Below are 71698 nucleotides of genomic sequence, written 5' to 3'. Positions count from 1 at the left end.
TACAGGGATAGAGGGAACATTCCTCAACTTCATAAAATCTGTCTATGAAAAACCCACAGCAAATATCATCCTCAATGGGGAAAAGCTGACAGCCTTCCCTTTGAGATCAGGAACATGACAAGGATGCCGACTCTCACCACTCTTGTTCAACAAAGATGATTATTTAAATCCACATAAAGAAAACAAAGGTAATTACATACCAATAAAGATAATTATGTAATTATTTTTAAAGTATAAATGCATATTTCTCTCCTTCCTTCTTATAACTAATTAAAAAGCAATTGTATAAATAATATGTATATAATGTAATGTTGGACCTATAACATAGAAAAATGTAGTATTTGTCAAAATAACACAAAGGAGGTGGGTGGGAGCAAAGCTATACTGGGCTAAGGATATGTCTGCAGTTAGTAGACTAACATAATGCATTGTTGGGTTTGTAACATAATAGATGTGATGTGTATAACAATAATATGCAGAAGTGGGGAAAATGAACTAGAGCTATATAGAAATAATGTTTTTAAACATCACTGGAAATAAGCTAGTATAAATCTAAAGCTGATTCTGGTAAGCTAAAATGTATATGGTAAACTCTAGAGCAACCACTTTTTAAAAAATGATGAAAAAACATTAAAGAATCTAAAATGCTACATTAGAAAAATATCCACTGGATGCAAAAGAAAGCAGTAAAGGAGGACTAGATAAACAAAACAAAAATACATAAGCCATATAGAAAATAGAAAATAAAATGGCAGATATAAATATAACCACATCAATAACAGCAATAAATATAAATGGATTAAATAATCAAATAAAAAGGCAGAAACTGTCAGACTGGGTTAAAAAAACAACATCATTCAACTATATGCTGTCTGCAGGAGCTACAATTTGGATTCAAAAAAACAAGTAGTTGAATACAAAAGGACAAAAGTAGACACACCACGCAAATAGCAACTAAAAGAAAGGTGGAGTAGTTTCACTTATATCAGATAAAATAGACTTTTTAAAAATGTTACTAGAAGGGCACCTGGGTGGCTCAGTCACTTAAGTGTCCAACTCTTGATTTGGGCTCAGGTCATGATTTCAGGGTTGGGAGATAGAGCCATGCATCAGGGTCACACTGAGTTTGGACCCTGCTTAAGTTTCTCTTTCTCTCTCTCTCTCTCCCTCCTCCCCCTTTCCTTTCTTAAAAAGAAAAATGTTACTAGAGATAAGGAAGGACATTTCTTAATGGTAAAAGGGTCAATCCATCAGGGAGGTATAATAATTATAACAGAGCACAAAGATATATAAAGTAAAAACTGTCAAAAATGAGGAGACAGACAACTCAACAATAGTTGAAAATGTCTTACTTCCAAGATTGGATAGAACAATTAAACAAAAGATTAACAAGGAAACAGAGGACTTTAACAACACCAGAAATCAACTCAACCTAAAAGACGTCTCTAATCAACAACAATAAAATATATGTTCTTCTCAAGTGCACATCAAACATTTCCCAGGATAGACCATATATGCTATGCATAAAACAAACTTCAATGAATTTAAAAGGATAGAAATAACACAAAGTATTTTCTCTGACCACAGTGGAAGGAAATTAGAAAGCAACAGCAGGAAAAAATTTAAGCAGTTCACAAATATGTGAGAATTAAACAACAAGCTCTTAAATATGACCTATAACAAATGAGTCAAATAAGAAATCAAAAGAGAAATCAGAAAATGGTTTCAGATGCATGAAAATAAAGACAACATACCAAAATTTATGGGGTGCAGCTGAGTCAGTGATTACAGGGAATTCTGTAGTTGTAAATGCATACTTTAAGAAAGAAGAAAGATCTCAATAGCTTAACCTTTCACTTTAAGACACTGGAAAAATGGACAAACCAAACCTACAGAAAAAAGAAAGAAGGAGATTAATGAAATAGAAAACAGAAAAACAGTAAAGATTATAAAGGAAACCAGAAGTTGGTTTTCTGAAAAGTTTAACAAAACTGACAAACCTTTAGCTGGATTAACCAAGAAACAAAAAGAGAGAAAACTCAAATTACTAAAATCAGAAATGAACAAAGGGATAGAAATACTGACCTTACAGAAATAAAAAGGATTATAAAGGAGTCCTATGAACAACTGTACACCAACAAATCAGATAATGTAGATGAAATGGACAAATTCTCAAAGATGAAAACTTCTAAAACCAGTTCAAAGAAAAATAGACTATCCAAGTAGACATAACCAGTAAAGAGATTAAATCAGTAATCAAAAACCTACCCACAAAGGAAAGCCCAAGTCCAAATATCTTCACTACTGAGTTAAAACCAGTTCTTCACCAACTCTTCCAAAAAACAAAAAAGGAGGGAATACTCCCAACTCATTTTTTAAGACCTGTATTACCTTAATGCCAAAACAAGACAAAGATATCATAAGAAAATCACAGACAAATATTTCTTATGAACTTGGACACAAAAATCCTCAACAAAAGACTAATAAATTGGATCCAGCAACATATAGAAAGGATTATACACCATATCCACATGAGATTTATCCCAGAAATGCAAAATTGGTTCAACATGTGAAAATCAATTAATATATCATATCAATAGAACTTTTAAAATTACATGATTATACAATAGATGCAGAAAAAGTATTTGAAAAATCCAACACCCTTTCATGATAAAAGCACTCAACAAACTACAAATAGAAGGGAACTTCCTCAACTTGATAAAAAGCCTTTATAAGAAACCCACAGCAAGTTTCCAGGACCCCAGATCAATATATAGAACTCTGTTGTGTTTTTGCAACAAACAATCCAAAAATGAAATTACAAAATAGCCATTCACAATAGAATCAAAAAGAATAACACACTTAGGGATAAACTTAATAAAAGTAGTGTAAAATTTATACTCTGAATTTCACAAACCATTATTGAAAAAAATAAAGAAGATCAAAATAGATGGGGAAACATCTCATGTTCTAGGAACAGAAGACTTAATTAACATTGTTAAGACGACAATATTTCCCAAACTGATCTGTAGATTCAACACAACCCTATCACAATTCCAGATGACCTCTTTGTAGAAACTGACAAGTGGATTTTAATATTCACACAGGATTGCAAGGGACCCAGAACAGCTAAAATGGTCCTGAAAAAGAAGAAAAAAAAACAGCCTCCATACTTCCCAATTTCAAAACTTATACAAAGCAATGGTGATCAAGACTGTGATCTTACACAAGGATAAACATATAGATCAATGGAATATAACTAAGGATCCAGAAATAAATCCATGCAACTATAATCAACTGATTTTTTGCAGCAAGGCCAAGACCATTTAATGGGAAAAGAACCATCTTTTCAACAAATTGTGCTGGGACAACTGGATAGCCATATGCAAAAGAATGTGGTTGGACCCTTACCTCATACCATATATAAAAATTAACTCAAAATGGGTCAAAGACCTAACTGTAAGAGCAAAAACTATAAAACTTTTTGAACAAATTGAAGGGGTAAATATGACCCTGGATTTGGTTAAAGATTCTTAGATAAGACACCCAAAGCATGAACAAAAAAAGAAAAAAACTGGACTTCACCAAAATGTAAAATTTGGGGCTTCAAATGACATCATTGATAAACAGAGTCCCCGCAGAATGGGAGAAATTATTTACAAATCACCTATCTTTTAAGGGACTTATATCCAAAATAAAGAACTCTTACAGCTCAAATTCAAAAAGACAAACCAATTTTAAAATGAACAAACAATCTGAATAAGTATTTCTACAATAAAGATATATGCATGGCCAGAAAGAACATGAAAAGATGCTTTTGACATCATTAGTCATTAGGGAAATACAAATCAAAACCACAGTGAGATACCACTTCCCATCCACTAGGAGAGCCAGACTAAGATAATTGTTGGGTATCGGTTGAATATGTGGAGAAATTCAAAATCTCATACAATGCTGGTGGGAATAAAATGGTGCTGCCACTTTGGAAGATAATCTGTCAGTTCCTCAGAGTAACTGACCCAGCAATTCCAAGCTCCTGAGTATGCAGCCAAAAGAAATGAAAACATGCCCACAGAAAAACATGTATGTGAATGTTTACAGCAGCATTGTTTGTAATAGCTGAAAGACAGAAACAAATCAAATGTCCATCAACAAACAAATGGATAAGCAAAAGGTGGTATATATCCATATGGCGGAACATTATTTGGCCACAGAAAGAAATGAAGTTCTGATACATGCTATGACTTAGACAAACCTTGAAAACGCTATGCTAAGTGAAAGAAGTCATTCACAAAAATCTGCATATTATATGATTCCATTCACACACAAGTCTTGAATAGGGAAATCTACAGAGCTAGAAAGCAGTTATAGGTTGCTTAGGGGTAGGAGGTGGGAGGGTTGGGAAGGTAAGGGGGGTTATAGATAAAGGGCATGGGATTAGGTGGGAACTTTTTTGAGGTGGTAAGTATGTTCTAAAATTGTGATGATGGTTGCAGATATGTGTGAATACACTAAAAATCACTGAATTAGATACTTCAAATGGGTGAATTATGTATTATGTGAATTACACCTAAATAAAGCTGTTTTTTAACAAAATGACAGCCTATTTTTATCTCTAATTATCCCCACTTGCAGCTGGAAAGAAGAGATCCCTAAATCCTTAAAGTCAAAGAAATGCACTGAAATGTATTTTCTATGATCCAAGTATTGTGCAGATACAATGCTTAAAATCCACGCAAAAAGCTGAGGTACCAAAATCCTTACAGTTAGGGTCCCATCTGTTCACATTCCAGAAAAGAAGTCTTAGTCACTGGCCAGTCTGCCAGGTTTGGGAAAACTCAGGTATTACCCTTCATGCAACACAATGTTTCCTAAACTATGTGGATGAGCTGACCTAAAACCAGGAAAGTTTCCAAAGGGTCAGCCCGCCCACTTATACCATGACCTCCCTCTAGATGCCCCTCCAACTCCCATTTACCAGTTTATTTTGACGAAAACAAAATAAAAAACCAGTTTGAGGAGAAGTGGGTTGGGGAAATCAGAAGGGGAGACCAAGCATGAGAGACTGTGGACTCTGAGAAACAAACTGAGGGTTTTGGAAGGGAGGGAGATGGGGGATTGGGTAAGCCTGGTGGTGGGTATTAAGGAGGGCATGTATTGCATGGAGCACTGGGTATGGTGTATAAACAATGAATTTTGGAACACTGAAAAATTAAATAAAATAAAATTTAAAAAACAAAACAAAACCCAAAAAAGCAGTTGGACTCTCCTCACTTAGAGGGAACCTCTAACAAGTGGTTGGATCTCTCTAACTTTTAGCTCCATACTGCCAGGGGGCTTAAAAACAAACAGTAAAATTAGCAAATACATCAAAAAAATCAGAGGAAACTGTTAAAATTCAAAATTTCAGTATAATCAACCTCAGTGGGAAGTGGCAGGTTTAAGTATTAGGATTAATACTGGTGAAGGCAGACATGGAGACAATAGGCCCCGAGGTCCAGCTGTGACAATAGAAAACCAGATATTTTGACCTCCTCGAACTTCTGGTAAATCTGGTTCCCTTTGCTCCCCAATCCATCAAGTTTTATGGAGTTTAGTTTCTCCGCAGTTGGAACCCAGAGTCCCTTTTATTGTTCATTTCATCAAACAATGCAATAAAATGATGCAAAGTTCAGTTCTTTTTTTCTCAAACTGTTTAAACTCATTCTGAATTGTGAGCCCTAAAATTTACACTTGACCTATGAACAAACACGGGTTTTGACTCCCCAGAAACTTAATAGCCTGTTTAACGGAAGCCTTGCTTGTAACATAAACAGTCGATGTACACATACCTTGTATGTTCTATCTATTCTGTACTGTATTCTGACAATAAAGTCAGCTAGGGAATAGAACAGGCTATTAAGGAAACCAAAGAAAGAGAAAATACAATTGCAGTACTGCGCTCCAAAAAATCCCCAAACAGACAGTGCATCCTGTGATCCCTCAAGTTTCTCTCTTGCTGCAAGTGTTTGGTCGGAACAGACCCAGGGAGCCCCTTCTTCCATCCTCCAACCATCCTTCAAGCTCCTCTGTAGCAGCAAACTTCGGAGCCATCTTCACAACCACCCCCTTGCCTCTGGGACCAGCCAACACCAGCTTTTGAGCTTAGCCCCGACTGCCCACCAGCTAGGAGCTCCCAGATTTGCCAGAATTATTCCACCAACGTGGAGGCCATAGCCAGTCGCCTGGTCAGCCTGCACCTGCAGGCCTCCAACCCTCCCTGTCCTAGGCTTCTATTTCCACCGCAACGCTGTGGCTCTGGACCTCGAGGGCACTTCTTCCTCGAGTGGGCCGGGAACCAGCACCAAGGCACTGGGAGTCCTTGGGTGCAAAACCAAGACTGCAGCCGTGCCCTCCTCCAGAACAAGCAGAAGACTCCCAGGACAGACAGCCAAAAACTGAACTTTGTGGAAGCCGCCCGCCCCAGGAAAAAACCTGAAGCCGGCCCTTCTGGATCTGCCAGCCCCAGGCACTCTGGGACCCGCTGGAGAACTGCATCCTAGAGCAGCAGGTGAAGCTCATCAGGAAGATGGGGAGCACCTGCCTGAGCTCGGCGGGCTGGGCTGCTCAGCCTCGCTTTAAGGGGCTCACCCTCCTGCGGACAGGCAGCCCCCGAGGCTTTGAGGGGTCCCTCTGCACCCTCTCCTGTTGGGGCTTCTGCCTGAGCCTCTCCCTGCAGGCCCTCGGCAGTTTTTTAAACCTCATCCAAGCCAGAAAGCAAGTGGAAACAGTACAGCTCTTTTCAGGGGGAAAAAAAAAATCTGAGTATAAGTGGACCCAGACAATTCAAACCTGTGTTATTCAAGGGTCAACTGTACTTTTTTTTACTTCAATTAACTCAGTTATATGCCAAATTAAAATATAGTCATTCCATTTTTAAAAGATCAATCCAAATTGCAAACAAGATGCCATACACACACACACACACACACACACACACACACACACACACACACACACACGAGAGCCCACACACATACAGAAAGGACACTGTAATTGTGTGGGAAGGGGGTAGGAGTAAAGAAAGAATTTCTAATTTTGCCTTTGCATTAATTGAACCCTGTAACATTGCCATTTTTGTAAGTCAAAACAGGTATCAGCAATTTCATACCATTTTAATTTTTTGCAATAGGAATGTTTGTGTAAAATAAACTATGGACTTTGTGTGATAATGACATGTCACTCAGCTTCATCCGTTATTAACGAATGTAGAATTCTGGTGGGGGTACTGATGGGGGAGAAAATGCATGGCGGGGGCAGGGGTTTACGAGCAATCTCTGTATCTCCCTCTCAATTTTGCTGTGTACCTAAAACTGTACTTAAAAATTAATTTTTTAGGAGCACCTGGGTGGCTCAGTTGTTAAGTGTCTGCCTTTGGCTCAGGTCATGGTCCCGGGGTCCTGGGATGGAGCCCTGCATCTGGCTCCCTGCTCAGTGGGGAGTCTGCTCCTCCCTCTCCCACTCCTCCTGCTTGTGTTCCCTCTCTCACTGTCTCTGTCAAATAAATAAATAAAACCTTAAAAATAATTTTTTAAAGAACTAGACACATTGATTTGCTCACTGCCTCTCAAATTTGAAACTTTATCCCATTCTTTCAATCCAGTGTCACGAATGAGTGGACAGCAGATGTCCCACCCATCTTTGTAAGTCTTGGCTACCAGAGTACTTGCTTTAGTGGTAGGACATCATGGAATGAGAGTTAGAGGCAGGCCATCTGCAGGCTGAAATATTGTTACTTTGAACAAGATCAAGTTTCAATCCTTGCCTATATCAAAGTGGAGATAAAAACAGGAATTTCACATGGTTATGGTGGTGACTGAGAGGTCTGTGCAAAAAGGAAGGTAGTATGATACATACCACTTACTGAAACATAGCAGATATTCAATAAGTAACTTTCCTTCACCGAAGGTGAAATCTTCTAGAATAGCATTAGAGTGCTGGCAGTTTTGTACTGATCCATCAGCAGCCTTTGACCCCCCCACCAGGGCAGAAATCTTTGACGCACCAAGCCACGTGAGCCCACACAGTGATCGCCATCTGCCCACACTGTTCACGAGTCTGCCTCTGATCCCAGTGTAAGAATAACGGTAGGCAGCAATGGTCTCCACATAGATCGTGATCGCACATGACATAAAACAAGGCTGATTGTTGGGCCCCTTGCTCTTTAAGTGATGCCACATGATCTGATGTCACTTCTAGATTAGATGGAGACAGCCCCTTTACACAGGAAGATAAGCATCACCCCTGATGCTCAGTGTAGGGTTTATGGAGTAGGAGACCTCAAGAACCTCTTGGTCCTGACAACCAACAGAAATGCAATCTTGACATCCGCTGGTTGCCTGCCTACTCAGCCCGGTGCCTCAGCACACCCCTGTGTACCCCAGGCCCCAGCTGGAGTCAAGTTTTCCCTGCAATCTGGGCAAGTTGAAACAGTTATAGACCAGGTAGTCCCAAATACTCCAGAGTCCCCTAAGGATCTTTCCAAGAAGGGAGCTACCTGGAACCCATTCCAGATCGGTCTCCCCCAACTCTGCAGAGTGGGAGCCCAGGAATCTGTAATTTTCACTAAGTCACCAAGGGGACTCTCTTACAGACCAGACTGCCCCCATTCGGGTCTGCAGGACAGGGCGATGGGTCCACCAAAGTCTATTCTAGGAGAGTCAGTATAGGGAGTTTCCCAAAGAAATAGTTCCGGTTATCTACACTAAAGAGGAAGAAGGTAAGAGTCATAGTGAACATACTTAAGGTTAGACACAAAGATGTTTAGGTTTGGAAATGTATTCTTTTGAGTAAGACTTGAAAATAAATAAATATTTTAGATTTCTTGGTAGATTCCAGTCCCAAGAACACTTCGTTTTAATACTCCTCTGAACCACATAAGGTCAATGAGAAAATCAGAAGCCTCGTTTCTAATAAGCCTCAGGAGTGAGGCTCAGGAGTAAATTGATTGCCGAGTGTTAGCCACTTGCTGTGGTGATCTTGAGGGAAGTGATACAATCATTGGGTGTCTGACGACAGAGACAGAGAAAACCTACAACGACGAAGCCCTGGCCCTGAGTCGGGGTGCTGAGGCTAGCATTCTAGAGCCTTCCTGATAATACCCGGAAGCTCTAGTTCCCTGAACAGAGTCTTGGTGGTGTCCCAGTAGAGCCATGATCCAGGGGGAGGCATATATAGTACATCTCGTAGCCAGTCCCAGTCATCTCAGAGAATCCCCACCTGAGACTGTCCTGCTCAGACACCAAGGGCTGGAGAGACCGGGAAGATCCTGCCTCTGCCTGCAGGGCCCGGCCCCCATGAACAGGGGAAGCAAAGAAAAACACTCCAGCTGCCACCAGATTGGAGTGTAAGCTGTGGTCACTTACCACGGGGGGAGTCAAGCCACGTTTCCTTTACATTAGCTTAAGCAAATGGCTGCTGTGAGCTGGGGATCACTGTAACCCGCCGCCCCCACCCCAGGGCACCAGTTTGAGTGCCTAAGGTTTGCTGGACAGGGTCTGTGTCTTGGGAGGTGTGGAATGGAGAAAGCATCCCTGAGTGTTTCAAGTCTCGTCAATGGTCTTTTAGGAGGTAGCCCTCGGGCTCAGATGGACCCTGGCCAAGGACTCTCCCTCCAGCCTTCCACATCAGTGTTCCCCAGAGCACGGGTGCACCTGCTGGTGATAGGGAGGTGATTACAGTGGGGAGCTGTGTTTCTGTTCAATAGTCATGCATTTATTTTAACGTGTTTAAGAAGAGCAATTAGCACATCATAGCTGGATTTTGCGGACTTCATTGCTTAGGACAAGTTTAAAGAAACAAGAGATTTAATATTAAGAAGTGACTCAGGTTTAAGAAAAGTATTAAATAATAGTACACTCGGTTTGGGGGTGAGAGGTCATAAAGGGGTTGGCAAAACACAGGTCTGGATTAAGGGTGTGAGTAACAGCTGAACCCCAGGCCATCCCAGAAGAGACGGAGATGCCTTCTGGAAAGGAGAATGTCCTAAAGGAACAAAATGCCGGGGGCCCTGAGCCCATGGGGGGGGGGGCAGGGGAAACCACTCCTCATATTTCCTTCCGCCCACAACCTCATGCCTAACACCACACTGAAGAGCTGCAAAAAAAGAACAAGTAAAAACCACAACAGCTTTGTCAATAATCCTAACGTGCTACTTTTGTGACAAATATACTTTAGCTTAAAAAAAAAAAAAAAAGTGCTATTTCAGAAAACTTTCCATGGGACATGGCAAGCATGAGCTGTCATAGCAACCAGAGACAGCAGCCCCTTGACACGGACATGAGAGGTTTGTAGGCAGAGGGCCCTCCACCCAAGGGCAGCCCTGTGGCCACCGCTCTGGCATTAGCAGCAAGGGGGGACAAAGCCACGGTGATCCACAGAAAGGGGACAGCTCTGCCAAGGGGTGGCCAAGAAGGCTGGTCCAGAGAGAGAAGCTAAGATGCCATCTGCAAGTGTTTCAAAAGCAGCGGTGTTCCTGTATTCTTGAGTCTGTTCTTTCTCTTAAACTGATGTGTGTTTTATCAATGGTTATATATACTAGAGCACAATTACAAATATAACCTATAAAGATCAGAGTGTACACTCAGAATTACTTATGGATGGCAGGCAGGATTGAGAAAGTTGGACAACTACAGGTCTATGTTAGTTACGAACAACACCGCCCGGACAGCTGCCCGCCCTGTGTAAACTGGTACCACCCCCACTGGACACAGAGGGAGGAGGGTTCGAGGCTGGAGGCACCTGAGCCACTGAGTTCATCCCAACTCCTGCTGCATCAGGGTTTCTAGGGGCTGCAGGAGCCAGGCTTCTCGGGAGGAGAGGGTCCAGGGAGGCTTTGCAAAGTCTATTTAGAGTCCCGGAAGGAGCACAGGGCTTGCCTTCAGAGGGATGCACAATGGAGCCCCAGCCCGAGCACACACCAGCTGTGCAATCTTGGGTGAGCCATTCTGAACTTCAAGCTCATCTTCTGGCAAATGAAGAGCTAACAAATGATGCATACCTTTTGGCACCGTTGAGAGACTCATATGAGGTAGAGACAAAAGGGCTTTGGGGAATCACAGAGCATCCTTCTTCTCCAAGGTAGTGTCCCAGGCATGGTGGCCCCAGAGGCTCCAATGCTCCAAAGCCTGCAAGGACCAGGGGCCCCAGGGCCAGCCAGAGGTACCCATGCTGAGGCCCCTGCCCAGACGAAGCCAGGTCTCTGCGCAAGGGGACCAGAAGTCATGCATGGCCCAGGCGAGCCAGAGCACTGGCTCCCAGCCATCCCCACCAGCCATCAGCCACCTGACTGTCTCCAGGCTCCTACAGCTGGTCGGACGTGCAGGGGCAAGGAGGCTTTCATTGTTTGACCCTTCTCGTTGATGTCTGTCAGACCCTTGGGGGGAAGGGGAGGAGGGGAGACAGACACACAAACCCAGTGGCAGGTACTTGTTCTGAACACCCTGGATCCTCGTGCCTCAGAGCACCCTTTGTGCCCAAACCTCTGCTTCCTGGGCAGAGCACAGGCTGATTCATGCATGTTGTTGAGAACACGATAAACCAGGGCTGTTTATATGGTTGCAGGTTCAGAGGCTTTGGGGTTTTCTGGATCTGGCCTTGATGCATCTAGAAACACCTGAATCCTCGGGTGATTTCCCCCCTTTTCTCTCCCTTGTTGCCCTAGTCACCCTGATGTATACTGAACCCCAAACCAGAGGCTCCCAAAACTTTGTGTACCCTTTGGAGGAAATGCCTCCACTGACCTCCCTGATCCATTTCCAACCCATGTGCTTTCTCCAAATCCCTGCAAAAGAACCTCTCCAGGAGCAGAAATATGCTTTGACTCAGTGTTCTCTCCCATGTCTGGTTCTTGCCACAGGGGAAGCAGGAGAGAGAGAGAGAAAAAAAAAGAGAGAGAAGGTTTTCCTGTACACTTTTGTGAGGATCTTTGCCTGTGTCTGGGACCAAGAAAGAATCAAGGAAGGTCAAAGCCATTGCTCTTCACTAGTTGGTGGCATGAGAAGCAGAGAAATTGTCCTTCCCAATTTTGTACAGTCTACGTTATGCCTTTTCCTGTCCTCTGCTGACATCCTGAAAGAGACTCTGAGATTCTCATGCACAGCCACACGGATGCTCATCCCTCTCCACACCTCCCCACCCAGCTCCATGCCCAGCACAGGCAGATGCTGAAGCCACAAGGACAAGGGCATGGCTGATTCAGCTCTACCCTTACAGGTTGAGCACAGTGTCTAACACAGCAGATGCTCAGTATTGCTTATTTGATTAAATCTGCTGGAATTAGCACCCCCCCCCACTTCTCCCTGCCCTGGCTGAGACATCCAAATTAAACACAGGCTTTAGACAGCCTAGAAGATCTTGCAAATCAGTGCTGGGTCTCAGAGATCCCTTGCATAGGTGACAGACTGGGATGGTGATTTTACCCAGGTGTGAGCTCTCCCATCAGCCCAGGAAGGGGGTAAAGGTGAGAAACTCTCACCACAGTGCAGACACAGACAGGGTCAAAAAGGCCATCAGCACCACCCTACCTGTGTGTGCCTTTACCATCAGAGCACACGGCAGGACGGGAAGGTATCAAAGCCAGCCACATCATATGTGGTTTCACTTCTATGGTGAATCACGGCCCTATGCAGGTGCCCGAGGAAGGCCTGACCGCAAACAAGAGGCAGGAGGGTGAACCAGGGAGAGCACGAAGTGTGCAGTCCACCTGCCATGGTCCGGCGTGCCAGGTACCCAGGGGCCAATCACAAGCCTTTTGTGGAAAGGGAACAGTTTACCTGCCTCACTGGGATGTGGTGAAGTGTGAAAAGTGCTTGACAAACAGAAAATCCTCCGCACCTGTGAATTATTTCAGGCGTTCACAGCAGTTGCTAGACAGATTCACAGGTGCCCCATGGAAAAATGGCAGGCCGCTATTTGCACAGACTTGGTGTGAAAAGTCATCCCTGCCCACCTCCCAGCCCCCAACACAAGCCGAGCAGCGCTGCCTCCCTGCCTCCAGAAGAGACCCAGACCCTGGTTCCCTGAACCCAGCCTTGAACCACTGCTTGAGGCCCAGGGTACCCATGAAGGGAGGCAGCAAGCAGAAGCTCTCTGCTGCCCATGGGGAGCTAGCTGCAGAAGCACTGGCAGGAAATCTAAAAGGAAGGAGAGAAGATGTGAAAGATAGGTCTCCCACTCACGGGGTTTTCCGGGCAGTAAGCTGAAGCTTCAGGCCTCCCACTTACATGGACCCTTCCAAGCCCCTCTACCTAGTATTGTACTCTTGTTCTAAAAAGCCTCCAAAACCTTAGAAGCTTCTGATCTCATAATACCCGGATCTGCCTGGACTCCTCTCTCCCCATCTCTCCCTGCAGTCCAATAGCCAATACCCTCTGCCAGCCACCCTTCTCCCACCAGACATTTACCTGTCTAGCCAGCTTGGACAGGCCAATAAGTTCCTGCCTCCAGGCCTGGGCTCAGGACCTTCCCCTGCTGGAACTGCCTCGTCTCTAACTTTTTGGCCTATTGAACTCCTACTCACTCTGCAAAACCCATAGCAAACAGTCCCAACAGTAGGAGAACTTTTCCCAAGGCCCAAGCAGAATCAACACTCACTCACGGGTGCCCCCTCACAGCACAGATTATGTCACCTGGAAACTTCAGTTTGGAGGGGAGGGTCAGCCTCCCTGCCAGGCTGTGTGCTCTCCCAATATCCCAGCGGGCTTATCCGATTCTGTATCCCCAGAACCCGCCAGCTCAGAGCTGGCCCCTCCCAGGTGCTGGGCAAATGTTTCTTAAATAAATGCATTGATGAGGGGCGCCTGGGTGGCTCAGTCAGTTAAGTGTCCAACTCTTGACCTCAGGGTTGTGAGTTCGTGCCCTGCATGGGGCTCCACTCAGGGCACGGAGCCTATGTAAAAATAAATAAATAAATAAATAAATAAATAAATAAATGAATCAGTGAATGGCCCTCATGCTGGGGACAATGACAGAGTGATTCTGAGAGGTCAGAGTGCGGTCCTGGTGTCCCATCAGCAGCCGTTACTCTTACACTCTGGCTACCCTTCCTGGATACATCACTCAGCCCCTGCCTGGAAGCCCAGCCCTGAGAAACCATTCCTGGAGCCTGTGCGCCCTCGTGTGGCTGAAGCAGCCACCAGCCCCTTGCCCCAGAACCAAAGGAACCGGTCTCTGGACATCTTACAAAGATGTTTGATGCCCACCCAGAGCAACATGTTTAACCAGGGTCTTACTCATGCGGAGGCTCAAGTCAATAATTCCCTGGCCTGGAAGAGACTAGGAGGACTCATCTCACCTGTGGTTTCAAATACCCCACTGTGGAGCAGGTTTCCCCGACGGGGATAGTTGGTAGAGTATTTGCATAGACTATCTGTTAGGTATTTGCATAGACTATCTTGTTAGATACTGACAGAGTATTTGCATAGACTATCTCCACATCTGTTCAGCAGATCTCAGAGAAAAGGGAATGCCGTTCCTGCTTCCTGTGTCTCTGGCCCAACATCCTCACCTGTGGCCTGCCAACCTGGAAGCCTGTGAGTGAGCACCTCAAATCCTAGGGCCTTCTGAGACACCTGGGATTGGTGCCGGGGCTAGGAAGAGCCATGGGAACCATGAGCATAGCACAGTCACACCCTACTGCTGGGTCTCTAAAGGAGCACACCTGTTACTCTCCTCCAACTGCCTTCCTCACTCCGTAGCACACAGAGCCCCCCGCCCTGCCACCTGGAATCCAGGAGAGTAAACCATTGTACTTTCAGCGAGGCAACTTTCTCGGCTGTCCCCTGTCCCTTACTTAATATGGTCATGTCCCTGTCCCCCCTACTCCTGAAGAAATCAGAGTCAAAGACCACCCCTACCCCGATTCTACCCATTGATTCATATCCTCCCTTTCCACACCATTTCATAGCTGCCTACAAAATGCCTCTGAATTGCCTCTCCTAGGAAGCCCACCTTGATGATTTATTCAATAATCACGAAGCACTGTTTTGATGAACAGACCACAACCCCAGGCCTCTGGTCGGGGAGACAGAGGAGCTGAGATATTACTACAGTGGTTATTATAGGGCAATAGGTGCTTTAAGAGGTGAGTGTAGGGGCTCTGAGAGCACGGGGGGCTGCACAGACCCCAGATTTGAGGGTGGTGTCACAGAAGTGTTCCTGGATGAGGGGACATGTGTACTGAGTTGCAAAGGATGCCTGGGTAGTCAGGTGCTGTGGACAGGAGGTGCTCAAGGAAGAAGGGTCTCTGGGCTAAAGGCAAAGAGAGGCAGGAGAGGCGGCACTAAAGGTTCTGTGTGGTCAGAGGCTGAGTGTCAAGTGGTGGCCAAAGGCAGGTCACCGGGGGCCTTGCTGTTTATCAAGGAGACTGTGATCACACAGGCTGCTCAGGAGGGTCACTGCAGCCACAGCGTGGGGACACTCTGGTAAGGAGCAAGGCTGGCTAAGGAGACCCTCAGGAGCCAGAGGGGTCATCCTGAAGACAGATGTGGGGAGCCCGATGATCGGGTAGGGGTGCTGGGGAGGCAGCACAGTCCAGAGATCAGCTCCATGCGTTTAGTTAGTTAGGGGGGACCCTGCTGACTCCTAGAATGCTGACATGGGTAACAGGGTGGATGGCTGTGCCACTGAGCTAAAGGAGGTCACAGGAGAAGGCAACTTCATTTTGCCCTTTTGGATTCCAGGTACCTTAGGACCCTCAAGAGGAGATGTCTCCCAGGCAACGGAAATATGGATTTATCACTTGGAGATTTCTCTGGACTAGATAACTTCATGTGGGAGACTGCAGCCCCCAGGTGACAGGTGCAACCTTGGAAGTGGATGAAGTCCCCAGGGAGAGAATATAAGCAAGAGAAATAGAGGCCACAGTGGGAGCCCCAAGGACCACGAGATGGAGGGGGCAGAGAAATGCAACCAGGAGGCTGTGGCAATCGCAGTGGCAGGGAGCCTTTCACTCCACTCTGTGGAGAAGTCCCGTGAGGCCACCGCACACGTGGCAGTGGGTCACTACACCAAGGACACCGGGCCTCGGTGGGAGCAGTCCCCAAGGAAGGAAGGGAGCAGCGAAGGACCACGTGGGTGGCAGGGAACGCAGGGAGAGCACTGACCACGGATCAGGAAGCAGGGCGGGGGGAGATGAAAGGTCAGGCGGGGGTCGGAGACAACGCCGCTGCTGGGGTCACAACCATGAGGCTGAAGGAGTTTTCCAGCATCCCAGGTGCAGGCGTGGGTAGCTGGAGGGATGGTGTTTGGCTGGCCAGGTGTGGCAAAAGAGCAATGACGAGGGTGTTGGCAAAAGGGAGGTGTGCTGAGGGCACTGGCCCTGGGGACTGGGTGGGCGAGGATGGAGGGCAAAGCCAAAAAGGGGCTGCTGGATGGAGAGAAACTGGCTGGTCTGGGAGCTGGATCTTTAGGACGCTGAGCAGCAGGCATGACGAAGGGCAGGCAGCAGGAAGGGGGGAGGACAGGAGAGCACGGGTGGAGGAGGAAGAGCTGGAGCTTGAGTTCTGTAAGGCCGAGAGGACACCAAGCCATGGGCAACATGGTGGGCAGCTGGGCTGGGGCCTGGGAGAAGGGTGGTCAAGAAACAGAAAGTTAAGATGTTGGTCAAGGAAGCATCTGTTCCTGTCATCCAGGCAAGGGGGCTGGACTTAGAGGACATGCCAGACTCTTCCTTGGAAGAGTGACAGGGTCAGCACAACAGGAGGGCTCACAGACGGTACTGCCCGAAGGCTTGAGTCCCAGAGGTGAGAGGGTTTTCTTTCACATGAACTTGGAGGTGGAGCGTTTAGGCAGGGACAATAGTGAGCTGGAAGAACACTGCCCGTTCCTCTTCCCGCCTACCTCCTCGCACACAGGCGTTAGACTAACCAGCTTCTGCCGCGGGTGGAAAGAAAACAAGGGTCCTCAGGTTTGGGTTTTGGAAAGGAAGGGGATCTTTTGGACTCATGTTGAGAACCTAGAGGAGATCTTTCTCCCAAAATGGGAGCCCTGGAGAGGAGAAGAAGGGAATGAGAAGCTCAGAGCAGAATGGAGAGGAGAGAGCAGGAGTCGGCCTGCATCTAGCATGTCAACCCAGATGACTAGGACCGGAGGCCGGGGTTGAACTACCCAGCACTCTCCCTTCAGAACACACTGAGGCCCCTGGAGACAGAGGCCTGGGAGTGCCAGCCAGACAGCACACCCTTCCCGTGGGTTTCCAAACCGGATGTGGGTAAGCTATTACAGCACCCACCTCCCTAAGAAATCCCAGGCCCGGGGCACGGGACCAGCCAGCTTGCAGGGCCTCCGTGCCTAGAGCCACAAAAGAGCAGCAGATAAAGCATCTGGGGCCACCCAGACCCTCCAGGAAGAGCAGCAGCTGCGCAGCTGGCTTGCCCATTCAAGGGAGCTGACTCCCAACCACTCCCCAACAATCTCCAAGGTGCATAGAATCTTGACTCTCTCCACCCTATTCCTCCCCACCCAGCCTCACGCACGCACACACATGCACATACACATATGCCCATATATGCACATACACACATACACTCTACGATCTGCTTGGCACCAACCTCTTCCCTACCTCCTTCCCTCCCAGCAGTCTGAGGGGACGCTATCACTAGAATGATGAATGATAACAAGAGGAAAGCACGCTGAGCACTCGCCACAGCCATGCACAGGGCTGAGGCCTCCCGCCTGACTTACAGGGGCTCCCAGCATGGACACCCGAAGCCCCTCTGTCTGAAAGGCAAGGCCTACACAAGCAGGAACCTGCTCCTGTGGAAGCCACATGCACTGACACCAACAGTCCACTGGAAGGGGCCAACCTGCTAGACAGGAGTCAATGAGAATCAGGCCTGAAGTCACTCCAGTTTCCCTTTGTCCAGTCATCTCTTGTAAGGTCTGCTTCATGGTGCAATTTTTGTGAATTAAACATGAACGCTTTAAAAATAAATAACTGCGATTCCATCTTCAGTTGATCCAAGCCTATGATCTGACAGCTGGCACAAGAGTAATGTCATCACAGGCGGGGGATTCAACACCAGAGACCCTAGGACCTAGCTGGGAGCTGGTTCTCCCTAATTAGAACTTTTGTAATTATTTTTAAAAAATACGTAAGGCACCAATGCCCTGGCGCCAGGCACCCTATTTCAGGGGCCGTGCCGCTGGAGGCCAGGAAAGCGGGGCCCCAGAAGCAGAGGGGCCACCGTCCCGGGCTCACTTCGGCTGCTGGGTCCCTTTCAGGGCTTCCTGCAGCCCCCGGGGTGGTCCGCTGTCCCCCTTTCCTCGGTCTGTCCTCCTTTCCACTCAGCTCTCTCTCCTCCTAACCCAATCTCGGGTTCGGTGTTCACCCCAGGCCCAGACCTGCCAGGAAGGGGCTGGGCAGGAAAGGGACCCAGGGAGGGGATGACACAGACCTGGGCAGCTGTGGGGGTCTGGCCCATGGAGAAATGATGGACCTTGGGATGGGGCGCCCAACAGGTAGGTGAGAAGCACGTGTCAGGGATCAGGGTGGCCTTAGAAGCAGGGTCCTAGAAGCAGGGCTTAGAATAGGGACCAAACCAGAGATCCACTTGCAAGAATGTGAGAAAACTCAGACCTTGAGAAACTGAGGTGCAGGTGCATCTACTAAAGTGAGCTGGGGAGCTGAGAGCGGGCGGGGCTGGGTCTGCTGCAGAGTCAAGGGCAAGAGCTCCGAGTATGTCCCCCCTCCAGGCGAGATGGCTCTGAGGTCTGACCAGAGCCCAGCCTTGGGAACTTGGGACAGAAATGGGGTGGGAGGCAGCCTTCTGCAGAGGGGCCAGGCAGTGGTTTCAGAGTATCTCCCTCACTTCCCTGCCCGTCGAGCATAGTACTAGGCTTCTGAGCGTTTGCCGGTGACTCTAGGGAAGCAGGAGAGGCCAAAATAGGGCAAGTTACAAATTGAACAGACATGTCACCAGAGCCCCTGGCCTAGCTGGGGTGAGGCTGCTCTCAGGCTGGGGGTGGAGGCGCCACCAGCTCCTCCCACCAGGCTCCACCCTTATCTGCAGAAGCTGGGTCCTCCCAGCATGGGGCCCTCAGGACTGTTTGGGTCTTGGCTCGGGAACTTACCAGGTGGTCACCTCCCTCCTCTGGGGCAATGACCAGCCTTATTTGACCTACCTCATGGACTGCTTTAAGGATTCAAGCAGAAAACCTGTGGAAGAATTTTGCCCACTGCAAAACACTGCACAAATGTTTGCCGCCATTGACAAAAATACAAAAAAATAGGTCCTGGGAGCTCCACTGCCAAGACAGGCAACATGACAGGCCTCTGGATGCACTGGGGCCCATGAGGATCCCCCAGTCTCAGCAGGCCTTCTAGATGTAGCTCTGTATCTCCATTCCTTCGCTGCTTTGCCTAGAAGAGCAGTCTGGGTTGCCCCACTTGCTCTGGGCCCAGATGAAACCTTGGAGTGCCGTGGGGAGCCCCCAGGTTGGGTGAGGTGCTCAACCACTGCTAGATAAGAGGATCAGTGCCCCGCCCCCCACTCCCTATAGGGCAGGGAGCCTGGAAGGAGAATCCTTGCTGTGTGCAGCAGGCTAAGAACCTGCAGGCCCAGAAGGAGAATGTGATTAGCATATTATCTCTGCACCTCGAGCCTGGGAGCCTGGGAAGCGGTGGAGGCTCCCCCACCCCTGCAGACGCACGAGCACACCCACCTGTGTGGGACGAGGAGGAGGGGTGATGATAGCCCTCACAGGCCGCCAAGGCCACCCCCCAACTCGGGTGCCTCTACCCAGGGGGAGTCTGCCTGGAGTCTCCACCCAGAGCCCAGACAACTCATCCCATGACCACCCTCATGAGCAGGAGTGCAGGGGAGGCTGAGGCATTCCTCCAGCAACAGGAGTCCCAGGCCCTTTCTGTGCTCTGAGTATGAACGCCCTCTCCCACCTCCCCCACAGCCCTCTTGCAATGAATCCTGGGTGCCAATGACGGCCCTGGGAAATACGAAAATAAGATCTGTTGGCTCTAGAAGGCATGAGTCAGAGTTCGGCTGCAGCCAATGCCATCACCAGCTTCCCTCCCCTGGCCACCGATGGAGGCTAGACAGGGAGCAGGTGGGCTGGGAAGGATTCGTGGTAGAAACCCAGAGCCGGCTCTTTCACTCCACTTCCCAGCTTAGGATCCTGTGTGCTCCTGCCTCCCAGGTGGGACAAAAGCAGCCACCACCGGCTGGCTAGAGCCTCTGTCTGCACAGCCAGAGTCTACAGGGACCCCTCTTTTCTTTTTTTAAAGATTTTATTTATTTGAGAGAGAGAGAGAGACAGCGAGAGAGAGAATACAAACAGGGGGAGTAGGAGAGGGAAAAGCAGGCTTCCTGCCGAGCAGGGAGCCCGATGCAGACTCGATCCCAGGACCCTGGTATCATGACCCGAGCCGAAGGCAGACACTTAATGATTGAGCCACCCAGGCACCCCTCTTTTCTTTACCCTCTAGCAATCCCCCTCTTCCCTCTCTTCCTCTGGTTCCCTGCCAGCCCCAGGCCCCCCTGGAATGCTGGTCCAATCTGTCTTCCAAACCTCTTTTCAGCCAGCCTTAAGGACAGACACTGGCCCTTCCATCACCACCCCTTCTGCTTATCTGCCTTTGTTCTTTGCAGTCCTAGGCAGACACTCATGCTGGCCCTTAATTTTCCCTTACTGATCCAAGATTAAGGGACAGAGTAAGCACCTCATGCTGCAAAACCAGCCCTGAGTCCTGCCGTCACAAGGATCCTGGCTGCAGGTTTGGGCAACTCCCATGGGGAGGACCCCAGGCCAGCAGAGCCTCCCAGAGAGGCCAGTCTGGCTGAGTCACTGGTTCTAGCATCTTGCCCTAGCCGTACGTGTCCAGAGATGGGACTCCCTGCACCAGCTTCTTGGTCACAGACACACACTGCCCACGTTTGGTGGGGATGACTCAGGCTGCACTGGGTCTGGGCTTGGAGCCCAGCAGCACCCCGCCCCCAGCTCCCTCAAGAAGAGAAGGGTGGGGGCGCCTGGGTGGCTCAGTGGGTTAAGGCCTCTGCCTTCGGCTCGGGTCGTGATCTCAGGGTCCTGGGATCGAGCCCCACATGGGGCTCTCTGCTCAGCAGGGAGCCTGCTTCCCTTCCTCTCTCTCTGCCTGCCTCTCTCCTTACTTGTGATCTCTGTCAAATAAATAAATTAAAAAAAAAAGAGAGAGAGAAGGGTAACAAGTCCAGGCTTCTGGCCTCTGACAGCTTGCTGCAAACCCCAGATCTGGGACTGTCTTCTCATCTATGAAGCGGAGGAAAGAATGCCCACCTCCCAAGACTGATGGCAGCATCAGATGACACATTCACATAAAGCATTTAGCAGAGTCTGGTAAGTGCTCACTCTGTAAGTGGCATTTCTTGCTACTATTATGCCAACATATTGATTTTTTTTAATAGTAAATTATCCCAGGGATCAGTGTGGCAAGGGCCCACCCCAGGTTGTCTTCTATCTGGCATCAGTATCCCATGAAAGCCAAATCAGTGACTAGGTACCAAATGAACACAGTCCGATCAAGGGAAGTGGAAGGGGGGGAGGGACAATGCCTCCTACGCTCCAAAAAGGCCCCACGAACAGCATGAGGCCTCCACTAGGATACCTCTCCACAAGACACCTGCTGGCACCCTGCCCCCTCCGCCTCAGGCCCTGGCCTCTGACCTGGGCTTATCTGGATCTAGGCAGCTTGCCTCCTCCCCTCCACATCCGGAATCCCCCTTTTGAGGAAGCTTTCCCTGCCCAGACGCATGAGTGTCACTGACTAAGCCAGAGTCAGGCCCCTATTCTCTGGGCCTCTGGAATGCTATTTCTCTCCCTATTATGAGTTAACCTCAGAAAACCAACCCTAACTACACAGAGGTTTCCCAAGCCTGCAGCCCACGGCCTGGCTGCTGGCGTGCAAGCGTGCTGCTCACCACGCACAGAGTCTGACAGTGATAAAGCACTTCCACCCCACGCACCGCCTCGGTCTTGGTTTAGGAAGGCCCAGTCCTCCCCCCTGAATTGTAAGGTCCTGTGTGACCACCCATCCCGTGGGCTTTCAATTCTGTTCCATCACAACAAAAAAGCAAATCAAGAGAAGCAGCCAGAGCTACAACATCAAGGCAGACAAACCCTCAGTTCAGAGGGGCCTGGACCACTGGTCAGCCTGGCTCCTCTCCAAACCCTGCTTGAGGGCCCCCTGCCCCCAGCAGCAGCAAAGCTGACTCTGCCTCTGACCTATTTCTGCAGCCCAGCTGGGTGTTAGGAATAGAGGCAGGAAGTTTGCTGGGGCTCTGGTGCAGCCCAGCTCCAGCCCCTTCGACTGCAATCAGGAAATGGGGCAGATGGGTGGGGAAGAAGGAAGGTGAGGGAATGCTTCCTCCAAGCAGGTCTCATGCCCCTGACCCCCTACCCTCTGCCTCCCCGACATCCCTGAGCTTCTGCCTCCTCATGCCCACTCTCTGTTTTCTTGTCGTGGGTCTCAATTCTACTCTTCTGTTTCTTCCAGAGAGTGAGTCTCTAGATAACCTCGCTTCTCTCCTATTTTCTGTCTCTCCTCTCTCTCAGCATTATTTTTCTATCTTTATTTCTAAACCTACTCCATTCTCTTAAGTCTTTTTTTTTTTTTTTGGTCCATCTCTACCTCTCTTCTTTTTCCTTAAAGAAAAATACTAAAATGGGAGAAGACAGCCACCAGCCTCCAATCAGCATCACACGCCCTGTCCCCTCAACCCCCGTGCATACAGAGCTCAGGATCCTGCCAGAGGGGCACACTGGTGGTTCCAGGTGCCACCTTCAGAGGCATTGCTGAATAACAACTGCTTGCCTTCTCCACATCAAGCCCCATATGGACTCTGAGAGAAGCACATCCTGACCTGGGGCAGCGTGGGAATTTCAACTCAGAAATGACCATTCCAGGATAGAATGAACTATTTTTGTGCTAGAGCATGGCCCCCCATGGAGCCTTGGTGATCCAACACCCGTCCCTGCCTTGGCATATGCACAGCACCCACACCCCATCCCGCCCCACCCTGTGCCACCCCTGCCCTCCGCTTGCTTATCTTAGTACCCAAAGATGAGAACAAGAACACACCCGGCCTCATCAGACTTTCCCAATGACTTTGGCCTTAACTCCCGTGAGTAAGGAGCCTGATCACAACCCAAGATGGCTCAGAGGAGGAAGAAAACAAGTGGTACCTACATTTTGGGTGGTTCCCAGAAGTGCAATATGGGGATGGTCTGGATCTGATCCCTGAGAAGGCAACAAGACTGGAGGGAAGACACCACTGATGCCTTTAATCACTCATTTCATTTCCTTGGAGCACTCGCTCACTGGGGCCCCACCTGGGGAAGGGACACCTGCAGCCTAAGACCTCCAGAAGCCCAACCTAGTAGGATGACTCTACCCAAGGCTCTCACTGGCAACGCTGACTCAACCTGCTCAAATTCACACTCATGTCCTTCCCCAAACCCACCTGTTGCTTCCATCTCCACCATGGTAAATGCCACCCCTATCTGCTCAGCCACTCAGAGAATGGAGACTCACCTTGGATCCTCCCCCTGCCTTGTTTTCCAAATGTATTAGTCCCCAGAGTCTAATTTATATGTAAAATTGCCCTTTCCTCTCCTATCCCCCTAACCTGGGTTCAGGACCTCATCCCCGCTCATCTGGACTTCTGCAGAAGTCCTATTATTCTCTGTACCCCAGTCTCTCACTCCACGACTGCCAGGGAGGGGCCTCTGAAATTATCAAGTAATCCTCCCACTTAAAAACTTTCACTGGCTCCTGACTGCCTGCAGCTAGGATGTCCAAACCTCTATCGTCACTGTCTGTAACCAAACAAATGTTGGTACCCATCCCTAACATATGTATTTTTATTTATGTTGATATTACGTTTCCTTGTGCCACCATCGTTATATGGTGGGACACGGAAATACCTGGTATATGGTGTATCTGAAAAATAATAAACCTTTAGAGAAAGAATATTGCTGATATCAGATTTGAATCTATGTTGCAAAATTACCTTGGTAATTTTGAATAATTCTGGTCAGTTTCCATTGACTACCATCGGATTGTTACCATTTTTAACTCAAGATGGAAAGATAACGAGGAGCCCTTTAGGAGTAGGGGAGCAACCACCTTGCCATGTTCTTGCTGTCTGCTTGTGCTTGCATTACCCACCCTCTCTCCAGCTCCCAAGTGTCTTTCCACTTGCTAAGACCTTACCCATTGTGTGAGGGTCAATCTAGTTAAAGCCAGAAAAGATCACCCATAAACCCCCTGCAGAAGCAGGTGTAAGTATGTTGCAATGCACTAGAACTGAATGACAATGTGAGGCACCCCTGACGGTTTCATGGAGCCCCTCAGACCCTCTGTGCCACAAGCAACACATGTGACACAGGGGCTAAGTGCAGGCACCAGGGTCAAAACATACAATAAATATTAGAGAAGCTCAAATTTTTAAGTTTAAAGACTACACATAAACAGAGGTCTGGGGTTAATTTTTTTTTTCTCCTATCGCAATGAATCCTCTTGCATAATCCCAGGGCTCAAGAACCCTAGCTTGGGAACTCCTAGTGTGTACATAGGGTCTGTGTCCAAACTCCTCATTCCGTGTGCAGGCCCACAAAAGAAGATGTCTTGTAAATTTCTCCTATTCGAGGTCATGTATTATTTATGCTCCCAGGCCCAGCACAAGGCTGGCATGGAGCAGGTGCTCAGTAAGTATCTGTGGAATTAAGAGCTGGCTCCCCAAACATACTCAGCCTCCTCTCTGTGCTGTGAGTGTTCTTTTCCCCCTTAGGGCCCCTACTTCTCCACCTGAGCAAGTCCTGTTCATCCTCATAAGCTCAGTGCAAATGTTACCTCCTCTGAGGAGGCTGCCCTGACCTCTGGCTCTGTTTGCTCTTTCAGTGCACACGTACCAGGAGATCAGAGTGCAATGTCTGGGCCGGGGCACCCCCAACAGCCATGCCACCCCCCACCAAAGAGCTGCAGAGGCAAGGAAGACACTTCATCCATCTGTGTGTCCCAGCACCCTGTACATGGTCAATAAGCATCTGATGAACCAGATGCACAAAGCCAGGAATGATGTCAAGGGATGGTCTGGGCTGGAGACTATCAGGCTCAAGAACTTTGGTTCAGAGTCACAGGCAGGGAGAGGATGAAGGCCATGCGAGATAGTATGAGGGGCACCCAGGACCATGTCTACATGTTGAAATTCATGAAGTGCTGCCCACTGATGGCCTTTCAGGCCAGACATGAAGTCTTCTTGGAGGAGGAGCAGGGCCCCAGGTGTGGAAGTGAGCCCCCAGCACACAACAGCACTGCCTTGGCATCCCGGCACCCCCACGGAGCCTGAGTAGCCCCAAGGAGCCAACCCGCCTCTCCCCAAGCATCACTCCACGGCCAAAAGCACTCAGTCAAGCGAGAGGCACCAGCATTATCAATAAATGATCATCCATGGGATTTGGCAAGGCCTGGACACAGACAATCTAAAAGCATTCCCTCTTCCAATGGGGTCAACCCAATGAACTCATCTGTTAATGGCCCACCATCAACACCACCACCTACAGAGAACCTCAGCTGCCCCCAAGCTCTCCCTCAGCGGGTCCTTTGGGTTCTGTATCTGCAGAACTCCAGCACTGCCCAGCAACCTGCACCTGCTTGTGTGCCAGGTCAGTCTGCCCAGTACAGGCTGTGGGGTGATGGACCAGATAGCTCTGGTCCCACAGCAATCGTGGGAACAGAGAGAGACTGAGTCCACAAGGTTATTAGGACAGCAGCAGTTATGGCGCACACAGCAGGGAGCACCAGACAAAGAGAGTGGGAAGTCAGAGACAATATTTCTCTTCCTTTTCTTCATCCTCCCGAGCCCTGTGGACCACACATCGATTAAAGCTTTCTCCATCCTTCCCCTGAACTACTGCCTCTTCCCTGCCTCGGTCCTCTCCCCTGCACTGCTGCCGGAATTGTCTTGCTCTGTGGCAGGAGCCGTGTTTTAAGCTACATTTACCCACCCAATGCTGAAGCACCGTCTGTGCAGCAGACACTTCCCTGGGGCTGCAGACAGAAAGAAAAGTGTGATGCCTCCCAGGAAGCCCGGCGCAGGGTCCATACGTACTTCCGGCTGTTTTCACTAAAAAGTCACTAAGCTGGGACTCGAACTGAACCATCGGTCTTTCTAGTTCACCACCCATCTCCTCTGACCTCCTTCCCTCCCAGGCCACCCTGGCACAAAGACTGGTAGCAGGAAGTCCCAGCACAAAAAGACTGTCCAGGGACAGTGAAAGAAACATTGACCAGGCAAACATGATGACTCAAACATCTCCAACCATCTGACTCACAGCTCTGGTGGAGAAAATGCCACTTCCCTGCTCATATTTCTCTGTAGGTGGCAGCCTGAGCAAGATCAGATCCTCAACCAAGAGGGCATCCTCACACAAAAGCAGAAAAACCCAGCACCTCCACCCCCACGAGACACAAGCCCAGGGCACCAGGCTTCCATCCAGCCTTCCATCCTTGGGCAGTGTTGTTCTGGCCTGAATGGAAGGCCAAGAGCAAGATCCAGCAATGACCTCACACATCCAGCAGGAGACCACCCGTCCCAGGCTGCGAGAAAAAAGCCTGTTCCCAATACATGATGGCCACACCGCCTCCTACCTTCCCTCCCAGACACCATCACATCACACTATAAAACAGGGCACACTTGGTGTAGCTGAGGTGGTAGAAGGGACTCTGAAAAAAAGCCAGAGCTAAACAGGAGTAGACAAGGGAATTTGGCACAATAAATATAATCAAGGTCAAGGGTCAAAACTCCGTCTACACAGGCCATGAGCTGCCAGGATTTAACCACTCTGTGTGTCTAACAGTCAAGGAGGAGGAAGGAGAGGGCAACTCCAGAGGAAAGAAGAAGAACACAGAGAAGAGAAAGACAAACCTGGAGAACTACCACTATGTTCGTGTCCTGGGGCTACAGTGACAAAGGCCCACAAACTAGGTGGCTTAGACAGCAGAGACCTATTTTCCCACAGTTCTGGAGGTCTGAAAACAGGGTGCTGGCAGGGCCAGTCTCGCTCTGAAGCCTCCAGGGGAGGATCCTGCCTTGCCTCATCCATTTTCTGGTCGCCCCAGTGGTTCCTTGGCTTTGCAGCTGCCCCTCACCGTCTCTGCCCCCCATCTTTGCGTGGTCCCCCCTCCCGAGTCTTCACATCGTCCCTCCTCTGTGAGTGTCTCTCTCTGGCTCTTCTCACCAGTCCTGTTGGACTAAGGGCCTATCCTACTCCAACATGACCTAATCTTAACCAATCACAGCTCCACAGACCTTAGTTCCAAATAAGCTCATGGCCTGAGGATTCGGGTGAGAATGAATTCCTAGAGGAGGCTGTTCCAACTGGTAGAGACATCTACCACCCAGCAGAAAGCCGTCCGGCCCCACTGTCAAAAGAGGGTAGAAGAAAGTACCATGTGAACGGGTTGGGGACTGGTCACTTCCAGGTGGACAACTCAGTAGCCGTAGGACCCTGAACAAGTCAGTCAGCCTCTCTGAACCTCTGCTCTTGGGTCAACTGCACAAGGTCATTTTGAAGGTCACATAAGAAAAAGTACTGTTATGTAAAGCTCTGTATGGAGACATGGATGATGTTTCCTCACCAATTCATGCATGTTCTCCCTCAACAGTGCCAGAGAAGACACTGATAACCCTCGCTGCCTCCTTGCTGGACCCACAGATTCTGCGACAATGCCCTCTGCACCTGTGAGGCCTATCGCTCTAGTCACCTGTGAGCACCCTGGGGGGACAGGGAGCTGTCCTGATCACATCAACAAACATCTGCTAGCGTACCTTTGCAGAAGTCAAAGTTGGATCATTTTGTGATTTACAACTTCTAGATGGCCCCCTTAAGTAGCTGGACCAGAGGGAACCAGGGACGGGGGTGAGGGTTGTCCTGTTAAGCCTCTGGCTCACCTTCTCCACTGGTTCAGGCCCCTGCTTGCACCAGGAACTTGCTTTTGTCTCTTTAGGGAGACTCTTTAGGAGTGCCAGAAATGAGATGTGGGGGCTGGACCTCTCCTGTAAGGGTCGTGAGATGCAGAATGAGGCAACAGAATGAGCCCAGCACATGGTGAACAAAACTCAGTGCAGCTCTAAGAACCTAGAAGGAGCTCAGGTGCAGGACAGTGCAGCCCTGCCCACGGCAGGTGGAGGGATGACATCGGGGCCCTCGAAATTGTCCCAAGTCCCCATCTGCAAGCAGCAACTGGCCCTTTACCTTGGCAGCACTCTGGGGAAGGTCGGAGCCTCCCCCCACGTTCCTCCCCCATGCACCCAGCCATGGGGGCAGACTGTGCAGCTCTTTTACCCTGCAGGTAACTGAGGCCCAAAAGGGTAAGGGTCCTGCCCTCCCCCACACAACTGGCAAAAGGTGGGGCTGGAAGGGGAATTACATACAGCGCTGACAAAGCATTAAAGAATGAATGACATGTGCAAAATATGTGGCACACAGTAATCCAAAAACACGTTCTGAAGGTAATGATTCATTTAACTATAACTGAAATAATTCTCATGTTCACCTTCCTGGAGTATTTCTGTAGCACTTACCACGTGCCACATACCAGTAAGCACTCTCCAAATGTTAAGTCACTCGATCCTCACAACAGCCCTAGAAGGTGGATCTTTTTATTGTCGTCCATTTTACAGATGAGAAAAGCAAGGTAGAGAGAGGTGAATGAATGTGCCCAAGGTGACAAAGCCGGCAAGTGACGGAGCCCTTACAGTCCAGGTTAAAGCCATGCATGGTGATTATGCCATGTACAAGATATTGATCTTGAGAATAAAAATGTAGTTAAATGTTCATCTATACAATTTAATTTCTAGCCAGGTTCTTAAGAAAAAAAATCATCCAAGTTCTATATGCTCATGGTCTCAGATCTACAGGACAGTTAGGATGAAAGGCAATGTCTCCCATCCCCACTGCTCTCTCCATTTCTTTCAACCACCCACTGCTCCAGGGCGGAGTACAGAGCATCTTCTCGAGACAGACGGAAAGAAAGGCTGGACTCAGCAATAATCTGAAATTCATTCTTTGCCTAAGTTACAGGAAAAAGGCCGAATGACAAGGTATTTTTCTGAGACCAATTTCAAATTACAGAGGCAATGTGGAAATTGCCCCCAGGGCCCAGCACTCTCTGCACCTCAGTTTCCCCCCTGTAAATGGAGGTAACCGCAGCACCCACATCCAAGGAGGCCTTGAGGTCTAACTGAGGTAACGCATTTCTTTGCACAGACACAAAAGCCTGCCACGCAGAAACCCATTCCACGTGTCAGCAAGTTTTCACTTCTGTGGCCCTTTGAAGCAAACGTGACCCGTCCTTCTGTTAGATACGCCTGTCTGACCTCATCCCCTGCTCCCAACCTGAGTGGAATTCACCACAGTGAGGGCCACAAAAGGAAAGTCAGCTCCCACCTGACAGAGATCCACCAGGATCAGGCATTTTCAACATCCCCCGTTTCCCTCCAGTGCAGATATGTGAAGCTTAAGTCCATGACTTACTTTGAGGCCTACACCATGTCTTGGGAGAAGGGTTGGTTAGCAGTGAAAATCCTCTGCACAAAGTCAGCGAATCAACAGAGAGCTACACTTGCACACCTCACAGCGAGCCAAGGCGCCCCTTCTGTCCCCACAGATGAACGCCACATTCCCCACATGCCGCATTCCAGAGCTGCTGGCTTGGGTGGTAGAGGCTGGTGCCAGCACGTGCCTGCCGCCTGCGTCCTTCTCCTTGGAACTTCCCAGAAGAGGCCCCAGCAGAAGGGTCTGTCACTGAAACTGAGCTCAAATGACTTGGGCTCAGAGCAAAGAACCATAGGCTCTGCTGGCTGGAAGGAACTCCAAAGGTTCATCTATGGCAAGCTGCGATCTAAATTCAGCTCATTCCAGAAATAACAGCCTCTACCCACTCCTGAGCGTGGGAAGAGATCTAGAACAGCATTTCTGAAACTTTGAGGTACATACGAATCACCCAGGGATCCTGTAATACAGATTCTGATTCAGATTCAGTAGGTCGGTCAGGGCAAAGGTGGTACTGAGTTTTTGCATTTCTAACAAGTTCAAGGTGATACCTGGATCCTGGGAGCTCCACAGACACACCCTGAGCAGGAAGGATCTAGAAGGCTTGCTGGCCTCAGAAGCTCCTTCTTTCACAGGAGAAATGCAGTATGTGGGTAGACTGGGCTAAGACACAAGCTATTTATTTTTTCCAACCACAGTTCTAACCACAGTGACTTTTTTTTCCCCCTGGATTTTATTTATTTATTTATTTATTTGAGAGCAAGAGAGAGCATGAACAGTTGGGAAGACTGAGGCAGAGGGAGAAGCAGATTCCCCATGGAGCAGGGAGCCCTACGCAAGGCTCGACCCCAGGACCCTGAGATCAGGACCTGAGCCAAAGGCAGGCACTTAACCAACTGAACCACCCAGGCGTCCTACCACAGTGCCTTTACCACCACAGAAAATTAATTGTTGGGCGGAGGAGCAGATGATTGTTGATATGAAGTCCAAGTGTGCAATCAAAACAACTGACAATTAATACACTCTCCTAAAAATGACATTTATATAAGTAAAAATGTCCTGTCCTGGGGGGGAGGGGAATGAAGGAAGAAGGAAGGAAGGAAATAAAGCGGAGGGTAGTAAATGATGAAAAAGGATCTCTGAACCCCCAAGAGTCTTCTTTCCACCTCCACTGGGACACCGTAACTCAGCATGACTGACAGATGCATCGTAGCGCCTCCCAGAGGTGTGTGCTCGGCCCGTGTCTCTCATTTCCGAACCCGGGGCACCTAGCACAAGAGCCGGCCCTTGTAGGAGCTCCACAAATGTATTTTTGCAAAACAAATAAGGATAACGATTCCATTCATGAAGCTTTTATTTTTAGGTGCCAGACGGAGACTATCTCATTTAAACCATGTAACAACCTCATGAGGTCAGTATTGTCATCATCTGCCCTTTACAGAGGAGGAACACAGAGCTCAAGAGGATGGACTAAAATGGCCAGTCACCCAGTCAGTGGCTGGGATGAGGACACAGGACTAGAGGCTCCCAGAGCCCATGCTCCTGACCGAGGGAGAGCCCAGTTTTGTGAGGCCTGATGCTTTTCAAGGGGCCCTTTTTCAGAAAAAGCATACCAAAAACCTGCTGCACAATTTCCAATAACCTATGCCCATGTGGACAAATCGCTGGCACCTTTCTTGGCCTTGGATAGGCTATGCAAGGGAGGCAGAAGCCGGGGGTGGGTGGGCAGTGGGGATGGATGACCCAGCTCAAGCTGCATTAGCTTCATGGCAAAACTGCCTCTGACATTGACCCATGTGCTGTAAATGAGAGGGAAAGGAAGAGGAAGGAAGAGGAAGAGACCAGAGGAAAGCAAAAGGAAGGCAGAGGTGGCAGATACCAGGATGGGACTCTAAAGAGACAGGTGGAAGAGAGAGAGTGGTCAGACAAGGGACAGGAGGAGGTTGAGTGGGGAGCTAAGGCTGCCTCTGGGTGAATGGGGTGCACAGCAGTAGTTCCCGCCTGGCTCCTGGGAGGTGTGGGCCCTCTGTGCCTCCACCTGTAGATTTCACAGCCTCTTCCCAGGCACCGCAGCAGCCCCTGCCATTCCCCAGTCTCCCAGACCCACCTGGGAGCTGGGCCCAGAGCTGAGCCAGAAGGGTGGAGGAATCACCCCTCCAACATGGCCCGCCCAGCACCACTGTTGTGGGGCACTCATCACCTGAGTACCCAGCAAGCAGATTCAAACCTGGGGCACAGAGAACCGAGGCTGGGGAAAGGCTAGTGCAGGGAGCCCCATTGGCCTCTCACTGTCTGCCTAGGGGAGTCCTCCTTGAAAGGGAAGCACCTGCCTAGGTCTTTGCAGCCTGTCCCCCGAACTCACTTGTCCTGACATCAGAGGCACTGCACTCAGCCCGACTTCCAGCTCTAAAGCCCACTGCCCTAGACAGGGGGAGGGCTGGTGCCATGCTGGCACAAGAGAGCCTCCAGACCCGCCTGGGGGCTCTACTGCTCAGAGACAAGTCCAAGGCCACACCACACTGAGTAGCTGAGACCAGGCCAACCATCAGTTAAATCTGTCCCCCTTCTGCTCAGACACCACTACAGTTCTGCCCTGAGCCATACTTCCCCAGACCACAGACATGGGGCTTCAGACACTTGGGCTGCATTCAGCCTGTTCACAGGAAGAACCAGATTCAAGTCCCAGCTCTGCCAGAACCTCAGGATAACTTAAGGGCCAGCCACTTCATGTCCGTGAGCTCAGATTTCCTCACCTGTCCAATGGGAACAGAATGTTTCCTCGCGAGGCTGCGTCGGAAATAAAGAGACACCGGACACAGAGGGGCCAAGGCACACGTCTACCCCGGGGTGGTCTCCAGGAGGGTTTCAAAGCCAAGGAACTAAAGATCTGGATTGGTTCAGTATCTGACACAAACGTACCGTGTGATCTTTGCCTCTCTGGAATTTCGTTTCCTCGCCCACAACATGGAGGACTGGAAGAAGACAGTGACCCAGGTGCCTTCCAGCTCTCTGGTTCTGTGCTTCAAGGTGTCACCTTGTATATCGCTTGGCCAGGAGGGCACCTCAGGCCAAGATATCAAATCTGTAATCACCCGGAAGGATGGGAAAGAGACACTGGGAAGAGGTGCTGGTGGGAGCGCTGGGTATGAGCCCCGCACTCGCCAGCTATGCACCGGGGGGCCAGGGAAGTGTGTGTAGCTCATCTCCTGTTGCTCCCCACGTGGCAACAAACCAGTTCTGTGGAACACCCCACACGCCTCCACCTTCCACAGCCCCAGTCAGAAGCACCCACACACTGAGAAGTCCCACGGGGAGGAGATAGAAAGAGGGAGCCTCCTGCTGTCTTGGGCTGGGTGGAAGTCATTCAGGCGGGAAGGCTGCTTTTGCAATATCTTAGGCGTGTCCCCTGTTCTGAGGCCAAAGGGCCATGAATGACTCCAGGTGTGTGCCAGCCCCTAGGACAGGTGTCAGGTTACAAGACGCATTATCATTCCAGTTTGGCAACTTCACCCGTGTGGTTGTTTTAATCAACTGGCCCAACGGCCCCCAAATCACTCCTGGAATACGGCAGCGGAGGCGGCTAGGGCGCTAAGGGGAGACGGATACCGGGCATGTGGGACCAAGGCCTCTTCCAGCCAGCACTGCCCCAGGGCCTCTGACCCGCTGGCCAGCCAGGGCCTGATCCAAGGAGGCCCACCTTCTGACGGGCCGCCCACCTCAGTTCCGGCCCATAGAGAAATCTGGAAGATCACAGAGCCAGCATGGTGAGTGCGGGGGCCTTCTGGTCTGAATTCTGGGGGAGGGCAGGTCTCCCATAAAGGGCCCTTCCAGCAGCCTGAGAATTTTGTAACACCTTCCCAGGTAAAAAGAGAGGTCATACCGCATCACCCCCACATTCCGGCCCTTACCTATCTCAGTACCCACCTGCCACCCTCCTCCTCCTCCCCTGGCCAAAAGCCCCTGCCACAGCACCAAGGAAGCTGGGACCCAGAGACCAGGCCTCCCCTCTCTGACTACCCTCCTAAATCCTGCCTGCTCTTTCATCCAAGGTCTCCTGATCTGTTGTCTGGAGGCTGGCACTATTTTGCCAAGGGCGAGGGGCTGTCATGACAGCCCTCTGCCACCTCCCTGGGGAAACGGACTCCTTTTCTTCTTAAAGCAAACAATGGACAGCTGCCTCAAAGCAATCCAAGGTGTCTGTGGACACCCACTCAGTTTCCTTCTGGGCCGTGCCCTGTCTCCTCCTTCTCTGAACACCTAGAGCTTCTTCACTGAGTTGGGACAAAGAGAATCAATCATATCTTTCGAGGACACCTAAGGACAGGGAGGGGAAGAAATAAGGTCCGGGTCTGAGGTGCAACTCGGGGAATCTTCCTTCTCGGATTCCTGGTGAAGATGCTGCAGCTGCCAAAAGACCAACACAAAAATGACAGGGGAGGGAAGAAAAAGGAAGGGAAGCTTTCTGTCCAAGGGGAACAGAGGTGATGGGCTGAGGTCCCACACGTGGTGGTCTCCTGACTCCCTGCCTGAGCACTTCCCATGATGCTCCCCTGAGAAGACTGTCTGGCAAAACTCTAGCCCCAGAGCTGGGGTAGCTGAGGGTCAGGAATGGGAAGGGCTTGCCTGCTACTCTGTAACTTAGCCAGGACCAAAGTGCCAGCTTCCCCCATCCCCATCCAAGGAAGCACCTAGAAGCCGAGCCTGTGTGCAGAGAAGCTCCATCTTGCTGGGCTCTCAGGAGAGAAGAGGAAGCAGTGCCTACCTGCCTTCCCGGCTGTGAGCCACTTGTTGGTGGCACCAAGGAGACCTGGGTGTCTCCTGAGGCAGTGACGCAGCAGGAGGCAGTTTCTGGGGCCGTTAACTAGAGCACAAACTACAGAATCAGAAGGTCAAATGGCCAGCTTCCTTATGAGCTCCCTTAAGAGACTCTGCTCTTCCTGAGACTCATTTTCTTCCTCTGTAAAATGGAAACATTATCCATGCCAACCCTGTGCACGCACACAGTTGGCAGAAGACTGGGCTAACAATGTGAGAATAGCCCCATACAAATGCAAGGACATGGGACTCGAGAGGAATCCACTCCAGGAAAGGACCTGTGGGTAGCAAGGCCAACACAGAGCTTCACCAGCCAGGGAAGGAGGCAGGGCAGGTGGGCACACTGTGCAGGGGGCCAGGCCTGAGGCCCCCGAGGCAAGGCAGCATGGGCACGGCCTGGATCCCGGGTAGGACCAGGGAGCTTCTGGCCCCTGAGCTAGCCATTAAGCCACCTGTGCCTAATAACCCAGTCACTCCCTCTAATGAGGCTGGGACAAGCACAGCTCCCAGCCCTGGGGAGCAGTGAAACAACTCATGCCCAGGCCCGGCCCTCCCTTCCCTTACCCCTCCCTGCCTCCTCTCACCCCTGCCGGCCCCGTCCTGGACAGACTCCAGTCCTGCACGGTCGCTACCTCATAGCAGTGGTTCTCTCTTGAGAACTGGGCATGACTGGGTGGGCCCACAGAAAACAGGAGCTGAGGAAGGCCCTGGGCAGAGGTCTGAGCCCAGGCTCTGTCCCCAAGGAGAATGAGTCCCTTGTGATCTCGGCTGTGGCTGAGCCCCAGAGGGAAGCCTCCCTATCCTGGTTTTGACTCCTTACTGCACACAAGGCCCCAAACATACCAGAAGCCACAAGAGCAGAGTGTTAGACACCTGAGGTCAGTCCTGGCTCAGATGCTCCCAAGGAAGAAGGTTCTCCTTACCCTTTCCCCCTTTCCTTGCCAGCTGGTTCAGCCCAAGAGGGTTGCTAGGCTTGGCTGGGCTCAGGAACGTGGCAGGTCAAGCAGGCCCACCTGTGGCAGAGAGGGGTCTGGGAGCATGGACAGGCCCACCTCAGACAGGATGAGTCAGCACCCCACTGGGCTTTGGAAAGACCCTAGAAGGCAAGATGGGCAAGGAAGGGCTAGGTCCCTGCCTTCTCCCCTGATCTCCTCACTATCTGGGCAAGGGGCTCAATGCTGTGATCCCCAAAGCAGCTCCATCCACCTAACCATTGAATCAGCCCCTATAACTGGCCAGCCGCCAGGAAGGAAGAGGTGCAAAGGGGTACAATGCCTACTTTCTGCCCTGCAGCTTCCCAAAATCCAGAAGGAGGATAGCTCCTTAAGCAAAGGATGGTGAGAGAATGTGGCAAGTCTAATGCCAGGGAGGACTGCAAGATACCCCTAGAGCAGAGAAGGCAGGGAATTCTCTCAAGGGCAGTCAGGAAGCTATCCCAGAAGAAAGAGGACTTTGCACTGGACCTTGAAGGATGAGCAGACTCTCCCTGGGCAGAGATGGCAGGAAGGGTATCCCAGGCAGAGGGAACAGCATGTGAACAGTAAGAGTGCCAGTGTGGGGGGCTGGGAGGCCCTGTGGCTGGAGCGACGAGCACCAGTGGCAGAGAGAAATAAAGCTGAGGGCCGGATCCCCCCGGGCAGTTGCACAGGCCCCGACATCCAGCTTGGGTTCAGGGTCCCCGCCAAGCCACAGAACTCAGTGGGGCCCAGACAGTGCCCGAGGGAAGGTGCTCCAGCGGCTGCTGGAGTCTCACACTCCAGGTGGAACCATGTCCAGAAGTTGGTACAGGCCACCCTTCCCCACCGGACAGGGCAGCAAGCATCCAGCTCCATCCATTCATTCATCCCACAACCTGGGCCACGGGCCTCCTCTGTGCTGGCTCTAGCCTCGCAGGGAAGGGAAAGCAGACGCTCGTCCTGCCCTCATGGAGTTCAGAGTCCAGAGGGGTGGAGAGCAGGAAGGGACAGTCACACAAACTCACAGTTAACTAATGACACATGTGGTGTGCTGAAACACACCAGGAGCTGTGAGAGCTTAGGCAGTGACATGGCCTTGTCAGGGGTCAGGGGAGCCTGGATCAGGGGAGCCTGGGCTGCACATCAGCCCGGAGGGTGGGGAAAAGGGCCTGTTCCGGACAGAGTGAACAGCAGATGTGAATGTGGAAGTACATCCCCCAGACCCCCTTCCACCTCCCAGGGCCCTTCCCCTGCTGCCTTTGGAGAGAGCCCAGGCCCGGCTCCTGACAGGGAGTAGTGTCTAAAACTCAGGTCTCCTCCGTGCCCCTGGCCTCTCTCCCTCCAGCCTTCCTTGTGTATGGCTGCGAAGGCGAGCAGTCACAGGCAGCAACCACCCTGCACTCCCTAGCCTGGTTCTTTAACAGAGCCTAAGAGCATCTGAGGAGCTGATTCCAAGGGCAGGGGAGGGACAGGTAGGGATATAGTAAGGGGGAAGATGGGGAAAGAGACAAAAACAGGACTCAGGAACCCTGGACAAACGTTCCAGCCTGGGAAGGCAGGAGACACATGCTCTCAGGCCTGAGAATCTGCATTTCAGATTTCCCAGCAGCTCCCCCAGCCTTCCCTATTGATCAGATAAAAACATCTACTCAGTAAAACCCCTCAAATTCCCACGCAACAGTTCCCCAAGACAGTGAACCCCACCCCACAACTTAAACTGCATTTATCTGCTACAGTTCTGTCTAAATCTGTTGCCGCCAGATAGTGAGCTCCTTGAGGACCGGGTCTTGTCCACCTGTTGGCCCCAAACCTAGCACAGGGCCTGGCACACAGCAGGCGCAGGATAAATATTTGTGAGCAAACAACAAATAAATGATGAAAGACTGAATTCCCACAACCACCTGATTTATCCGACACTGATAACAAAGTTAGCCAAGTCCAACTGGAGAAGATCCCAGATTCTAGAAGAGGTGTTACCAAGGTGGGGTGAGAGAGGGATAGGCCTGAGCCTGCCTGGAAGCCCCAGGGAGGAGAGAGGGAGGGAGAGAGAGAGAGAAGCTGAGCAGAACCAATGTGGCAATCCCCCCAGGACGTGCTTCCCTCCACCTCCCAGCCTACAACTCTGACAATCACAATTGCAGCAGAGAAATTGGTAAACAGGGATCAAAACCACAACACCCCTCCCCTACCACTCCCACCCGAAGCAGCTGCCAGTTTCCCGGCATAATCCACATGCAACCAGAAACTCTCCTAGGGTAGCAGGTGAATGGAACGCTTGAGGGAGAGGGCGAGAGGCAGGTGGCAGGTGCCCAGCATATCAGCCGTCTCCCATCACGACATGTCCTGCACACCCGTCTGGCCAAGCCCACCATAGCTCCAGGCATTTCCTGTGATCTCAATTTCCTCCTTTATAGTGTACATTCACTCGTTCAGCATGTGTTCCTTAAGCATAAACTGCGTGCTAGGCATTGGGAAGAGGCCTGAAGACTGAGAGAAGAATACACACAATCAGAGCTCTCAGTTCCATGTACACCCAGACAGAATAGAGGCAAGGCAAAGTGCTTCCCCCACCCCACGCAGGGCAGGCCACTTGCTGCCCCACAGATGTCCACACAGAGAGGGTAATGCAGCTGAGGTCACCCCTCCTCACCTCTGTCTCTTTCCCACCCTGACACTGGGGCCTCCGTTCCTATTTTGGATCCCCAGGGAGACGGGCACAGCCAGGCTGTTGGGAGCATCTCTCTTGGTGGGTACAACTCCCCGGTGGTCTAAAGAGAATGACAACAGCAACATCTCGTCCCTACCTGAACACAGCAAATGCAGCATTTTGCAGCTTGAGAAGCACATTCACAACCAGAATCTCCCTAAATCTTACACCAACTCTTGGAGACATCATGCTCCTCATTCTACAGATGAGGAAATCCCACGGCTCAAGAGGTTGAGGACTTGAAAGGATCATTCTGCCAAGAGTCAAGACAGGAGCTCTAAGCTCTGGGACTTCAGTATCAAGTGTCCAGTCTCCATTATGCCCTCCTCCTCCACCAAGATGTGACCCCATAGACCTCAATTGGAAACTAGACCTTGAAACTGAACTTGCACTAGTAACTACAGAACCATCTCCCTACCTAGAAGCTGATCCACTTTATAATATAAAGTGTGCGTTGAATGAAGACTGTACAGCTGACACAGCCAAGTGGAGGAAAGATGATGTCCTCTCTTCCAGGAGACTTCATCCCTCACTAGCCTACCAAAGGTCACGAGGAGGAAGTGAACACACAGACAAGAGAAACCAGTGGGCAGAATTAACTTAGACTTTTCTCAAGAAGACGAAGGAAGTTTCATACCCAGGGCTGCTTAGGGAAACAACCCAAGTTGCCATGAGATCATTAAGGATAGAAAATGGATTTAGAGGGAGGAAATGGTAACTAAATCAGGCCTAGGACTAGTCTCCTCTGTGGGAGGGGGCAACAGACGCTCCAGGCTAACAAAAAACAAGCTCTTCCAAGTCACAGACGCTCAGGAAAGGACCTTAGAGGTCTTCTCAAAGTAGTTGGTGTTTTCCCCAAAACTGTTTCAGCCTTATAACGCACTGACCACTGAAACCTAACATAGAACACCCATGTGGGAAAGAGCCCGGGACCCCCAACCACTCCTGTCCTGCTTCCATCCTCTTGTAGCAACCTCAAAGGTCTCCAAGTCCCCTGGGATGCCAGAAGGGATGCCCCTTCTCTGGCCTTGTCCTGGTCTATTGTGGACAGCTACACTGTCCAGTTCCAGTTCTACTCACACACCTTCTGTTGCTTAGATGATCTTCCCTTCCCGAGAGAAAGAGAGAGAGAGAGAAAGACAGACAGACAGACAGACAAGTCTTTCTGTAATGTCCCCCACTGATCCTGAGCAACCCTTTGGCTGCATCCTTGAGAGGTCCCTACCCATTTTAAAGGACCACATTTGTACTACCAAAGGTCTTTGCTTCTCTGGCCTGCAGCCTCCTCCACTTGTTCATAGAGAGGTTACAGAGGTCAAGTGACATCATCTCAGGACCCCTAACTGCCCTGGCCCCTCTCAGCCCAGAGTGCTCCAGGGCCCAATTCCCTCCTGAGGACAGGCCCCCAGCCCCTGGCCCTGGGAAATCACACCAACAGCCATCTGTGCAATACCTGGTACGCATGTGCGAGGCTCCCTGCCAGGCTCTTCCCACAGATAAGAAAGGATTTGTGAGTTTGTGCTATGCCAAGCACTTACTCGGTTCTATGGTAATAATTACTAATTACTAATAAGAAATAGTAACATATATGCTTCATGGGCACAAGGCCTTTGCCTTTTTCACTCACTGCTGTATAACCAACCCCCAGAACAGGGCTTCGCCAAATGGATAAGATAGTCTTATTATTGTTGTTGTTTTTATTATTGGCATTTAGTGCATCCTTACTGTATACCAGGTGTATACAGTACTAGAGGATATGCATATTCTGGTCTCATTAAGAAGACCTGGAATCAATCAATCATGTCTCTCTCTCTCTCTCTCTCTCTCTCTCTCACACACACACACACACACACACACACACACACACCACACACAGGAAACTGAGGCTCCCAGCAGTTGAACACCTGGCCTGAAGCCTGTGCTCCATCCCTAGCCTCCCCTAGCCAACCGCAGCCCGGAGAGGAAGCCCTCGCGGGGCCTCACGGAGTTACTGGGTGGGCAGGAAAGTGGCACAAGGGAGCTTCAGTGATGTCACTGGCCAGCACTAGGTGCAGAGGAGCCACTGGGCACGGTAGCAGCACTCTGTAAGGGATCCCGAGTTCGGAGTTCACAGGAGAGACCCAGGAGTCACTAAGGACATTTGCCAGGAGATGGCAGCTCTTCGCTGTGACAGCCAAGCTTGGCCCCAAGAGGTTGCTTCCCCGGGAGCACCCGGAACAAGTGAGAACACTCAGTCCTGCCCTTGAACGGCACTGCCACACACACTCGCCTTGAACGCCATGTGCTGTTCTGCTCCCCAACCCTCTGGGGTAACTGGAGCTGAGGGCACAAGTGTTCGAATGTTTGAGTCCTCAACTCCTCCATATGCCAAGCCCTGAGTCAGATACGCCACCTGTGTCATCTAGATCATCCATACTCACAACCCCAGGAGGCAGATCACATTCTACCCATTTTACAGAGGATGAAACTAAGTCACTTACCCAGAAACATATGGCTCATAAGGGGCAGAGCAGGATTCAGGCCAGAGTTCCTGACACAGAGCTCAGAAGGAACAGGGACGGGGCCACCCTCGTCTGAGCAGCACAGCTGAGACCCCTTGAACTGCGAAAACCATCTGAGGGGGACCATGAACAAATCTGTAAAACCAGGAGAGAACCACACAGGGCTTCTGTGGCCTTGAAAAGGCATGTTGTCACTGGCAGCTGGAGCCCCTCCCAGAAACTTTCTCTCTCTCCAGTTTTATCATGGACTTGTCACACCCCCTTCCGAAAGCAGAAACATCTCAGGGTCCCAGAGATGCCCAGTGATTTGCCCAAATCACCATCTCAGCAGGTAAACTGGAGTTCCACTTTAGAACGCCAGGGCCCCTCTTCCCTCCGCACCACCTCCCTCAAAGTTTAAAGGACAGTTCAGAACAAGCAGAGGAGAGCGTGATTTTTCGAAGGCAGAACAAACTCTAGTTTTCTTTCATAAACATCAGGCCATGCCTTGGGTGGAAACTCTTTAGTTCAGATAAATTGCAGCATTTAGAGAATGCTCCCCACTCCCCAAGCTTTAAGATCTAGTAGCCCCTCCTAAAGGCAAACCCCCGAGAGTCCCTGTCAGGCAAACCCCTGCAGGTCGCCGTTGGTCCAAGGGGCCTGACTCCCAATCGCTCTCTCGTGTCCCCTTCAGCCACTGCCCACATGCCACCATCAGCTGGGCAAAGGGGGTGGGGGGCATGTCTTCCTTTCCAACAGACCCTCCTGGGAGGGAGGGGGCTTCACCGACCCCCACCCCAGAGCAAAAAGTTGAGAGAAGTAGAATTGTGGAGAACTCAGGCTTCAGAGAACGGTCTCCCTTCCCCTGGGCACCAAGAGAAGGACATCTGAGGGCTTTGTACGAGTTACAGGTAACAGTAGCATCACCCAGAGGCAAGTTCAACTCAAACCCATGGCCATGCACCAATACCTCACTCCTGCCCTTCACCTGGGCTCGCCGTGTGACCTGGAGAGAGAAAGCACAGCGACTCTGTGCCTCAGTTTCCCCTTTGTGGAACAGGAATAGTTACACCCACACCCCCTCCCACGGCCCTACCTGGAGTGGGGAACTGTGTCTGGATACAAAGCTTGATCCTTAACGGAGGACAGCCCACCAGCAGGCTGACAGCAAGACAATGGCAGGCCATTGTCCTCCTGGCTGCCCCAGGCCCTGCCCCCAGCGCCACTGTGCACTACAATGGGGGTTGAGGTGTTCAGCTCAAACTGCCAAAAAGTCAGCACCTCTGTGGCTCAGGAGGTCTCTCACGTATCCACCAAAGCCGAGGTCAGTCCTGAAGGAAAACACACTGCTGGGAGGCCTTGCACCAGGCCGAGCAAGGGCGAACGTCCGCCGAGGCCCCAGCACGTGAGAGCGGGGACACCCACCTGTGCATGGCCCAGGCAGGGGAATGTGTCTGGAGACAGGCTACTCATTCAGAGGACCCCTGAGAGCCAGCATGATGTGCCATTTCCGAGATCTTTCCATGTACTCAGGGCCAGGCCCATTTCAGGGAAACTCCTACCCGTCCCTCTGCTGACTCACAACCACCGCGCCCTCACGGCCCCTCTCCTCGCCTTACCTGTCATGGCTGAAGCACCCAAGACAGGGAGTACCTGCCCCAGCCTGGTAAAGGCATCCAATGCCCTGTCCCCCCCCTGCAGGTGGAGAGCACACAGCCACCTGCTGTTGGGTTAGAGTGGAGCGGAGGTCAGGGTCAGGGTCAGAGAGCAGTGAGAGGCCCCCTCAGAGCCGCCCCTAAGCACCTGAGCCCGTCAGCGGCCCAGCCCTGCTCTGAACACAGACTAGGAACAGCCTCTAGGTCTCCTGGATCACCAAAGAACTTTCCCCACCCACTCCTCTGGGTTTCCCCCCTGCGGTGTCCCTAGCCTAGGCAACCTAGCTGCCACCTGCCAGGGCCACAAAGGACTTGTTTGTCCCATCACCTAGCAACAGCAGCATCTCTGCCTCTAGGTTTTTCCTGAGGGACCATGGGAAGCCCCCACAGGAGCCCAAAACTGCCACACACCAGAGCAGAGCCAGAAAGCCCCCTTCCTGCAAGCCTCTACTTTTTTCCTTTCCTCGGCACCCCAGTCATCCGAGCTGTGCCCTGAGTTCTTTCCAGAACAAGGAAGCTCAGAGACAGCAGTGCAGAGAGGAAGAGAAAAGTAAGACCCAGGGGCAGGCAGCGTGGCAAGGAAAGCAGACAAAGGAACTGGCCAGGCTTCCTGTTCCAGTGGCCTCTGTGAGCTGCCACCTCTTCTTCGCCTCATTATGAGTCTGGTGGAGCACCTGCCTGTTTCAATGCGTGGTTATTAACCCTCTTATCTGCTTTACCATCTCTGAGAGTTTCCAATTACCCTACGGACCCTGAAATTCAGAGAGGTTGACGCATGTGCCCAAAGGCACCAAGCAAGTCAAAAGACAAGGCTATATGAGAACTTACACTCCCCAGGCTGGTTCTTTGTGTCTTCTCTACAGCAAATTAATGCTCATCCTCATTTTAAAATAAGAGCTGCCTGGGGCCTGGGTTCATCCCCCATGAGCTAGAAGATGAAAGCTGTTCTAAACCCAACCAGGATTCTCCAAAATCTGAAATACCAGGGTCTGAGAGTAAATAAACAGAGGAGGAGGAAGAGCTGATAAAAGGAAGAAGGGATGCTAATAACAGTGAAGGCCCTGCTGGGCCCAGCACAGCCATGGGCCCTTCCCCAGAAAGACTCCAGGAGGTAGTGCTTACCCTTGCTGATGGAAGACTTGGCAAAGCTAGGAACCAGGCAGAGATGGGTTTGCCTGGGGAGCTGGGGAGGGCTGGGGAGATGCTGGGGGTAATCTCTGCATATCAATGGGGAAGGTACCGGGAGGGAATAAAAACAATAGTCCACAGAGTCCAAAACCCTCACCCCCAAAGAGCTGGATCTATTCCTGACTTGCTCTAAGGCCACTTAATCTACAGGAGACTTGGTCTTCTCTTCTGGAAAATGGGGATAATTTCTCTGGATAGTTCTGAAGATTAAATGGAACAGCATTTGTGCAAAATATTGTAAGCTCTGTACTCATCCCCAAATGCAGTAGTTAATTGTTCTGCCTCTACACATGAGTCTCAGATTAATGTCTTTCTGTGACCAGCAACCGACTGAAAAGCAGGGAAAGATAATTCTCTAAGCAAGTCAGGCCATCACTAGGTGATTTTCAGCCTTCTAACACCTACCTTCTAACTTCCTCCTCCAGCTGGGCCCTTCTGGACTCTGGGGCCCAGCATTTCTGTCTCCTCCCATTATAATCCAGGAACTTCCTTCCCAGATGAACCCCTAGCTCAGACAGGGGTTGGGCTGGGCCCATGAGTCAGGGCCCCACAACTGACTGAATCAACACAGCAGACAGGCCTGACCCAGCCAGCAACCCAACAACACAGGAAAGCCTGGTGCCTTGGCTGGGCTTGGGCTAGGCCTAGGCTGTGGCAGCTGTGGCCAGGGGCTGAGTTCAAGTTGGGGATACACTGAGACACCTCCAACAAAGCAGGAGGCGCAAGTGGGTGTTTCATGGTCTCTCAAGCGCCTTTCCTCCACCAACTCTAGGGCTAGGCACTTCCCTGGTCTAGGAAACTAGGAAGTTGCCTGGAATGATCCCCAGAGACCCTTTGCCTCCCATGATCACGGCATGAACTCACCCAGGAATGGGGGATGGCCAGGTTCCTGAATATTATCTGGTAAGATTCTTACCTCATCTCTCAGCCCCATCTCTCCCCCCTCCCAGCCCTGACTCGGGATGGATTCTGGGCTGAAAGGCAACACTGCTGCTATGCATTTCCATCCCCACCTTGCTCAGGAAGGTAACTGATACTAAAATCCCCAGTCCCTGCTCATAAACCTCAATGTACCCACCCTCCCTGCCCATGACCCTGGAGGCTTGTGACCTTCCACAGCTCCTCTTCCCAGAAGTTTGGCAACCCATCATGTCTAATCTCACTGTGTTGGAGATGTTTGTCAGAGATGCGTCAAGAAAGCCAAGGAGCAGGCCACTTGACGGAAGAACTCAGGCAGCATGAGAGTCAGAGTAGAGCACGGGAGGATGGGAGGATAGGAGCTTGACTCCTTGGACCCCTCAGCACAGCCAGGAGACTGCTTTTTTTTTTTTTTTTCCTCTTTGAACCTCAGGGGCACACTACTGGATGAATCATAATCCTGGATCCATGACATTTTCCTCTGTTGGCCCACGCAGGGCCCCCTTGTATCTCTCTAGCTGGTTAGAGGCTTTAACAATGTAGTAAGCCTTCCTAATTCACCACCCCAAACAAGCGTTGCATCTAACCAGGAGATCCCCTGCCCTCCCACCCACACTCCACAGCCCCAGTCCTGCTGAGGGTGCCGGGAAAGTCTCTCAGGTTTAGGAATTCAACAAATATTGATTCTATACCTTTGCCAGGCCAGGAAATGTGCAAGAAGCCTCCTGGAAAGTAAGCCTCAACTTAAACCCCATGTTTATCATTTCCTAGTTCCTTATGAAAAAGATTCTGTGTTACATGTAATGTTCCAGGGATTTGCTTTTTACTTTAATGTTAAATTACTAATGTCATCCGCGGGATTTTGTGGTGCCGTAGTTCATTTGTTTTGACTGCAGCATAATATTCCAATGTATGAATGAATATACGAGTCAGCTTCTTCAAGGCTGGCCTGGGACTGAGCCCTGAAACCAAGACATTTTCCTTAATTCTTTCACTCAACAAATATTAAATACCTACTCTGGGCACACCTGGGTGGCTCAGTCGGTTAAGCATCTGACTTCTGCTCAGGTCATGATCTCAGGGTCCTGGGATCAAGCCCTGCACCGGGCTCTGTGCTCAGTGGGGAGCCTGCTTCCCCTCTCCCTTGCTGCTCCCCCCACTCATGCTCATGTTCTCTCTCTCTCTCTCTCTCTCTCTCTCTCAAATAAAATATTTTTTAAAATATTTTATTTATTTATTTGACAGAGAGATCACAAGCAGGCAGAGAGGCAGGAGGAAGCAGGCTCCCTGCTGAGCAGAGAGCCCGATGTGGGACTCGATCCCAGGACCCTGGGATCATGACCTGAGCTGAAAGCAGAGGCTTTAACCCACTGAGCCACCCAGGTTCCCTCAAATAAAATATTTTTAAAAATAAATAAATACCCACTCTGGGCCAGGTCTTGTAGGAGACACCAGGGATGATGAATAACTAATTTGTCACAGTCTCTGTCATTGTAGCCTGTAGTTTTGATGTAGTTTGTTTTCTGTTTTCAAAAAGGTGTGGGATGTTTTCTGTGTAAGCACTATTCAGTGGATCGCAATCGAAAACATATTAGCTGAAGGCGTACTGAGGTCACTCCTGTTCACAGATGAGGAATCAAGAAAGTGCGGGCTGTAAGCCTCTTTTGTTCCCTCTGTGTCTCGGTCTCCAGCACCACGCCAGGCCCATCAAAAGCATACAGTCAATATTTGTTGAATTAATAATAAACAAGAGACTTGCCCTACCTACTTCAACTAATGCAGGCACGTGAGCATAAGCAGACTCAGCGAGAAAGAATGAATTGTTGGGGAAGGGCCACTCAGTGGCTGTTCCTGACACCCCTCCAACCTGCCCCTCTCGCAGCCTTCGCCCCTCAGTAAATACCCTCCTACCTGCTCCCTGAAGACCCAAAAGCATCCAGTCAGCTGGTGAGGCCCGCTGCTAAGACCTTCCAAGCATGGGTATCTTTCCCCACCACCAGCCTCCTTCTCCTTCCTCCTGTCCTTGCTGGTCTTGATTCCATCCCTCCAACACCAGGTTTTCTCCTTCCCCCCCGGCATTCAGATCTCAGCCCACAGGCCAAGATCTAACCACCCTGGCCCCTTCCCTAAGCCTCTGGCTCTAAGTATCCACCAGGCACTGGCTCCCATCACTGCTTCACTCTGCATGGCACTCATCGCTCCAGCTTTATCTGTTCACACCTGTCTTTCCCTCCTTCCCCCCACTCCCCAGCTGCCAGAGGTGAGGGCAGGGCCTGGCCTGGCCTGTCTGGGCAACTCTGCCACCCTACTGCACTTAGTATTTGTCTTTGAATGCACAGCTCCCAGAGCAGGGCCTTGTCAAATAGTTCATTGAATACTTAATTACTTAATGCCACCCCTACTGGTTATCAGAAAATTGGGATCCTTTTCAACCCTGAACCTGACTGAGTCAGACAAAAGAATTTGGTTAACTCTTACACAGTGACTGTAGGTAGATTAAGTATTATTGATACTATTATTACCCAACCTGGCAGCCACAGCAATGCAGTGTTGTAGGACTTGTTCTCATCTTTACCCTGGAGACAGTCCCCCCTCCAGGCCCTGGAGATGGCAGAGGACAGGAGACTAGGAATGACCCACAGGGCGGAGCCCAGAGTCTAGTTCCATTTAACAGCATCTCTCTGGTCTTCCCTGGGTACGAGCCCAATGCGAAACTCTGAGGGTGCAAACGCCACAAGAAACAAGAATGACTGCCCAGTGGGAAGTTCTGCAGCGAATGCTGGGAGACCCTGGGAGCTCAGGGAGTGCAGTGTGCCTGTGTGAGACAGGCCATCCCACTACATAGCTCACCTAAACCTCGTGGTAGCACTTTGAAGCCAGTACCACCTTCCCCACTTTACGGAGAGGGAACATGAAGCTCAGAGAGCTTAACTATCTCACACCCAAGACTCACAACTGAGAAACAGAACCTATATTCCAACTCTGCAGACTCCAGAGCCTGCTGCCTTTGCGACATCCCCCAGCCACCCAAGGCCTCATGCCACCAAAGGGCAAAGCCAGGCACATCCCTCCAGCAGATTACAGAGTTTGGGAGGAAAGAAAGGAGCTCCCTCTCCCAATGGCTATGTCTGCCACACTCAGCCAAGGAAACAAACATCCAGGGACACTCCCCTCTCCCACTGCCACTAACCATATCTAAGCTGGGACACCCACCCAGAGGTTAGATGAAGCCCATCACCCCCAAATGGGACTAGGAAAATTCCCAGGTGGAAACATTCAGAGTCCTCCAGCTCCTCCACCTACCAGTGGAACCGTCATGACCTCAGCACCGCAGGCAGACGAGTCCCGGGATGGAGACCCAGCCCCCAGGCAGGCCTGCTGCTCACCCAGTCCCGGGACTCTAGCTCCTGTAGCGACTGGAAAGGGAGCTAAGAGAAGAGAGCTTTCTCGGAGGTACGAGAGTGAGGCATGAGCCTTGGCAGTCCCCTCCCCTTATCCTCTGCTTTGCAGGAAAGGGGTGAATGGACTTCATATGTGAGCCTTGTGTGCACGGCTTCTGGGTACAACCCTATGTGGCTGTGAGTGTGCTGAATGTACACGTGCAGCAGTGTAACTGGAAGAACAGAGGCTTGTGTTCGTGTATGTGTGTCCACGGTGACCTAAGAGTATGCTTACAGAAACACCGTAGTGCTCTAGTAAGGTTTTGTCTTTGTTTGGTCTGTTAAGTATAACATGTATTTAGTAAAGTGCTCAAATCTAAAGTGTACCCCCCAGTGAATATTAAACATACGTGCCCCCATGTAATCAACACTTAGATCAAGATCTGTAAGTTTTCCAGCATTCCAGAAGTTTCCATTGTGCTGCTTCCAATAACTGCCCCACTTCCCCAGCCAGTGGTAATCACTATTCTGACTTGTATCGCCATAGGTCAACTTCACCTTTTAAAATCTATATATATGAAATGACACAGAGTACGCTCTTTTGCATCTAGTTTCTTTCTGTCACAGTTATGTCTGTGAGATCAGTCCATAGGTCACTGCACTTAGCACTAGGTTATGTTTGTTGTTGAAATATATTCCATCATATAAATATACCACAACTTATTTATTTACTCCACCACTGATGGACATTTGGGTTTTTCCGATTTGTAGGAATGCATTTGGGTTTTTCCGATGTGTAGGAATGCAGTTACTACAAACATCTCTGTACAGATATTTCGCTAGACACACGCACTCATTTCTCCTGGCTAATTCCTGGGTCATAGAATCCTAGAAGAGTCACATAGTTAGATTTAGCAGATTCAAAGTACCTGTACTGATTTATGCTCCTGACAACAGTGTGTAAGAGTCCCAATAGTCCACATCCTCTTCAACACTTAGTATTGTCAGTCTTTTTAATTTTAGTCATTCTGCTGTCTCTGTAGAGATATCTCATTGTGATGTGAATCTGCATTTGCCTGGTGAGCCATGACACTGAGCATCTTTTGGCCCTGAGTGGCTATTGAAGTACCCCCTTTTGTGAAGTGTCCAGGTTTTTACAGAATTAAATCTATCAAAGTAGGCAAATGGTGACCAAAACAGACGGCAGAGCAAAATCATCCTAAGTAACCAGCAACACAACCCAGCAGCCTGTCATTTCCGTAACTGCTAACTAGCTGCCACAGTTAGTAAGCTAGTTGTACCATGTAATAAAGACACATAACTGAGAACCAGTGAGGTATCACTGAGCCCCCAACTTCAGCAGGGAGAAGGGGATGCAAAAAAGAACCAAGAGCCTGTCCTGAGCCTTCAGCCCCAGCCTGAGAGGTTCCCTCTCTCTGCTCACAGATTGTTTTTCCTTCAATTACAGGATCCTGACAGCGATCAACCCCTGAACAGCCTTGGTAAGCTCAGGTCCAGCTTTGCCTTGTCTACCTCAGTCTCCAAGTTTCAGTCAGTTACCAAATAAATACTATCCCCCTCTTGCATGGCCCTCACCACCACCACTGAGGGCTAAACACTATGGAAGATCTCCATCCACCCACTCATTCATCATTCAACAAAAATGTATTAAGCAACTCTAAGGTCCAGGATAATTCTAGAAGTAGGAAGCATGGTCTCCAAGGAAATAGGACCAACAAACCTAAAACCCCAAGAGCGGTGATCCTCCAACTCATTCACTCAGTTACTCACTTTCTTATTCATTCAACAACTCTGGGAGTACCTGCCACTTGCCAGGGTCTGGGCTAGACGCTGGACTAAAACAGGAGGTTAAGACAGAGTCCCTGCCCTCACGGAGTTGCCAGTCTGACCTGCTGCCATGGAACAAGCTGGACAAAGGTATCTTCCCTGGTAGACTAGAAAATGATAGTATTTGCCTGATTTATGGGAGAAGAATAATTTAAGGGACAAACCGTTCCCAAATGTAAGGGTTTTTTTCCGCCCTCCCATTCTATTTTGTTAAACCAATGAGAACCACTCCCAATAGCCTGCTGGATCCACAAGACAAGTAAGCAAAGCACAAAATAGTATGACAGATCCACAAGGAAATAACCAATCCCACTTACTGCAACAATTTCAGGGCCCCACGTTAATAATGATCATAAACAATGTAATCTTCCGCAAGTAAGATGGTGCCTAGTTTATACTCTGGAATTCGACAGACTGATAGATCCCCGTGTCCCCAGAGAACAAGAGACATCCTAGGGCTCCACCACCTGAGTAACCCTGAGAACCACCAAACCAGAAAACAAGTTAGATTTGCCACCAATTCCCACGTGAGGGGAGCTCAAGAAGGAGCTATCAGTGCCAAATGATCAGAGGTAACAGCGTCATGGGTCAGGCAAGCTCTGACAAAGTCCCCACAGGAGTAAGCTATCACAAAACAGAAGAAAGTGATGAGGGTTTCAGTGGTGAAGGGAAGAGCAGAAGCAAAGGTTCAGAGGCAGGAATGAAGGCAGGTGTGCAAGGACCAGGGCAGAAACTGTCCGTGTGGCACTGAGGACTGGCAAGTGGGAAGTCCACGTGGCCCCAAATCACGCAGGCTTTGCAAGTCTGGAGAAGAGAGTGGTCTAGATCCAGAAGTCATGGAGGGTTCTCGGGTGGGGATGTGACCGGATGACAGCAATGTGCTGGGAGGTGCTGTCCCACCGCGATGGGCAGGACCAGCTGCAGGACGGAATGGTGGCAGGCCGGGAGGCTCGTCATAGCTCATGGTTCTTTGTCAACTTTATGTATGAAATGTAAACCCAGAAAACTCTACCATTCCTGATGCTGTTCTCCCTGAGAACATCAGGGAGGCAGAGACATAGGGACCTGGACAGGGGAATCTATCAAGGGGCTCCCAAGAGTTGAGGCACCTCTGAGAAAATAAGCCATCTCACATCCCGAGCAGAAGGCACTCAATAAATAAATCACGCATGAAGGAGGGATGAACAGAATGTTGCCATGTCCACGGTCACGGGGAAGAGGAGAGCTCTGCACGCTGACTGCTGGAAACTTCAAGAGATACCTGCTAAGACTGAGAAGTTCCCTGGTGCCTGCTCGGGACAGGCAACACCAGCCCATGCCCCGCGGGCCTGAGTTCTGTGTCTGAGTCTTCAACTTTCCTTCTGAGGAGACACAAGGTTTCCGATGCTTTCCCTTTCAACAGATTCAATGATATCAGCATTTCCTGAGCACCCGTCTCTGGCTGGATGCCATTCTCCGCTCTTGAAGAGCTGAGGAAAGAGCTCGAGACAGACTATCACCAGCCCTCATTCGAGCCAGGAAACCAGACCTGGAGCAAAAATGGGAAGGATGTGCTTAAGAGATCAAGCAAAGAGCGATGCATGTATTCACCGGCAGATACTTGTTGAAAACACCTGGGATTCAGCAGTGAACAAAAAGAAAAAAAGAAGAAGAAAAATTCCTTAACTTCAAAGTCTTTATTTCAGAAAGGGACAGGAGGGGAACGGAAAATACATATAATATGTAAAACATAGAGTATGTAAAGAGCTGGTAAGTGTTTTTAAAAATGCAGGAGGAGGACAGGTAACACTGAGATTACCATTCAAAAAGGGAGGTCAGGAAGGCCTCACAAGGAAGGTGACAGACCAAGCTACAGGGAGGTGAGGAGAAGAGCGCTGACCTTTCACCCTCCCTGAACTCAAGGCAGCCAGACTTCCTGCTCTAGCTCACCCTGGAGAAGCCCCGGGCACCCGCCCCGGCTTACTGCCTACAAGGAAAGAGGATCCAAGAGGACACATCTCAGATACTTCCTGAGAATTTAACTTTTCAGATCCTGGCCCTGGTACCATCTCCTTGGATAACCATATGAATAGACAATATAGTTATTATTAGCTCTGTTTTAGGCACCTCTAGGCTCCTACCTGGTCTCCCTAACCCCAAACTTATTCCCATCCACTTCCTCCCCAGTGAATGATTCACCTTTCTGAATATGAAAACGATCATATCTCTTTGCTGCTCAAAGCTGTCCATAGCTCCATACTGCCTTCATGATAAAATCCAAATTCCCGGCATGGTGTTCAAGACTCTCCAAGGACCGACACTGCCAGTCCTGCCTCCGTAATACGTACCTGCCCATGTTACATCTGGGGCACATGACAAGCTCAGAGTCGACACCCCCAGGCCTCTGCCCAGCTGTTCCAGCCCCCCCCACCGCATCACCACCTACAGAGGCCCATTTAAGTGCTTTTGATGGCATCCAGAGGTAGTGGGAACTCTGTCCTTGTGTGCTTCTTCCCCCAAACTGGCATTTCCTTAAAGACGAGGACCATCCTAGGGACTCCCTATCTGTTGAGTTGGAGATGGAGGCCGTCAGGATGCGCTCATTCACAAGCACGTATTAGGGCTCTACTAAGCATGGAATGAGTTGGAGGTCCCTGCCCTCCTCAAGCTTACAGTTTAACTAAAGGTTAGTCAGAAAAGAGGATAAATGATAGTAAAATAAATGAGTACTTGCCTCTCCCCAGGCAGATGCAGGGCAGACCAGACAGGGTGAAACATCGCGGAATAGGCTAAGTCAAGACTAAGAGACAACACCCTGTTCCAGAGACTCCTCTGGGGGGGCACAGGTGAAAGATGGACAAGACTGGATAAGCGAAGAAGGTGGAGTGACCTTGAGCTGTTGAAGCTAAGCCCAGTCTGCAGGAATAAAACCCCAGTGCTAAGCAAAACTGTCCCCAAAGCATTCTGCGGCTCAGCCCCATGGCCAGAGGGCAGGTAGGCTGTGGGCCTTGAGAGGGGCAATCTCCAAAGGCTAACAGCAGACTCTTTCCCTCTGCCTCACAGATGTCAACCCCCTGCGCAAACCCCGAACTCCTCCCCTGGAGACCTTCAAAAAGGTGGGGGTCCCAATCATCGCAGCGCTGCTGAGCCTGGCGACCATCATCGTCATGGCTGTCCTCAGTAAGTGGCAGCCCCCAGCCCTGCCCTCACCCCCTCATTACTGCCCCCACCTCCCCCTCATCCCCCACAGGAAATTGCAGCTCCCACCCACCCCTCTGAGCACAACCTTACCCTACCCTTCCACGCAGCAGCCACAGACAGCTGAGCTGCAGAAAGCTTTGTGTGACACCTGTCCACCCCCTGCTCTGAAGGGAGCCTTCCTCCGAGAGTCAAAGGGGGAGGTGAACGCAGCCCCCACCTACCCCAGATGAACTCTACCACCGGGAACGCACAGCTGCACATGGTACAAACCCACGCAGGCAATGGGCCAGGGTGGACCTCCTTAGTCAGGTGCCTGCAGACACCTAAGCAGCCCTAATGGCTAGAAGACTGGGGAGCCCTTCCACCTTTGAGGCAGGGACCCACACAGGAGGCACAGCGGAAGCCACCCAGGCAGACAGCGCGTGCGTGTGCATGTGCACGCATGCGCACGCGCGCAGGCACGCGCACACACACACACACACACACACACACACTGCGTGTAGCTCTGTCTTCCTCTTGGCTAGTGCCCAAGACCCAGTGTGATCTCTGGCAGGCCATTCAGTAATGAAGACTGAACTGAATGACCTGCCATGCCCACCATCCTGGTCTCCACTCCCACTCCGCCGACTGTCCTTGCCTTCCCCTCCCCCACAGTAACAGCAGGCTACTGACTGCACTCTCAGGGTGGGGAGCAGGGCACAGCGGACCAGGCTAGCAGTCAGGACACCTCTTGCTGCCGTGTGATCTTGAGTAAGTCCTTTGACCGCTCTCAACTTTAGTCTTCTCTGTAAAACATCCTGTCTCTCCCAGAGGGATGTGGGAGATAATGTGAGTAAAACACCCAGATGAAAATCAGGTGGTGCCAAAGTGCGGGTCACCAGACAGCGTGCAAAGATGTGACAGAGCCATACACAAAAGCACACGTTTGCTAACCCAGGGAGGACGGGCCCTTCAGGAGCCTGCACTCACAGCCACAGTGGCATTTCCACGAGCAGTGACCACCACCACTCGGCGATCACTGGGCCCATACCCTCCTCCTCCACTTGAGCATCGGGGCTCAGAGAGGAGGCCTGACACTTGGAGACAGCTGGAACGGGACCCCAGGACCCAGATGGAGCAAGTCCTTTTCCATCTGGCAAAAGAAATGCAGATCCACAACACAAACACTACCCACACCCCACCCCTGAGAGCTTGCGCATTTCTTCATTTCTTCGTGACCTTGGCTGGCCCTTGGCCCTGGGTCTGCAGCAGCAGCAGAGCAGCTGTCCTAAGCCTGTTCTATTCATGCTAATACAAAGGAGAGCTGGCTTTCTCTGAGCATATGCCTGGCCACACTGGAGAGAGAAAAAGGGGCCAGAGTCATCCAGGGCATGCCTGGGCAGGAGTGGTGCACAATTTAGAACTGAGGTCTCCCCATCCCACAAGGCCCTGTGAGGCTTCCATGCTGTGGTCCCCCATGTTCTATAACCAGGTCATCCGAGCCTCTATCCCAGGCAAGTTTCCCTCAACTTTTTGGCTTCTGGGATCTCAACTGATGACACTGTCATCAAGAGGCTAGAGTGACCCTGGGCCCTGACCATTACCAAACTCTGAAGGTCTAGGAAAGATCCAGCCTGCTCCTTCTCCCGTGCTCCCTCACACCCAGGGCATCCAGGCCAGCAGACCCCAACTCAAAGCCCCTCAGGGAAGGCATGGAGAGGCAGCAAAGAGCTTTGGGGTTAGAAAGACCCTGACTGGAATCCTGGCTCTACACAGAAGTGCTGTGTGGCCTGGGGAATTAAATCCCAACTCTGTAAACCCACCATAATGTGAGTTAATCACAATACCTGCCTCCTCAGGTCGTCGTCAGGATGACACAAGGCAGTGCATGGGAAGCTCCCCACAGCGAGCAGCGAGGCCATGGTCAGATTTGTTACCATCACCTGTAGGGTAGCTAGGCAGGGGCGACACTGGAAGGCAGGAGGGAGCTTGGGGCCAAGGGTGGGGTCAGTTGGGCAGGAGGGTCTCTTCCTACCAGGAGCCTTGTGAAGTATTCATTCCCTGAGGAGTCACAAACACTAGACTCATTCCCATCAGCCAAGGCAGCAAAGGAGCAGAATCTGAAAGCAGCAGGCAGGAGACAAAACCCAACAAAACACCAGCCCCTCCATGGCTCTTTCAGCCCCAGATAAAAAACACCCAGTTCTAGAACTGCACTTGGTGGTTACAAGACCCTCACGGCCACCAGCTCACAGAACGTTCTCAACCACCTCACCCCACTGGACAGCTGAGAGAACTGAGGCCCTGGGAGAGGATGTGATAGGTCTAAAGTCATAGGGGAGGCAGCAGGGCCAGCGCTCTCATCTTTTGGGCTCGTTACCAGAGGTACTGTGCCAGCACTGAGAGGATGAGGCCAATAGGGCTGTTTATAAGTTTCTCCCACACATTCTCTTGCTTCACACCATATAGGTATGGGACAGCCATTACTTTACAGAGACAGAAATGGAAGCTCAGGACCAGGTACCCAGGCTATCAAGTGGCATCACTGGGTCTGGAACCCTCACCTGCCTATTTTGAAGCCCAGCACGATTTCAGGGAAACACAGCCTATCCCATCCCCCACCCCCGCCTGGGCTGCCTGTTTGATGGTCTGTCCTCTCTGCCCCCTCCCTGCCCCTGCCTTCCAGTCAAGGTGATTCTGGACAAATACTACTTCCTCTGCGGGCAGCCTCTCCACTTCATCTCGAGGAGGCAAGTGTGTGATGGCCAGCAGGACTGTGCCTCTGGGGAGGACGAGCAGCACTGTGTCAAGACCTTCCCTGATGGGTCCCCAGTGGCAGGTGAGTCCAGGGGCTGGAGGGACCAGGGGGGAGGGCACAGCAGGAAACCAGCTCAGGTCCCCCTCCATTCAAGGCACAGCATCTGCCAACTGACCGGTCAGTTTCCATCCCTACTGCAAGGTTCGTAAGAGCAACAGGACTAGATTCCCAGTACTTAACATGGAGCAAATACTCGGTGAATATGAGGAACAGATGCAGGCCAGAAGGGACAGGAAATTGTAACATAGCCTACCTCGTTCTGCTACACTGGGGTGGAACTGAGGCAGGCAGCTGGATTGGATAACGCTGGGGAGTTCCCTCCTTTCTATGACATCTGTTCTTTCCAGGGGACTAGAAAAGTGGGTGTCAGGCCATTAACTATTTTTTATTGTAGCCTGCTGTGTAACATGACTGAGCTAGGTCCTTCAAAGGACTAGAAGAGGTTTCCAACAAAAACATTCTTTCTCAGATGGGGCTGGCCCAGCTTCATTCACCTAGTACTTGGGCTCTGGAGAGAAAAGACAGCCAGGAGATGGGTGTTGGGGGGTTTTGACGGATGGGACTAAGTGACTTCTTGCATATATCCTTTTTTTTTTTTTTTTAAATCAGAAGTCAAATGCCTATGGGCATGGCCATCCTACTGCCAATAATACTTCCCTCTCAACCTCCTCCCTCATGTCAAAATGCAGCTAGGTTCCTCAGTGAGAAGTCCCCCAAGCTAGGCAGGCCATGAGGACTGTGGGTAGAGTCACCATAGATCACCAAAACCGGTATCTGTAAGAATAAAATGGAGAGCTGCTGGTAATTCTACCAAGACAAGAGGTCCACAAGGAGGTTCTTTCCAGGACATCTGGTCACCCTAGCTACCATCAAAATGAGGCTCAATCAGGCAAAGCCAAACAGAAGAACGTCCTTTGAGACTGAAAGGGTTGGTTTTCTGTAATGCTCTACGGTCTGGGCATAGGGAGGTTTGCTGGTCCCATGATGAATTCTGAGGGAGATGGGCCAGACAGATCCCTGCCCTGGAACTGACCCAGGTTTTCCCCCTCTCAGTCCGCCTCTCCAGGGACCGATCCACCCTGCAAGTGCTGGACCCGGCCACACGGAGCTGGGCCTCTGCCTGCTTTGACAACTTCACAGAAGCTCTGGCCAAGACAGCCTGTGGGCAGATGGGCTATGCCAGGTACCCGGCCCCAGCCTCCAGAGGCTGTCCCCTCGCCCCTACGACCTCCTCCCTCCTTCCTCTTTTCCTCCCTCCCTTCCTAAAAATATAGATACAGAAGTCAGACGGAACTGCTCTTGAACCTGAGCATTTTCACATAGAACCAACATGAAGTTCAATCTCCTAAACCCCAGTTTCCTCAAGGGTTAATTGTGGTAAGTACTGGCAATGTCATAGGAGAGCTATCAGGTGCAGCGAGAGAATGTAAGCTTCACCACGCACCCCCAACACGGTGCCGGCTCCTCGAGACCCTCACTCCTTCACAGCTCAGCAAGAAGCTGCCCTGTCCCAGAGTATAATACTTACTTATTCAATGTCCCATTGGTTAAAACTCAGTTTAAACAAACCTGATTCCATTGAGGCCCCATCGGCAATCACAGCTCTGCCAGCAAATTTCTACAGCCGCTCCAAAGCTTCAGTGGGTGAAGAGTTATGTAATCATAAGGGTGATCTGCATGATGCGTTTATATTCATTTGATCTTGGCAAAAACCAAAAAGGTCGTTACTACTGCATCTATTTTAGAAAGTTTCAGGAAAGATAAGTAACTCGCCTGGTAGGAGCTGGGGAGGGAGAGGCTTGGGGGCTGTGCCCAAGCCCCCTTGATTCCTGGGCATCAGGTGTTCTCGCAGCATCTCTGTTTCTAGCTTGGGTAATTCTCTCCTCCCCCCAGGCCTTCCCTATAAAGGGAGGAGAGGCGAGGCCACCGACCACTCAGAGAGCATAACCAGAGAGGAGGGAAAAGAACCCATTTATTCAGCTGCGGAGTGGGGCAGGTCCCCAAGGACTCTAGGAAACTGGTCTAGGCAGAAATAAGAACTGCTAGGCAGACACCATCAGTCAATCACGGAACTCTCTTCCGTCCACCCCTAAAGCAGCCTCCAGGTCCTTTTTCAGTAAATGCTCCCGGCAGCATTACTGATCCATCAGACCTTGTGACCCCCTGTGCTCTCTGGTTATCAGGCCTCTCTGCTGCTCAACACTCTCCATGTGGCACAACCCCGGAGGGCTGATTATGCCTGGCCCTGCTCTTACCCCTCCTCCAGCAGCAGCCAGGCCTCCCCTGCAGCCAGCCCCTCCTCCCCACTGCAGTCCAGCCACTGCGGCATCAGCAGGGCCCAGCGCCACGGGCAGCACCATGGGTAGCACCACGGGCTGCGGCTGCCTTATGCAACCAAGGTGTCTCCCAGGCTTCTTAAGGTAATAGGATGCTAATGTTTCTGCCCTTCTGGAGTGCACTAATGCACCAAACCAGCTGGCTTCTTGAGTTCTACAGAATCAAAGCCGGTCAGAATTATTCATTAGGATGTAATGGGTGAACACAGCTTAGCTTTCCAGGGACTATCCGTTTCCACCACTGTCCCTCCTTCCAGGTCTCAGATTTCTCTATTCTCTCCTTCCTCCACCTAGATAAGAAGCCCTTTTTGTCCCAGGACCATAAACCTGAGATGGCTCAAGATGGGAGAGGCTCTAGAGGTCAGGGGGTCCACCTCTCATTCTACAGAGGGAGAAAGTGAGGCTTAAGGAAACCCAGGGAAGGGTGTGACCTGTCAAGGTTACACATCAAGCTAGTGTCAAAGGCAGGACAAGAGCCTCCATCTCCACGGTTCTGAAACCCAGCACCACCACACCCAGGCCCTTCCAGGTGTACCTGGGCCCACCAGGTGTACACAACTCCTGCCCAGGAATGTGAGAGCATCAGTGGCCAGTAACCCCATGCCTCAGTCATCCTGAACCCTGCACACAGAGCCAGCACTAGCATAAATGGATGGGGAAGAACAGATGATCAGGACGACGGGATGACTCAGGGGAGACTTCCTGGAGGAGCTAAAACTTAAAACCAAGGTTTGAAATTAGACAAACACGGATCAGTGGAGAGAAAGAGGGAGGGTGCTCCAAGGGAGAGACTCTTCCAGACTCATGTGAAGATTGATCTCATCTTGTCCTATCTCCAAGGGAGCCATAAAGTACCCCCACTACCCAATTCAGCCCAGATGCCTTGTTCGGAAAACCAGATATCCACATTCTAATTCCCTGGCTATGATTCAGGGGAAAATATCCTATGACATTTGAAATAGGGCTACAGCTGGGAGTTAGGAAAGCGTGTCCATAACTTGTCCAGAGCTCTGGGAAAGCAAGACCACATCAGCATTGTGTCCAGATCTGAGTCCTGGGACACATTCTTTCCCACCGCAGCTCCTGGGAGTGGGGGCTACTCCCGACATCTTCTAATCTCCTGCCCTAGCTCACATCTCTTTCTCTCTCTCTCTCTCCCAGTGTGAGCAGCAAACCCACCTTCAAAGCTGTGGAGATTGGCCCAGACCAAGATCTGGATGTTGTTGGAATCACAGAAAATGGCCAAGAGCTTCAGGTGCAAAACCTAAGTGGGTAAGTGGGAGGACACCCCCCTGGCCCACGAGAGGCTCACATATGGAGGCTGCCATCGGGGCTGTAGGCAGCCACCCCAAGCAGGTGCAGCAAGGGGAATGTAAGTCAGACCACAGGAAGAATTCCAGGCCATGCAGACTGTCAGATACCAAGAGCTAGAGAATCAGATTTCTGAGAGGTCTTCTGGGTTGACTCCATTTTTCATATAAAACAGACAGCTGGACAAGGTATGGTGTCTACATATTGGTGGCCTTTTCATCCAAGAATAAAACGAAAAATTTTCCTACTGCTTTATGCTCCCAATTAAACCCAACAGGCAAGATTCCAAAGGCCGCTTTGTCCATCCCAGCCACTTACCCAGGCCAGGGTAAGACCTCTCCATGTTCCCAGCTCTCCAGAGAAAAGGCCCCACAGCCTCTGGCAGCAGCCTGCTCCTCTGCCTCCCCACCCTGCATGAGAGCTCAGCATCTAGAGAAAAATGGTCACACCGCAGCAGAGAGTACTGGAGAGGATGCTGGCTCCCTAGCATTCGGGGATGCTGCTGAGGGCTGCTCCTTCTCCAGAGAGTAAATCTTAAAAAGAACCAAGATGGTAGCAGAAGGATCATGTGCCTGTAATTCCACTGAAATCCCCCTTTACATTCATTTGAAAAGCGCACAGCATAACAGACACTGTTCCAGGCTCTGCTCTCCTCCACTCCAGGATGCCAAGGGCTCGGGTTGGGCTCGGACGCAGGCAGGGCCCAGCACATTGTGAGTCCTTACCATCAAGGATCTTGAACCCAAACCAACTGAATTGCACTGAACTAAATGGTCGTGTGGTTTCTATATAGTCCCTCAGCATGTGGATTCCAGATTTCCCAGGTGCGGGAAGGGGGCTGGGGTCAACAGGGTCAGGGGACCGAAGTCCGCACCTCCCACAGAAACCTCAAGGCCCTGTGTCTCCCTTCCAGACCCTGTCTCTCGGGCTCCCTGGTCTCCCTGCACTGCCTTGGTGAGTACGCCCCATCTCTGAGGGTTTGGACCCTGGGCCAGCAATGAGTGGGGAGAAAGACCTTCATCCTCAATCTTAAATCTCTCAGACTCTAAATTTTTCTCTGTTTTGTCCCAAACTTACTTCCTTGGGCCTTGGGTTTATAGGGCAGTGCTCCTTCAAGTGGGGACGTTAAGAACTCTTTAGTACCATCCACACACAACCCCACAACCAAAGCAGAGAGCTGGCAGGGAAGAGAAAACTGGAAAGGATAGAACTGGGCCTCCATGCCCTCCCACCCTGGTCAGGCCCACAAGGCCTCCTCCATCACAGTGTCATTCAGTTTAGCAAAAACAGACTGTGTCTAGCACTATCAGGCACACTAGCACTATCAGGCACACAGGTAAGTCAAAGAATTGGCCACTCTCCTCAGGAGTTTGTAACAGAGAGAGACAGAGAGCAGGGAGAGAGAGAAAGAGGCAAGGCCACAGGTGGGAGTTGCCAGACTGAACAGCGCTCACAGCTGACTGCCACAGAGAGACCCAGGCACCAGTCCCACTGGCTTCCAGTGTGACCTTGAGTATTCACCTGACCCTTCTGAGGTTCCTCTTCCCAAGAAAGCCTTTTGTCCAACTGCCCCAGAAGATCCTTACAGAGGAGAACAGAAGAGAAAACAAGCTCTGTGACCCAACTTGTCCTCCCAGACTTGTGGAAGAACTGAACAGAGCCTGCCAGGCTGGCCAGACACTGGATAGGCGGAGTGGAACAAGGCCACTGTCACTGCCTTTGCCATTGGGTAGTATATAGGCTTCCCTGTTGGATGTTAAGACGTTCTATCCTGATCACGTGATGCCCACAATCCCTGGTGTGTGGGGACGGACACACGGTGGCTAGCTAGTGAATGACTGAACCATTAGTCACATCATCTGTGCTCTGAGCTGAATGGCCCTGATGTCTCGGGGAGGTTGAAGTCACAGATCTTCCCTTGAGGAGCTTTCAGTCTTAACAGGAAGACCAAAGCACAAAGGAAATGAAAGGCAGGCCAATACTGGGAGCAGGCTATGGAAATTCCAAGACGGGGGGGGGGGGGTGTCTCCAGGGATTGGGTGGCCCCCAGGGGGTGGTACCCAGGCTAAACACTGAGCTGTAGGCTCCCAGAAGGGAAGGACCACGTCTGTCTGTCTGTCTGTCTTTCTTGTCCTCCGCTCTCTTCCCAGCATCCCTGAACACAGTAGGCACTTAATACAAATTTGCTGAATGGATCAATGGTTTAGATAAATAGCAATAGGACAGCATCTCAGGAATGGGGGCTTCCTCAAGCAAAAGCAGAATGACTTTCTAGGGAGCTACACAAGCAGATCGATTTGGCTAGACGGAAACTTCAGACAAGGACAGCGGGCAGCTGCCAGAACGACTTTAAACTCTACTCTAGAAAGAAAGATGCCTCGGGGCTGTGAGGGAGCAAGGAGACACGGAGAAAGCACATTTTGTAATAACAAGTATCTGAAAAGCCCCTGGCTGGCATAGGCCCAGAAAGGATGGCAGCCTTTTCCTGGGAGAACCACCACTGTGGCCGTGACCACCAAGACCGGAGAGACTGGAGGGCAGGGAGATGGGAATGAAGGCTTTTACCAGAGCTTGAGGGCCATGATGGAAAAGCCAAGGACAGTGGCATATGAAAGAGCATAGGATGTCAAATTGGGAGACTTACTCATCACAGGAAAAGGGACTTGGAGAAAGGTGAGTTTAGGATAGGAAGATCTAGTTTCTGGAATGTTCTTCCTAGTCCCGGCTCCCAGAGCAGTTTGTGGGCGTCTGCTTGCCGATACTCCACAGGAGCAGCTGGGCCACTCCACCTGGGCAGGACTTTTGTAATTCTCTATCACCTGTTTGGTTTGAAGGCCATGAATTCCCAGCACAATGGACACACCCATGTTCACAATATAAACACATGCAAAGTCCAACAAAGGAGACGGAGATTGGGAAAAAGTCTATGGTCTGGGACACCAGCTCCCTAGGAATAACTCAAAATGGGCGGTCTTCCCCACCCCTCCAGGTCCCAGTCATAAGGGCCCTGCTCTAAGGGAACAGATTCAGGGGTCCAAGGGGAGGCAGTCCATCCCTCAAGAGCCTGACTCCTGATTTCTCCCCCCTCCCTGCTGACTCCAGCCTGCGGGGACAGCCTGAAGGCCCCTCGGGTAGTGGGCGGGGAGACGGCCTCTGTGGATTCTTGGCCTTGGCAGGTCAGCATCCAGTACAACAAACAACACATCTGTGGAGGGAGCATTCTAGACCCCCACTGGATCCTCACGGCAGCCCACTGTTTCAGGTAAGGCTGCACCACAAGGAAGCCTTGGGGGCTCAAAGCCTTGGAGGGGCCTAAGTATCCCGGTTCCCTGTCTCCCAGCCTGTGTTCCAAAGCCCTATCCTCTCTTTCCCCTCCCTCTATAGAATACGTCCTTGGGTGTGGCCACCCCCAATGAGACATTGAACACAACATCCTTTGGCAGCCACCCAGGGTCTGAGAAGAAGGCGCTGGTCACCAAGCTTGATCACCAAGCTTGACCTCTTCTAGTTGGGAAGCAATCAGATACCCAGGGTCTTCAGTCCAACCCCTACCATTCACTCCACAGAAGCTCTTCCCATCCATCTTCCTGGAGTCCTGAGAATGCTCTCCTTCTGCCAGTCTTCTCTGGAGTGGTTCTGGGGTTGAGAGTCACTGCCACTCCCCCATTATACCCAAAAACTTAAAGCAGAAAGCATAGATTCCTTTACAAGCCAGCAGAGAGAGGCCTGCCCATACCTCTGGGGAAGGACTACTCCCAGGCCCTCTTCAATTTCCTTCTTTCATTCATTCATTCATTCATTCAACATCTAATGAGTACTATATTATGTATTTGTATGCATTAGCTCCGTCAGCGCCTTAGAGGAATTCAGAATGTAGGCCAGAGATTCTTAATCTTTGAGATCTGACAAAGCTCTAAGTCCTTTCCTGGGAAACCACCCGTGCACACTATGCAGGCAGGAGTGTCAGGAGGCAGACAGACAAGTACATAACGAAACTGACAATACGAGTACCACATGAGTAGCACAGACAGTACTGGGGGCGGGAAAGTGCCAGGACCCCAGAGCTCAGGTGCTGGGAACAGCCCCTTCCCTGGCCCTCCAGTTAGAAGTTACCTTGAGCAGGTTTCACCAGGGGAAAGATCAAATTCCCTTTTAGAATCTGTCCTTTTGTAAGGGATTCCTCAGACCTGCTCCTTCTCTACCACCCCTGGCCTCACCATCATAACCCCCTACAGAAGGGACATTCAGCACCCCAATCCCCAGGGCCCTGGTGACCCAGCTGTGGGCAAAGACTGCACAGGCTTGGCTCAGGCCTGAACCCCGCTGTCTCTGCCCACCCCCACCCCCCAGGAAGCATCACGATGTGTCCACCTGGAAGGTGAGGGCTGGCTCAGACAAACTGGGCAACTTCCCATCCCTGCCTGTGGCCAGCATCTTCGTCATTGAGCTCAACACCACGTACCCAAAAGAGAAGGACATTGCCCTCGTGAAGCTGCAGTTCCCACTCACATTCTCCGGTGAGATGGCATGTGGGAACAGACCCCTTAGGCCAGGTTATACTCCCCTTCTGCTACTAGCTTACTACATGGCCTTGGGCACACTACTTCTCCTCTCAAGCCCTCAGCTGTACATTTGTTTCCGGTGAATACACCAGCCTAACATCAGCGAGGGGCCATGAGAACCCTTTCAGTTGTCAGCTCACAGCCCGCCCCACCCAAGCTGGGTTCTTTTGAGGTCTGTTTTCGCCATGCAGTGCACCTCAAGTGAGAATTATAGACTCATCCAATCTTGGGGCTGTAAGGGAACTAAAAGATCCTCTAGTCCATCCTCCACCCTCAACGAGTGCCAAGAGCCTACACCATATCTCTGCCAAGGGGTTACTGTGCCCACCTGGTCTCCTCCAGGGGCAGAGAGCTCATTATCTTTAAAGCAGCCCATGGAATCTTTGAACAGCTCTGTTAGATGACTCATGCTTGGACAGTATTTCTCAGCATTTGCAACTGTCAGTTCCACAGGACACTGGTCCCTTGGAGAAAAAACGGGTTCTATTCTAAATTTGGGAAACGTTTTTATAGTAGAGCTCTTTTCTTGGGGCACATTAGTATATAAAGATATAATAAGGCCTTTAATTTTTAATTTGCTTGTATTATGTTTAAACTATACTTCAACTTATTTGACCACAGAACTTTGTCATGCCACTTCTGTTAACATCCCCTGGAATACAGGTCATAGAAACCCTGGTGTCAAACTTTCCAGAGCACTTAGCCACCAGGCTCTCCCCCCTTTCTCTCTGCTCCCGGCAGGCACAGTCAGGCCCATCTGCCTGCCCTTTTTTGATGAGGAGCTCACTCCAGCCACCCCACTCTGGGTTATCGGATGGGGCTTTACGAAGCAGGATGGAGGTAAGTCCTGGGCTCAGGAACACAGGGCTGAGGGAGCAGCTCCTGGAGGTGATGGGAAGGAGGACCACCCTGGGGGAAAAAAACCCATTCTGGAAATCCAAGCACTGAGATGACAGGTAACCCAGAGAATTATCCTGGGTGGGGGTAAGAGACAAGAATGGGAATATGCATGTGTTTTCACCTTCCCAGGAAAGCTGTCTGACACACTGCTGCAGGCCTCAGTCCAGGTCATTGACCATACTCGGTGCAACGCAGAGGACGCCTACCAGGGGGAAGTTACTGAGCAGATGCTGTGCGCCGGCATCCTGGAGGGCGGCGTGGACACCTGCCAGGTGGGATCATGAGGGAGTTCCTTGGATAGAGATTTTAGTCCTGGAAAAACAAGTAAGTCCAGAGGCCAACAGTCCCACATGAAGTCCTGCATACAGCGGGCACTCAATCATGATGAAGAGAAGAACAGAGAGAGGGAGGGAAAGAAGGATTACAGTCAGATAAGGATGAAAGGATGGACAGAGACAAGCAGAAAGATTTCAGGTGTGTATTTCACCTACAAAGATGGTTAGCCACCCCACCTGCTCTTACCTCCCATCACCCACAGGAGTAGGAGTCATGTGAGGGCAGGAAGCCCAGGTCTGTCTTCTCTAGAACTGTCAAGATGCTGAACTAGACTAGAGAAAACCCATCTCCTGCTGGATGAGCCCTGGAACAATGCCTCCCCCACCCCCAAACCCCATTAGTCCCTAAATACATTTTCACTCCCTCCACCCCCAGAGGTTCTTCCAAGCCATTTTTACTAAAACCCTTAACCCCACTCCGACCCCATTCTCAGTCATTAAATTCCTCCACTCAAGAGGTAGCTCTTGGCCATCACTTGAATGCCAGGTGAATACTGGGTTTGGGGGACAGTGTCTTCTGCCCTCGGGGAGTTCACAGTGGTGGGCAAGAGGGGCAGTTAGGCTATTGTTACTAGGTTCTGAGAGAGGAAGTCTCGGGGGCTATAGGAGGTGGGACAGACACCCAAAGTAGTGCATTTCTCACTACCTGACATGCTCTGGTCTGTTGAGTTGTTTGCTTGTTTATTGTCTCTCTCTTCTCCATCTAACTCTAAGCTCCCTGAGGGCAGGATCTTCTGTTCCTTTCATTGATTGAATCCCAGTTGTCTAGAATGGTACCTGGCATGCAAAAGGCAACCCATAGCAGCTAAATAAATTTAGGAAGTACCGGATTAAACAAAGATAATCAGGCTTCTCACTGAGGAACCCCTTAGAGCCTTGAGTTTGCTAGTGTGCCTTGTGAATCTGAGAGAAGGCACACTAACAACTTACTTGACCACAAAAAGAACCCTTTTGCCTCAAATGGAAGGGCCTTCCAGGCTGCAGGAACAGCATGAGCAGAGGCAGTGGGAGCAGAACAGCACAGAACATTGAAGAGCAGTGGGGGGAGCGCAGAGGAACAGATGGGCCAATGCGAGGAGGGGAAGAAAGAGAAGCCCACTCCTCCACCCCGCCCCTGCTTGCCCTCCCCAGCAACCCCTGTTCTGGTGATTCACAGGGTGACAGCGGTGGGCCCCTGATGTATCACTCTGACCAGTGGCAAGTGGTGGGCATCGTGAGCTGGGGCCACGGCTGTGGGGGCCCCAGTACCCCAGGAGTATACACCAAGGTCACAGCCTATCTCAACTGGATCTACAATGTCCGGAAGGTGAGCCTGTTGTGCCCCACCCCCTTCCTCCACCTTAAAGGTACAAACTATCTTTAGTTTGACTTAAATGGCTCTGAGATGACCCCAGACATCCTAAATCATCTTCCCCACCAGGGAAAACCTGCGATTCCACCAAGAGCTGAAATTTAATGAATGCAAATGCCTTAGGGTATAGAACACACCCAGCTTTATCATTCTCTATTCTCTAGCAGAGAGTTTCTCAGAAACAGACTCCATTAAGGAGGAGGGTGGAAAGGCTCAAGAAAATTCCCTAGAGGAGAGAGGAGCAAAGAGCTTCAAAAAAGGCAGGCTAATTCCACACACATCACCACCTTGTCCAGTTTCAAATCATGCCTTTGTTGGTCTCTTGTCATAGTCGGAGTCATGATGCTGCTGCCCCTCCATTCTGCTGGAAACAACCTCCCCCTGTCCTGCCCACCTGGGGATCCCAGAAGTCAGACGGAGCAAGAGCCCCCTGGGGCACACCTCTCTGCCCACAGCCTCAACATTTCTTGGTGCACCAAAGGGCCTCCATTCTTGTAAAAGACCTCACAGCCCAAAGGCACCCAGAAGGAAGTCAGCAGCCCCAGCTCTGCCACCCCTGGGGCTCCTGCTGTCCCCGGGAGAAAGACACAGCCCACTGGACAGGCCAGCCTTCTGGCCAAGGTCTAAGAGGCATTGCTTAGCGCAAAAGAAACTTTCCCACCCTACTGAATGGAAGCAGACTCTCCAATGAGAACCCAGATCACCAAGGATTGAAGTAGAGGGAGGAAAGAGTCTGAGCCAGCCCTCTCCACCCATCCCCAGGCCCAGCCGAGCAAGAAACCAGTTGTAATTTAAAATGCACTGTCCTGCTATTGGTACAACTCCTATTACTTACTGTTATGACTGTTAGCTCTATGGCTGCTGCTATTAAACAGGTGTGTGAAGTCCTTGACACAGGCGGACTGGGCTGCATGCTAAGAACTGAGCTAGGACTATTGCATCATTCTTGAGCCTGAGTATGAAAAGGTACTGGGGAAACCACTGATTCTCAAACAAGGAAAAATAGACCCAAAGGCCAGAGAGAACACCTATGACTTGGGAGAGGGAGGATTTAGGTACTCAAGACTGATAGTAAATCATGGTTCCCCCAGTGGCTGGAAAGAAGATACTGCACCTTTGAGTCCTTACTTCTACCTAGAGAGTCCAGGCCAGCTGCTTTCATTCTTTTTTTTTTTTTTTTTTTAAAAAAAGACATTTATCACCTGTAAAGTCTGAGGCGGTCCCTAAGTGGGGTTCTAGGGACATAAGCACAAGTCCTACACTCAAATGGTCAGAGAATTAAGTCCCACGGACTTCTCTGGCCACTGTATGGGGGCCCGGGTATTCTGAGGCCTAAATCCTGAATATACTTGGTCAGATCCTAAATACACTTGACAATGCTTTACTAGGTTCTCAGGAAATAACAGAAATCCTCAAAGACGAAAAAAGAAAAAAAATCAACCAAACAAAGCTATCAGAATCATGAGCTAAAACAAAGATAGATATCTAGAAGCAACAGCTAACTAAAATCTGGGGTGTCCAAGGGACCAAGACCTATATGAAAGTTGAGATCAGAACTAAACCCAGACCCAGGGCTCACCATCAAAGATCAGCCAAGATTTTTAAAAAAGAAAACCTCAGGAGTGGAAATCATCAAAAATAACAAATTTAGAACCTCAAGGACCTTAGATGTTAGAATTATCAGATTATAAGAAAAAGTGATACAGTAGAGTACTTCTACCTGCCAGATGCTATTCTAAGTGCTTCACTGTGTACTGAGCATTTAAGACTCACACAAACCTACAAGATCAGTGCCATTCATATCCCATCCCCATTTTAGGGGTAAGGAAGTAAGACTCAATGAGGCTAAGTATCTTGCCTGAGGTTACATATGGGAAAGGTAAATATGAGTATTCTTTTTTTTTTTTAAATAGCAAAGGCCACATTAGGCTATTTCTTCTTCTTTTCTTTTAATTTAATTTTTATTTATTTATTTATTTGAGAAAGAGACAGAGTGAGAGAGCATGAGAGGGGAGGTCAGAGGGAGAAGCAGACTCCCCATGGAGCTGGGAGCCTGATGTGGGACTCCATCCCAGGACTCCGGGATCATGACCTGAGCTGAAGGCAGCTGCCCAACCAACTGAGCCACTCGGGTGCCCCTGAATATGAGTATTCTGACTCCAATGTTCATGCTATAAACCATCACACTATAGGACTGCCAATAATTTACACATCTTTAAAGAAATTTAAAATGGGTACCTTTTCCACATTTTAAGATACTTTTAAATACTTTTAATTTAAAACCCACATGAGGGGTGCCTGGGAGGCTCAGTGGGTTAAAGCCTCTGCCTTCAGCTCAGGTCATGATCTCAGGTCCCGGAATCGAGCCCCACATCGGGCTCTCTGCTCAGCAGGGAGCCTGCTTCCCCCTCTCTCTCTGCCTGCCTCTCTGCCTACTTGTGCTCTGTCAAATAAATAAATAAAATCTTTTTTTAAAAAACCCACATAAAATTTACTATCAACCATTTGTAAGTATATGGTTCAATGGTGTTAAATACATTCACATTGCTGTGCAACCATTACCACCATCCATCTCAAAGCTGTTTTTTCCTTTCCAGAACTCTGTACCCATTAAACAATAACTCCCCATTTATTCCACCCCTGAATACTTGGAAGCCACCTGCCTACCTTCTGTCTCTATGAAGCTGACTATTCTAGGTACCTCATGTAAGTGGAATCATATAGTATTTGCCTTTCTGTGCCTGGCTTATTTCACCTAGCAGAGTGTCTTCACGGTTTATCCATGGTTGTAGCCTGCGTCAGATTTTCTTTCCTTTTTAAAGCTGAATAATATTCCATTATTTATACCACATTTTGTTTATCCATTCATCCATCAACGGACATCTGGGTTGCTTCTACCTTTAGGCTATTGTGAATAATGCTGCCATGAGCATGGGTCTACAGATCTCTCTTCAAGATCCTGCTTTCGATTCTTTGGGGTATATATCCAGAAGTAGAATTACTGTATCATATGGTATCTGTTTTTAATTTTTTATTGTTTTCCATAAGGATTTCACCATTTCACATTCCCACCAACAGTGCACAAGGGTTCCAATTTCCCCACATTCTCCACCAACGCTTATTTCCTGTTCAAAAAAATAAGTATTTTAATAAGCAAATATGATAGGTAGATTTGAAGAAGAACCAAATAGAGCCCTTAGAAATAAAAACTATAATTATTAAAATGATAAAGTGAATGTTTGGGGTAAGTAGCATTTCAGACATATATTAAGAGAGGATCAACAAACCATAAGGTAGATTGAAGAACTTACTAAGTTTGCTGCAGAAAGAAATAAGGAAATAAAATATACATATATATGGGGGTGCCTGGATGGCTCAGTTAGTCAAGCGTCTGTCTCCGGCTCAGGTCATGATCCCAGGGTCCTGGGATTGAGCCCCAAGTCAGGCTCCCTGCTTAGCAGAGAGCCTGCTCCTCCCTCTCCCTGTGTGTGTGCACTCACATGCACTCACTCTCTCTCAATAAAATCTTTAAATATATACATATGTACACACACATATATACAAAAACAAGGCTATGGATAATGGAAGCTAGAACAAGAAGGTCTAACATAACCGGTTAAAGCCTCAGAGGGAGAGAACAGAAATATGAAGGAAAAACCACATTTAAAGAGGTAACACCTGAGACTATTTGGAACTCATTAAAGGCATGAACCCTCACACAGAGTATTTGCCATTATAAGGTACACATGTGTACAACCAAGGTGGAAACATTCAAATAATCCTTACCTCAGTACATGATCGTGAAGCTTCAGAACACCAAAAATAAACAGAAACTCTTTAAAGCAGCCAGAGAAACAGCCCAGACAGCCTACAACACCATCAAGATACCACAGCAAGGGGCCCCTTGGGTGGCTCAGTCAGTCGAGCATCCAACTCCCGATTCTGGCTGCGGCTGCAGTCAGGGGGTTGTGGAATCAAGCTCCGTGTTGCGTGGAGCCTCCTTGGGATTCTCTCTCCCCTCTCCATCTGCCCCTCCACTCATCATTGTGCTCTCTCACTCATACATACTCACAATAAATAAATAAACAAACCACAGATTGCCAGCAGACATCCCCACAGCAGGAAAGGAACCACAAGACTATCTTCAGTGTGCCGAGACAACAGAGAATTATGAATCCTACAAAACTACCTTTTAAGAAGGCATTCAGGAAAACGATGATGGAGTATACTGCCAACAGATATTCTCTAAAGGAAAATATCAAGTATGTACCTCACTTTTTTTTTAATTTTTAAATCCCAGCTAGTCAACATACAGTGTGATATTAGTTCTAAGTGTACAATATAGTGATTCAACACTTCCATACATCACCCAGTGCTCATCACAAGTGCCCTCCTTAATCCCCATCGCTTAGTTTGCCCATCCCCCACCCACCTCCCCTCTGGTAACCTCCAGTTTGTTCTCTGGTTAAGAGTCTGTTGTTTGGTTTGCCTCTCATTTTCCCCCCTTTACTGGTTTGTTTTGTTTCTTTTGTTTTGTTTCCATGTATGAGTGAAAGCATACAGTATCTGCCTTTCTCTAACTTATTTCACTTAGCATAATACTCCCTAGCTCCATCCATGTCATTGCAAATGACAGGATTTCATCCTTTTTCATTGCTGAGTAATAGTCCATTACACACACACACACACACACACACACACACACACACACACCCCTTCTTTATCAATGGACACTTGGTCTGTTTCCATAAGCTGGCTATTGTAGATAATGCTGCTATAAACCTCAGGGTGCATGTATCCCTTCTAATTCATATTTTTGTATCCTTCAGGTAAATTCAAATATGTACTTTAGAAAGAAGAAAAACGATCCTCATAGTAAGAACGGAGGTGCAAGAAGACATAGGGAAGCAACTGGTAAAAATGAACATAAATTTAAACGAACTTTGTCTATGTAAAATAGCATCTATTTTGTGGGTTCATTTTTTAAAACCTAACTAAAATACAGGATAACAATACCATGTGAGTCAGGAGGGGATGGTTGGAGTTAAAATAGTCTAAAGTTCTGAAATTGTTCAAGAAGTTTAAATACTGAATAAAGCTAGGTTACAGAAAGTATGTGTACTATATTTTAAGTGGTCAGAAGAGTAACCACCCATTTCCATTTCTAATGGAAATAGAGTGTTTAGCTCCCAAGATAATAAAAACAAGAAATATGCTTAGGAAAAGCAAACAGAAAATAACACAATCTCAAAGGGAGGAGGAGGAGACTGAAAAACAGAAAGCACAGAAAAATGGAACAAAATCTCCAAAGATAGTAAAAATAAGAGTTATCAATAATCATAATAAATGTTAAACTCACCAACTAATATATAGAGTTAATCAAGTTAGATAAAAAT

At 50.0% G+C, this 71698-nt stretch overlaps 1 protein-coding gene across 1 annotated transcript; it reads left to right on the top strand.

Annotated features, from left to right (window-relative positions):
- The first annotated feature begins 33170 nt into the window (after positions 1 to 33170).
- Positions 33171 to 67723, top strand: TMPRSS4 (transmembrane serine protease 4). Its single transcript, XM_080816453.1, has 13 exons — positions 33171 to 33347; positions 49151 to 49184; positions 52573 to 52689; positions 55376 to 55528; positions 56561 to 56690; positions 59005 to 59115; positions 60068 to 60108; positions 62257 to 62416; positions 63505 to 63671; positions 64458 to 64556; positions 64746 to 64888; positions 66108 to 66257; positions 66634 to 67723. The coding sequence occupies exons 1-13, from the start codon at positions 33345 to 33347 to the stop codon at positions 66643 to 66645; spliced, it is 1320 nt and encodes a 439-aa protein (XP_080672579.1). The 5' UTR covers positions 33171 to 33344; the 3' UTR covers positions 66646 to 67723.
- The last annotated feature ends 3975 nt before the right edge of the window (positions 67724 to 71698 follow it).

Source organism: Martes martes (genome assembly GCF_963455335.1).
Source record: "Martes martes genome assembly, chromosome: 10".
Lineage (NCBI taxonomy): Eukaryota > Metazoa > Chordata > Mammalia > Carnivora > Mustelidae > Martes > Martes martes.
This window is presented reverse-complemented; position numbering and strand designations above follow the sequence as displayed.

Excerpts from the sequence above, each read along its gene's own strand:
- TMPRSS4 (XM_080816453.1), top strand. Across the intron at positions 56,691-59,004 it reads GGGCAGATGGGCTATGCCAG|TGTGAGCAGCAAACCCACCT; the intron begins GTACCCGGCCCC and ends TCTCTCTCCCAG. Across the intron at positions 62,417-63,504 it reads ACGGCAGCCCACTGTTTCAG|GAAGCATCACGATGTGTCCA; the intron begins GTAAGGCTGCAC and ends CCCACCCCCCAG.